Below are 72,089 nucleotides of genomic sequence, written 5' to 3' on the forward strand. Positions count from 1 at the left end.
CATTTTGCTTTTGTAAATTGTTTAAAAAACAAGAAATGCAATATAAATTTTTTTTTAATAAAGTTGAGATAAATTTTATAAGAAAATTAAAAACAAAAATATATATTGTTATCTATTTTTCTTTTAGAATTAAACCCTGAAATTTAGAAAAGAAATCATAATCTATTAATCATAATTTATTAACTAGAAATCATAATTTATGTATTTAACTAATTTATTTAACTAACTTATTTAATTATTTCTAAAAATTGTGTTTTTGAAAATGCTTAATAAAATTTTGGTTTAACAATCATAAAAATTATTGAAATTTTTTACCCTCCAAATAACACTAAAAACATAGATTACAACAATACAAAATAAGTTGTTTTTTTTTAAATTCAAAGATTCTTCTAATTTTTTTGCTTTTATCAAATTAGAATCATATTTCTGTAGTTTAGTGTGTAAATACACATTAAAAATAATAAACACAAAACTTAACTTTAGCTCTGAAAGCTATAAACTTGAAGAACTCCAAGAAAATTCAATTTAGTATCATAAGACAAAACTAGTTAAACTGATTTTGCCTGTATTTATAAACAGAATAAACAATTATTCTTCATTTTTGACAATTCAAGTTAAAACAGCTAAATTTATTATGAACTCTTCAGAATCAAAACTAAAGTTAAAGCTTTATTAATGAAATAAAATACTTACCATTAACCATTTTACAAATTCGTTCCACATAGGGATGAAGATGATCAACATTTAAATCAAATCCTGGAAGGAAAAAAAAAAACTCAATTTTATCTGATAATTTTAGACTAACAAAACTTTTCAAAATTATAAACTATAAATAAACACTGAATGAAATACAATTAAATAAACTTTCAATAAAGCACTGGGAATTTTTTTGTTCGACATGGGCCTTAATTGTTTTTCAAAAGATTATCCTTTTTTTTAAATCCGTTTTCGTGTCAAACAAAAGTCAAAACAGAACGTCGTCACTGATAGAACGCCACAAAGAACAGAAAGTAAAAAAAAAAATTATTTTGCTTGATTACAGTTTAGTTAATTCCTTTGTTTAGAATCTTTGTATGAAATTGATAAAACATTAATTTAAATTCATTAATAATTTTTTCATGGATAAAGACAATATATATTAAAATTTTCCTACTCGTATATTTAATCCCCCAAAACTTTTACAATAACAATCTGCCTGCGTTGAGTTAGCAGACAAATTCGTATTTATGAAGATAGCGTTGCAAATTCACTCCGTAAATTCAGGTTTTCGGCCTGTTGGTGTAAGAACTGTGCCTGAAAAAAACGAGTGCCCACGCGTGCAAGAAATTTAATTGTTGCTTGCAAGAAGTCCTGAAGTTGGATTACGGCTTTACTCTTAACCAAAACATTTAAATCTGCTATATAAGTAATTATAAATAAATAAAAAATATATTTAAATTACCTAAAGTCAAAAGCAAAGCTTGTTCAAGTGCAATTAATTCATGCTCCTTTTCCCGATAAGCCTGGATGAAAAAAAAAATCATTAGAAACTTAGAAAACAACTATTGAAATTCAATTTTTATATATATATGTATAACTCACAAAATAAAATAAAATATTATTGTAAATTATTATTATTTCAAAACAGTTACATCAAAGTTATTTAATTTTGGTACTGTAACCAAATATAGACTAACTGTTCTCTAAAAATAAATAAATAGATAATGAATAACATTTAAATTAAGTATACAAAGGTAACCGTTCAGTTTAAGTTGTTCATCAATTCATATATGTATATAAATTTAAACAATTGTATTCACTATATTACTAAAATATTATGGCGAATTTGTAAGTTTTTATTTAAAAAAAAAAATTAAGGGTAAAAGTAAATTCATCAATAACTACCTACTAGAGTTTATAAAAAGTAAACCTTGTAATAAGAAAAATACGTTAAATTCTTCATATAAATAAATCTGAAAGTGGTTATTTTACCTTAAACTTAGAATAATTAGAATTTAGGCCATTAAAACCCCATTAAAGTTAACTTTTTTAGATTTTCACTGCAATCTGAAAAAAAAGGAGTAAACGAAAAGAGAAATGTTTGAAAAATAAAAAAACCTTGGATACACGTTCTATAATGAAAAACCATATATTCAAATTAAAATAATAAAGTTGCTTAACCATACGCATTTAGATAGTATAAATTCGTCAAACATTAAACAAACAAGTACCACCATAAATCAATAAACAAGAATATAGTTTCAGCTGGATTTAAAAAAAAAACCAAATAATGAAGCAAACTTAAAAGAATTGCTGATTAATGAAGATTAAGTTAACTCTAATACTATTATTCTACAGTAAAAACAACAATTAATAAAATGTAAGTCAATCGCACTTACTGTGGAGCGAACATCTAACGTTGCCGTATGTCCATTAATTAAACAATGGGACAACTTAACCACGTGTTCCAGTCTCCTTTGCTGACTTTCTGCTTTAGATGCTAGAAATACGGCAGCCGCTGACAGTCTCTGCAAAAAAAAGCGAGAACATGGTTAGAATGAGATTAAAGAATGGGAAAAAAAGCGAGAACATGGTTAGAATGAGATTAAAAACTGAACTTATAATGAACAAAATAGATTTTCACAAGATTTGAAATTTTCTCTCTCATCATAAAACACATTAATGAAAATAAACTTCACGAAATAAAAAAAAACATGCTTTTTGCATCATATTTAAATTAAAAAGCATAAGAGTCTATAGCTTTACAGAGAGAATAATTTTAAGGCTTTTATATTTCGTTGTCAAAATAAGTGAAATATTCTTTTCGTATGAATATGTCTGTGATTTCGTTATTCGTAGAAAGCTTTGGAATTATAAATTTCCAAATTAATTTAATGTTTCTGATGTATACAAAAATACTTAGTTATTCATATTATCTGATCTTCAAATTACTCAATTTCGATTCATATTTAATGAGTTTTTACCTCTCTTCTTAAAAATGAATTATGTTTAAAACCCATTATTTGAATTAAATAGTAAACCTTTAACAATTCGGATTTCCCTTCGTATAGCATCAATTAAAATTAAATGGCCATAATTCAAATTTAAAGCTATAAGTCAGTAATTATGTTCAACGTTAAAGGTAATTTCTTACACTAACTTTTAAAATGTTAAGAACTCAAAAATTGCTGTACTCCAATGTATATCAATGGTAAAAGTTTTAGAAATGTGAAGGTTTTTCTGTTTCATTTTGCAACAGTATCATATTGAAGCACTTACAAATTTTTCATTTTGTATTAAGAGATTCAAAACTCTCACTATGCTAATACGGTAAATTTTATACATCTGTCTTTGTAAAGCTGTACATTTGTCTTTGTATATCTTGTCTATGTACATTTGCATAGCTGAATTTGTTTTGTTTTCTTAAACTCAAATTAATAAAAAAGAACACAGGTAAAGCTGGATTAAAAAAATACTTAAGTATGGAGAAAAATTAAACATATAATTTTAGGATCCCCATCTTACAAAATATAAAATTAACGCTTTAATGAAGCTTTTATTTTTTTTAAAAAAAAGAAATGCATCGAAACCAGTCGTATACCTAAAAAAAAAATAATGTAAATCTGAAAAAGCTGAGTTAAAACGCAAAGTTCTGTAGTTCAAAACTAATAAGGGAATGTAGCATTTTAACATTAAAATTGATTTAAGTATAAATAAAAACTTTAACTGAAGATTAAAGTTTTGTACAGGTTACTTAAGGTTTGATACTAAATAGAACAAAAATATACTTGAAAGATAGATCATAAAATAAAAAATTTTCACTTACTAACATCGGAACCTCCACAAAAGAATGGAACATGTAGAATCTATGCATGAAAACAATAGCAGTACTAATGCACAATTGATCTCTAATACTAAGTTAAAGAAATAACTCACTTTCGTTCGTTTATTATTATAAATTAAAACTAAATGAAAAACTAGCTCTTTCATATCACAGATATATTTTTAAAAGAAATAGAAATTTATTTAAAACAAATTAAAGACCATATTAAGTAAACTCTTAAATAAAGTTATTGCTCTGTACCGATGTATATTACTGCCATATAATTTAACAAGAGTAAAAATCCACACATAAAACGATAGAACACATATTTTGTCTCGCAGGCATTTCAAATTACAAAAAAGAAACAAACATCTAAATTTTAATGTTACGGCTTTTGGTGGTTCTAAAAATAATATAAATTTATTTATTAACCATATTTATAAATTTTTAAATATTAGTATCATACATTTATCGTGACAATTTTTAGACAGCTATTATCGTTAATTTATTAAAAACGTTTAAACTATACGTATAATTTTCTAAAATTTATTTAGTTGCAGTTTTCCCGAAGTATTTTTCTAAACTAGAAATATTTAATATGTAAATATAATCATATTAATAGTATTGAGAAAACATAAGAAACGTTCAAACTTAGGAACTAGTTAACTGTTACACCGCTTCGCACAAAATACAATATAATTAACACCAGTTTAAAGATTTGAAATTGAAAAAAAGGATACAGTAGCAAGCGATTTCCCATGGACTGGATGAAGGATGCAGCATGTTGGCGATACTTCATTTCTTTCTCGATGGACACTCCGTGTTTCCTACTTGGCGTAGATATCAACTGATCTACACTAAAGTACCACCGATCGGATATTTCCATTTAAACACACTCGGTTATTTAATTAAAAGCAAAACTAAAACTGCCAAAACTGAAGAGAAAGAACTACGTTTTTAAGAACGAGACCAAACGAAAAGAGATGCTGTATTATAGATACACACACAGAATATACTCCTTATGAAACTCTTATATGTTGCAATGAGTTAAAAAGCAATCTCATTGGTTAGTGTTGATAAAGTTTAGTTAGCAGGTGGGGTGGGAAGAGGCTATCCCCCCATTGTAAGGGACAATGGCAACAAGTTCAGATAAAGATTCTGAATTGGTTGTTAAATCCTCCCCCCCCACTTTCTTACTTGACTTTCATAACTATGAATGCATATTTATGACAGATAGTTAATATTTCAAATAGCCATTATGTATGGGGTATTGCAGCTTATTTGGCAAGGAGGTCTAACTGAAAGGTGATGTTGTGGTAGATCCCTATTATTATTATTATTTAAAAAAAAAAGATACAAAGAAAACAACTATGTTGTCCAATGTTATTTCCTTAGAAGTTAAATACAATTACTCACAGGATTCAATAAAAATTTACCTTCGTTATAAAAAGTAACATTTTATTATAAAGAATGTGTGTATATATATATATATATATAAACACATTGTTTGTAACAAAATATTACTTCCTAAAAGATATTTTAAGTAGCCTAAGCATATATTTTTCTTGTACTTTTTTACGAATACTTGATTGAAAAAAATAAAAATAAATCGTCCCTTTCATATTTAATTAGAAACTTGCAAAAATATTACTATTATTTTACTGGTTGGGTAATAATTAAATGCAAACTTGTTTTTATTTAATAATGCAATCAAAATTAAAATAATAATTTTTTTTCTCTTCTTTTATTATAAGTTAGTATTAGATCAGAATCGAGAAATACGTTTTCCTTAGTACATCAATCGTGCGTAAGTGCATTTCCTTAGCACATCATACTCAAATGTAAGAAAAAAAAAGTAATTAAATAAATGAATAGATGTATTTTAATTAACTCGATTGTGAATTTTAAGCTGTAGTGAGACACTTTTAAATTGCAACAGTTATATCCAAAAGAAGGGAGAAAAACATTTTTCAAAATTTAGCGGTTGAATCAAAAAGATTTTAAAACTTGTACGCATGCAAATAAGCGAAATTCGTAACTTTTTAAAAGCTAATGATTATTAAAACGCAAACATCTATTTCCAGACGATATCAATTCAATAAATAATCAATTCAAAAACTAATACCAATCTTAAAAACGGAATAACGAATTATTTTATATCATATACGAAAAAAGTTTTATATTTTATTTAATATTTTTCATTCATAATGTGGAGCTTTCAGCAATTAGCAGATTTCTGAGAAACGGAAATTATAACCGGAAATGGCAAATAGAAATACTGATAAATTCTAAGAGATATGTGAATAAGTTTTTATTTATTTTACATTTATTTATTAGATTTATTTATCATCGTTTTATTTTTTTTTTAATTTTGTATTGCAAAAAAATTATTATTAATTAAAATTATTTTTAAATAATAATGAATAATAATTTTGTTATTATTGTAATTAAAATTATTTATTTTTAAATTGCGTATTTTTTTTTCGATTTCAAATTTGGAGATTTGTGAAATAAATAATATTAAATTTATTTACATGTCTCTTAGAATAAGGAAAGAAGAAGAAGAAGAATCTCTTAGAATAATAGAATTTTCCTTTTATAATAATCTCTTATAAAAGGAAATACTAATTAGTTCTAAGAGATATGAGAAAAGGTTTTTATTTTTTAATTATTCATATGTTATCATTTATGATCTTTATTATTATTCATATCTTTTTGTTAATTTTAAATGAAAAAATTATATTTTGTATTTAATTTTTTCTATTTTTAATGCGAAAATTTGAGTAATTTCGAAAAAAAATTCAAATTTCCACTTTGGAAATGATAAAAAAAATACTAATTATAAAAGTTATGTGAATATTAAATAATAAATAAAAATATTTTTATTTATGAGGGAGATTTGAGTAATTAGAAGATTTTGAAGAAAATGAAAAGTAGTCGATATGAGGTAATTTATTTTTTAAGAGGTTCAGCAGAGGTTAAAGAGGTTGTATCATGAATGAAGCTTTCTGAAAACCCTATTTCTAAAATATATGAACAGTTTTTATCTATCCTTAGTGACAGATACTGTTCACGAGTTTGTTGGTTTCTCTTTGGTTTACCGTTATTGTTTTCCGTTTTTTTGGGAATGTTTGTTTCCTGACGCGTGCTGTCCTTCTACAGTGAAACACTTTTACAGGGTGTTTTCCCATTGTTGTGAGACCAGTTACAATCTAATGCTGCAAACACTCCATTATACCAGCTTGTTGTTTCGTTGACGCACTGCTATTTTAATGTCAATGCGAAACTGAGCCATTTATTCCATTATGGAAAACGAATTTAAGTTTCTTTTCATTTCCTTTTTAAATTCAAGAATATCACACTAAAAAGAGCTGTTAAAAGGCTTTTGTGCTTTCAACATTTTCCCCTGCATATCAATGCATAGCAAAAATCTGTAGAAAGTAATTTAAACTCCTTTTTTTTTGTCGTTAGCCCTCAATGAACTTGAACTCTTTCTATGAACAAAGAAAGAGGTAACAGGATCACCATCTCTTTCCTCAGGTGGACCTGCTGCATTTCCTTTGTTATCTATAGTTATAAAGATGTCGAAATGATTGTCAATGATTTTTCATTATTGAGATTTTTGAAGTGCGTATTGTCTAATCGTGTGAAAATCAGAGTTTGCAGTAAACATTCATAGATTTTGTAAATTTCTTTACAAAGGGTTAAATGAATTAATCTATCATATTTTTCTTGTTTGGAATTTGTTCAGAAACTTCATGTTATAAAGTACATGTTATTTAAGAACTCACGGGTTATTATATTGCAAGTTGACTGAATTCCTGCTACTACTTTGTTCCTTTTATCACACTGCCATTTTTTTTTCAAAACGTAGAAAATCATAAGAAAAAAGTAAACAAAAGTATTTAAAAATTTTTTTAAATTTAATCCTCAAGAGATAAAACGCTTACCTCCCAATGATATGGCGTGGGTTTGAATCTCAACGTTTGAGTGGTAGATACGAATTCTGCACCTGGTTCGCACTGACCACAGTAACTTCAGTGGTAGACGGGTTATGGGTTGGAGGTTAAATTTCACCCATTACATGATTCAGGAGTTCCCTTGTATGATGGATTGGGTTTAAAATTACAAGGCTACGAAGTTGAACATTGGTAGTCACAAACTCAAGATGGCTGTTTAACGACGATTATAAAAAATTAAAAGGAAAGTTAGACATCAAAATCGCTTAGCAACGGCGCGACATTATTTTCCGGTATCTAGTTTTATATATTTTAATAATTCAGGCAGTTCTAATCAGAATAACTAATTTTTTTTTAAAATCCAGAATCAAATATTACAGGGTTGCCACACAGATCTGGAGAGAAAATTCCCTGTGTTTTGCCTGTACATATTATATACAATATATTAAGAGGAAACACACAATCATTGTACTCTTGAATGACCTATATATTAGTCTAGCTATACTATTTTTAATTTCTGGTGAATCTTAAAAAAATAAGGAACAGCTTAATATACTTAAATCAAATAATGCCGTAATAAATGAAATAGTTTAGTATAGTTGAAATATCATCCTTAAATATCGCATAGATTGTGCTTTTAGTGGTCACCACATTCAAAGACAAAAATAAGAAATAAAAATTCTCAGTTTGTTAGGAAAAACTCAAAATTCCCTGTATTTCATTAAGGAAAAATCAGAGTTTAAATGAGGTATTTCTAAAGGTATAAAGGAGGTTGTTATTTAAATACGTCGTTAGGTTGAAAAAGGGGCAAATGAATACCTCAAAATTAACCTCAAATATACCTCCTATACCTATATGTATCAACCTAAGGTGTTTCATTTAACATCTGTGGAGAGGGAGATATTTACTATTTTAAGGTGTTTCGTTTTCAACCTTAGGTTACCTTAACAACCTGAAGTATATTTTTTTACACTTGTGGAAGTATTTATTGAACATCCTAAGATGTTTCATTTAACACTTCAGGTTATTATAAATCTATCTCAGTTGTATTTTTTGACAGTTGAGAAGGTAATTTTTTACTAACGTGAGGAGTAATATGTCCGACCTCAGGCAATTATTTTTCAACCTCAAATATCTGATTTTATGGTTGTAGAGGTACTTATTCACGAGCCTATGCTGTGTCGTTTTATACTTCAGGGTATTTTAAACCTACCGCAGGTGTTACTTGTTATACTTGGAAAGGTAATTTTTTACTAACGTGAGGTGTATTATATTCTTCCACAGGTAATTATTTTTCAACTTCAAGTATCTAATTTTATGCTTGTTGAAGTATTTATTTATCAACCAATGGTTAGCCGTTTTATACCTCAGGTTATTTTAAATCTACCTCATTTGTAATTTTTGACAGTTGGAAAGGTAATTTTTTATTAACGTCAGGTGTATTATGTTCTACCCCAAGTTATTATATTTCTACCTCAAGTATATTTTTATGCTTGTACATGCATTTATTTATCTACCTAAGGTGTGCCATTTTGCACTTCCAGTTACAACCTCGAGTGTATTTGAAAGGTTATATTTTATTAACGTGAGGTGCTCTATGTTCTACCTTAGGTTATTATTTTGTAACCTCAAGTATGTATTTTTAGAAGTATTAATTTATCAACCTAAGATACGACATTTTACACTTCAGGCTTAATATAGCTCAACTTAAAGCTGTTCTTTTTTTATACATAACGAAGGTAATAATTCACAAACGTGAGGTGTTATACGGTCCACCTAGTTTATTAATTTTTAACCTCACTATTATATAAAGAATAATGCACATCTTTACATTTTTTCACTAGTACAGATCTTCATTTATCAACATGAAGTTTTTAAGATTACACCTTCGGCTGTAATTGCTTCTTTTGCTAAACTGTAAAAGAAAGTTTCAAACATATAGTTCTTCTGTAATTTTAATAAATTCAATTAAATCATCTTGATATGACACTTATCCGAATTCTTAAGTAAAAAAAAAAAATTATTTATGGGAACTTACTTTTTTATAAGATAGATGTCTAAGGTGCTTGAATTTTTCAAGCTCAAATTCAAATAATTAGACAGCTGAAATTCAAAATACTTTTATTTAAAACTAAAATTTAATTTTTTTTTACAATCCAACAAAAGTATTTTAAATATTGATTCTTTTTCTCTGTTGGAACTTGGAAGTATTGAAACTTAAAAAAAAAGAAGAAAAAAGAATATGAATTAGTAAGATACTTACAATAATAGCGACAGGTTTTAAAATATTAGAAATTGTTTTTGTTTTCTTTCATGATTTAAATTAACTGGATGGAACTAATTTTCTTTTTCAGATAAATGGCATTCTACTAGTTACTAGTCAAGAGTGGCGTTAGTATTAGCCCGACAGGGTGGCTAAAATAACTTTGAAAATAAACACTACTTTTTAATATACGAATAATAATAATATGATATAGACAATTTTGTTCTGATAAAGAATTTATCATGATTCAAATATTAACAAAGAAAAAATTATAAAGGTGATATCTGAGTAAGTAAAAAGTAAATGCACATCCAGCATAAGATTCTACAGTGTTCTTAATTAAATATTATTCTACTTAAACATTAAAAAATTTATGCACAACTAGAAAAAATTCCAAAGATATTCGAAGAGCAAATTAAAACCAGTTTAGCTATTTTTGTAAGAGAGATATTTTTTTTAAAATTTGTATAATTAACTAATAACTAGGTAGTTCAATTTTATTTTAATTTAAACATTAAATTTTTTAAAACTCTAGTATTTTAGAAATTAAATAAATCATCATCTATATTAAAACAAAACTATAATTTGATTCACTTAAACATAACAGTTTTCTCCTTTACGCTTCAATTCCACTTGTTAAGAAACTCAAGAATATTGTTAAATAATACCAGATCGATAAATAACTTCTTAAAAAATTTTTTTTTTAAGATTGGGTAAAAAACTTTTTATCAGGTGAATCAGTCAAGTCAACCAGCGCTAAAAAAAAGATGTTAAAATGATGAGAAATTTATTTGCAAGATGAAGCTATTTAGAAGTAACAAAAGATAAATGTCTTTCTTATCTTTCTATAAAAAATTAAATATCTAATAAATAAATTTATAATTTTAAAAGTTTCATCGCTAAGACCAAAAAACCTCTAGAACTTATTTTTGTAGGAAGAACTATAAGCTGTAATTTTAATAAAAATAATTGTGTATAGTTAAGATTTATAATACATAATATTTATGATTTCCTAATGTAATTTAATTCGACTTCTTTGGTCAAATATATCGACTATGTATCTTTGGTCAAATACATCGACTACTTTATCTAAATTAATTTTCTTGCTTCGAATGTATTCCTAACAACATGAGATCATCGAAAAGCATAAATATGCATGACAATGAATTGCTGCTTTCTGAATATTGAAAAAAAAAAGTTTCTAAGTAAATCTATGTCTTAAGAAAATAATACACTAAACTTTTAAACCTGATTAAGTGTAGAAAAATTTTAAGTGCATACAATGGAGGCAATTTCTCAGAATTTCAACCTATACTTTCAGTATGTTTTATTTACTTCATTTATTTGTCCTCAAATTTTTGCATGTTTACAAAGAAAATCATATAACAATTTAAGACACTGTTGAAACTAAACACAAAATAAAATAAAATTGAATTTTCTTTAGAGTGTACGAAGTAATCTAAAACTAATATTTATAAATAGTGTGAAATATATAATAAAAAAAATAAAAAGCAAATATTAATTTCAAAATCAAAATTTGACAAGATTTTTGAAGGGCACTCAGAATAAAAATATGTTATGCCTTATAAAAAAATATATATAGGTCAAAATGAAATTTTAAAAAAAAAAAATTAAAAAAAAACAAAAACAAAACAGATTATTAGATATAATAACGAAATGCTTCCATATGCTTTTAGTCCTGAATTCAAGATTTTTAAGAGAAAATTCCTATTTTACATGTGTTTCTATTTTTTAAGTGTATTAGACAATAGCCAAATGTTAAAAATAATGTTATAATGTCGATAGAAATAAACGAGTACTAAGTAAAAAGTAAATAAAATAATTTATTAAAAATATAAAGTTTTTATAAGATAAACAATAGACAACAACATTATACTTATTTACAGAATTTAATTAGATTAAGATAAATCATTCGTCAATAACACTCATTTTATTGTTCAATGTTAGGTATTTTAAATAATTTCTATAAACTGGGATGCTTTTGTGCAAAGAATTAATTTCCCTTAGGAAATCGCATTCCATCAGTTGAAATGCAATTTTTGATTTTTATATTCATTATTCTTTTCAAAGTTAAGGAATAATAATCAATACTAGCGGAATGGTTATAAGAACAATAATTGGATAGTATTGATAATGCATGATAAGGAATGATAATGTGCACTACCAAAAAATATTTTAATACAGAATTCACTTCATCTAGAAAATCATACAAAGGCACATTCCTTTCATCAACTGAAACAAGTGTTTCCAAACTGTAATTAAATTTATTGATAAAAATGAGTGATACAAATATATTCATCAGTATAGACACCATAAATTAGTTTCCACCGGAAAAATATTACACATTGCTTTCTTCATTAATTTTAATTTAATCTTGCGTTAAAACATGATTTGAAATATGGTTTTAGAAAAGTGTTAATGTGCTTAAATTGAAATTTTTACCATCTTTTAGTTTTATAAAGACTTAATAAGTCCCAAGGTACGTTGGAGAAACCTAACTGATTTAAAATGAAAAATAAATTTTTTTACATTCAACTTTATAAAAAAAAAAAAATTATTTTTACTTTTTTTCTGCTGTAGTAAGTAGTAGTAGCCGTAATATAGTAGGCGGATGTGACGCCATAGTCCCTCTCTGCTTCTTCCCTTATCGTGAGGCATGGGTAGTGACGTCACCCCCTGAGAGAAAGTGGTCAGCGGCTTATTTCTTTTTTTTTAAAATCGAAACTTTGTCTGCAGCGTCATGGGGAGCTTATTTCTTTTTTCTTTGAAATCGAAACTTTGTCTGCAGCGTCATGGGGAGCTTATTTCTTTTTTTTTCTTAAGCCTAAAATATGTTGGCATGGTTTTATTTCTGCCCGTCTAATATGTTTAAATATTTTTTTAGCGGTGGCAACATGTTATGTTCGATCGAGAATCAGTGGTTCCATCTATATGTAAGAAATATAATTTTTAAAATTTAAATTTACGGAAGAAAAGAAAATTAATTAAAATAATAATTGAATAATTATGTATCTGAACTAATATTGACTTTATTAGTGATATTAACTTCAAATTAGTGAATGTTAATTAAAAAAATGTTTTAATATTATTTAAATTAAATCTTTAGTAATATGATTTTAAAATATAAATTAAAATAAATTTATAGTATATTCAAATAATAAATTTTTATTTCTTTTAAGTGTTGCTATGATTCATGAAATATATAATTTTATATTATATACATGTATTATTATATTATTATATGTATATTATTTTTATATGTAGTTGGATCGATTAAATTATTTATAATTAAATAAATTAAAAATAAATTATCCTTATTAACATACTAAAAAATATTTCAATATTGAATTCATCTTTAATAATATATTTTTATAAAATAGAAATATATTTAAATATTAAACTATTATTTTTATATTATTTGCAATGCTTAATACTTGGAATTACATTAATAAATTATTTTCAATTGAATTATTGAATAATTAGAATGAAATGATACTTTAGTCCCCAGTGGGGATCGAACCAACGCCAGTTAAAAGCTTCCGCAGGGTAGTTGTTTGCTGCGCTTTAGACAACTACCCTGCGGGCGCTTGGTATGATATGCGTAAATAAGTTTAACCTTTGTATTTAATTTATGAACAAGACAGGTTCGATATCGATAACACCTCCTAGTTGTATCGATATACTTTCACTTGAATCTTATCAGCTATCCGATTTCGTATTTCTGCCCACCTTCCTGTTATCATTACTTTTCTCATCTTGGCAACGATATATCTGTTACGCACGTGTATCGCTAAATCGAACCATATGTTAAGGGGGTGTACAGGATCTGCCCTGACGTCAAAGCGGATACTGCAAGTCCGGCTTGGACAAGATTAAACAAGGGAGGGTTAATACTTCACTCAAGTGATAGTATTTCAGTTGCTTGTATGCATTTCGTTGGTTAGTCTCTTGTATTTGTTAAGTTTTTAAAATTATTAAGTTTGCAGTTAAAGTTTTTGTTCTTCTAAGTTTTTTTGAGTTTCAGTAAACTACTAGTTTTCTTGGTCTTCGGTATGGATAGAAGTGAATCACTAAAGCGAAAGCATGATGATATTCAAGTAAGTACTCATTTTTTTAAATACTTTAAAAAATTTTGTAATGTTATTTTATTATATTGATTTTACATAGTATATTGATAACGTTAAATAGTATTATTTATAAAGCTGCTGAGAGACACTAATAGACATCTATATTTAACCAAAAATTATTTTGTTAAATTTAATTAGCCATTTCTATTTTGTTAATGATAGAAAATTAATTAGTTATCTTAGTCAAAATTGTGAAAAGTTAATTTTCTCAATCACTACAATATTTTTTTAATAAAGCTTGTTAAATTAATTTTTTATTTTAATTACTAGTTAAATAAACTTCAGTAACATAAGAGATTTAATTATTATTAGTTACTTTGTTATGTTTCTTGATGACTCAAAAAATATTTTTATTTTAATTTAGGATGTTCCTAAGAGGAAAGGCTTATTTCAAGAAGGGTCGTATCCAGAGCATTACTATCCCATAGGAGATAATTTCTTCGTACTGGCCAGCGTCTATGCTAAGAAGGTTGGCATCCATATCAGGAAATTCAACAGGTACGGCGATGCCTATTACCCTTCAACAGTTGGACTTACAATTACTCCAGAGCAGTTCGTTGTTGTATTTAAGAATGGGCCTCCTACGTCGATTTTTGATGTTGTGGATATAAATCTTGCCTTGGAGGCTGTGAACATTCACGACAAGAGAGAGTTCTACCTACTGATGTCTGATGAAGGGAAATATACCCTGACCCAGGAATACAAGTGCAGGAGTGGAAGAGTCTATAAGTTTCCTCTAGATGTGACCTTCTCCCAGTGGAACGCAATTAAAAAGGCCCAGGACGACGTCATTTCGAGCTACATAGCCATTAAGTTTAAGAACAGAAGCGTCTTGGAAACTTTCCACACTGTGTCCAAGAGGAACCTGCCAGTTGAAAAACCTGTGAACGACCGTTACGAAGAGGCCGAGAAGGATATGAATGTGTGCCTCACCCTCGTCTTATATAAAAACATAGGACAAAAAAAAGACATTCGCCCACCCGTCAGGATTTGCGATGAAGAAGTAGAAATCGGTGACTTAGTGCCTGTAAGAGACTTCAATGAGTCATGTATGCATCTGAACGTTACAGGACTCGTTAGAGACTTTGAAAAGGAATTGTGTGAAAACATGTTGTTCCCTGAACGGGAGCCGTTAATAAACTATTTGAGTGAACAGTACTTAAAAAATATTAAATTGGATGTATGCATCGAAGCTGCAAGAAAGGATTTCTGTTCGTATGAATTTTAAATTTTTTTACTATTACCTAAATAAATGTAATTATGTTATATCAAATTTGTTATTTTTACTTTGCACTTAAATGTTTTTTACACATTCTCTTTCAGCAGGCATTGAAATTTTCTATTTCAGACTGGTGCTTTTTTTTTCAGCAGGCAATGAAATCTTATTATTTCAGAGGTTAATGAAACTTTAGTTCTTTAAAAATTGTTCTAAGTTTGCTAATTATTTAAATTTCAAAATTCGCCACAAGGAAAATTTTATAATAATTTTGTTAACTACCAATATAATTATATTTAAATTTTGAACGATAGTTTATTTTTTTTTAACTCTTAGGATTTGCAGAAAAATTTCAGATTATTTTTTTAAAAAAAAAAATTTTAATCACTTTTGTATAAATGGATAATTTATTATCGTCAGTTTATAGAAAGCCTGAACATCCAGGAAGTTTCGGTGGAGTCAATGCTATTTATGATGCAGTGAAAGGTAAAGTGAAAAAGAGTGAAATTAAAAAATGGTTAGAGAGTAAGGATTCTTATACTTTACATAAACCAGTAAAGCAGAAAATTAAGCGTAATAGAGTGATTGTTGGAGGTATAGATGAACAATTTCAAATTGATTTAGTTGATTTGCAGTCTTTAGCAAAGTTTAATAGTGGATACAAATATTTGTTAACTTGTATTGATTGTTTCTCGAAATATGCTTGGGCAGTCCCCCTGAAAGATAAATCGGCCAAAAATGTATTGTCTGCCTTAAAATCTATTTTTAAAGAAAGAAAACCTGAGAAACTGCAATCAGATAAAGGAACAGAATTCACTAATAAACTTATACAGCAGTATCTTAAAAATTTAGGAGTTCATTTTTTTACAACGAATAATGCAACTAAATCAAGTATTGTTGAGAGATTTAACCGCACTTTAAAAATGAAGATGTGGAAATACTTTACAGAATATAATACGAAAAAATATATTGACGTAATTTCTAAATTAATCGATAGTTATAATCATACCAAACACAGAAGTATAAAAATGGAACCAGCCTCAGTGAATATCGATAATCAAAAAGAAGTATGGAATAATTTATATAGTGATGAGGTGAATAATGATAAGCCAAAACAAGCTGTTTTTCAAATAGGTGACACTGTTCGCATTAGTAAATCAAAACTTACATTTGAGAAAGGATATGAAAATAATTGGACTCGGGAATTATTTGTGATAGATAAAATAGTTCCTCGAAATCCTATAGTGTATAAATTAAAAGATTTAATGAATGAAGCAATTGAAGGTACTTTTTATGCGGAAGAATTACAAAAAGTTGTCAATTCTGGTTATTTTCCGGTTGAAAAAGTAATTAAAAAAAAGAAAATCAATGGAAAGATGCAATATTTTGTTAAATTTTTAGGTTACCCTGATAAGTTTAATGATTGGGTGACTGATATTCAAAAAGTATAAATAGGATAGAATTGTTTAACCAGTCTCATTAAGAATCATGTCTTTCTACGTGACGTTACCTTCTGATAGCTCGTTGCAATATTTTTCTGAAAATAAAGTCTCGCATTATACAGTTCAGCTGCCTACCCCCTTGGACCTAAAAGGAGAGTACGAGGTGGGTTTATCTGAAATTATTTATCCTCATTCATGGTTGAATATTAATGAAACTAATAATTATTTTCGATACGATATTGAAAATGGCAATATTGTAACAACTGTAAATCAAAAAATTGATGTGGGAAGTTATGAATCAATGTTTGAGATTGTAGGAGCTATACAACAAGCTTTACCCAAAAACCCTAGCTGGTTTACATTAAGTTATAATAAAGCTACGAAACTAGTTAAAATTAATGCAGTACAGGGAACTTGTCTTTATCTTGAAAATTTGGGGGAGATTTTAGGATTTCCAAATAATACGACTATTCGGGGTACCATGAAAAGTCAATTTGCCGCTGACGCATGGACTCGATTTTCGTACTTTTATATTTACAGTGACATTGTGTCACAGCAAATAGTAGGCCATGTTCACGCGCCATTGTTGAGGATTGTCAAAGTAGAAGGAAAGGATGGAGAAGTTGTAAGCAAGTATTATGACAGACCACAATATGTTCCAGTTATTCGAAGTACAATTCAAACTATAAGTTTTGAATTACGATTAAATTCTGGCGAATTTGTTCCATTTTCACGTGGAAAAGTTATTATTGTACTGCATTTTCGAATGCGACAAATACTATAAATACAGAGTATTTTTAAAAAATTTTTCATTAAAAGATTAGCTATCAAGATGAAAATACCTTATGTGTGCTGCTCCAAGAAATTGGAAGACCATTATGCCTCTCAAATGGGAAATGGTTTACCCTATTATCGTGGTATATCCTATCAAAAAGGCTATGGTTTGGGCGGTATATTTAGAAGAATATTTAGAGCTGCTTTACCATATATTTTGCGTGGATCAAAAACTGTTGGAAAAGAAGCATTAGTCACCGGATCACTTGTTATGACGGACGTATTAGCAGGCCAAGATTTGAAAACATCCGCCAAGAATAGAGCAAAAGAGTCGGGTAAAAATCTAGCCAATAAAGCACTTGGTAAAATACAGTCAATGATAGGTAGCGGAGGATATAAAAGAAAGCGCAAGACCAAGAAAAAAATCATTTCATCAAAGAGACAGAAAGGAAGAGGACGTGATATTTTTGACTCAACATCATGACATTTCTTTTAAAAGGTTCCCCAGAATGTGTAAAGTCGGAGCTGGAATTGTTTCAGATGCCCGGCACACAAACAGTTATACAAAGTGGACAGTGGGTTGAATTTCACCCGTTATCGAATGTGTTTGATGGTGGTCCCGTTGAATTTCACATATCTGGATCAGGAGACGAATTTATTGATTTAAGCCAAACTCAGCTTCACGTTCAAGCAAAAATTTTAAAAAACGATAATACTAATTTAACAGCAGGTGATAATATTGGTCCAGTCAATTTATTTTTACACTCTTTGTTTTCTCAAGTGGATGTATCTTTAAATGACCGTATCATATCAAATTCCAGTAACACTTATCCATATAGATCCTATTTAGAAACTCTTTTAAATCACGGTTATGATAGCAAAACCTCCCAACTTACTGCAGAACTTTATTATAAGGATTCCGATGATGGACTTAAAAAAAGATCAGAATATTTTAAGCTCAGTTCAACCGTGGATATGATTGGTTGCATTCACAGTGATTTGTTTCATCAAAATAGATTACTATTAAACTTGGTAGATGTAAAAATTAAACTGATTCGCAGTAAACCCGAATTTTGTTTAATAGGAAAATCTGGATATAAAGTTGTTTTAGATAGAATTTCATTGTTAGTAAGAAAAGTGCGAGTAAGCCCTGGAGTTATTCTAGGCCATGCAAAAGCTTTAGAAAAAGATACTGCGAAATATCCTATCAATCGAGTTCTATGTAAAGTGTTTTCAATTCCTAAAGGAAACATGTCGCTAGTACAAGACAATGTGTTTGTGGGACAAATTCCAAAGCGACTCATTATAGGGTGTGTTGAAAATGATGCATTCCATGGAACATTTGAAAAGAATCCTTTTGATTTCAAACATTTTAATTTAAATTTCATTGCTGTGTATGTCGACGGCCAACCTGTTCCTCACAATCCACTCGAACTCAACTTTTCACAAAAACAATATATCAGAGCTTATCAAAATTTATTTATGAGCACTGAACATATGAGAAGTGACAAGGGTAATTTTATTTCTCGAGAAGAATTTGGTGATGGTTACACGTTATATGCTTTTGACTTGTCCCCCTGATTTATGTGACGGAGATCATTTCAATTTAATAAAGCATAGTAATTTACGAATTGAAATGAAATTTGAGAAACCGTTAGAGGGAACAGTCTGTGTCATCGTATTTGCAGAATTTGAGAACGTCATAGAAATTAACAAATCAAGAGACATTATATACGATTTTGGAAGTTAAAGAAATGGATGGAGCTAAGATTTATGAAATTTTATCACAAGATTCTACAACAGCTTCCAAGTTTAAAGGCGTTTATTCGAGAGACATGATACCTTTATTGCAAGAAAATCAAGCTATTATCGTCAACACTGATGACTCAACTCGACCAGGATCTCATTGGCTAGCTTTGTACATGACTGAAGGGAGAACATTGGAATTTTTCGACTCATATGGACATTCTCCTGATTTCTATGGACTTGATGTGTATAAATTATTTAACATTTCTTATGTATGTTGGAATTCTATAACTTTTCAATCGCTCACGTCCAATGTATGCGGTGCATACTGTATATTTTTCATTTACAAACGTTGTCAGAAACATTCTATGGTTTCCATTTTAAGAATGCTTAATGTTAATAAAAGAAATGATTTTGTAATGTATCAATTTGTAAAAAAGAAATTTGGAGTACGTTTTGCTTTCAAACAATAAAATTATTATTTTTTAAATGTGATATTTCATTTTGTGTTTTTCTTTACATACCAATTTTTATGTTATTTATTTTTAATGAATACTTCTGCGTATTTATTCCTTTCTATTCAAGATGGAGTTTCCTAAACTTAGGCATTCGTTCACGTGTGTTTTGGCTGGTCCAACAGGGTGTGGAAAAAGTCAGCTTTGCAAAAAAATAATTGAATCTAAAATTATTGAGCCCTTTCCAAAATCGGTTATTTGGTGTTACGGAGCGTATCAAACCATGTTTGAAACAATACCGAATGTGACATTTCATGAGGGCGTTCCTTCTGATTTAAATACTATTTCAAACGCATTAATTATTCTAGATGATCTTATGTCTGAATTAGGAAGTAATTCCAAATTAACTCATTTGTTTACTAAGCACAGTCACCACCGTAACGTCTCAGTAATTTTTATCGTTCAAAATATATTTCATAAAGGTAAAGAGATGAGAGAGATATCCCTAAATGCTCATTATCTTATTCTTTTTAAAAACCCACGTGATCAAAGCCAAATCACTCATTTAGGCAGACAACTCTATCCGACAAAAGTGAAATATTTTCAAGAAGTTTATCGAGATGCGACTTCAAAGCCTTTTGGTTACCTATTGGTGGACTTAAAGCCAGATACGGAAGATAATTTGCGCTTGCGCACAGACATATTAAAAAACGATAAAATGATCGTGTACCAACCACGATAGTCATTTGTTCACTAACCTCAGAGAACATGAGTAGAATCGCTGTTTTAGATTTTGAAGGATTTTTATTCAATAAAAGCCGATTTATTATCAAAGAGCTTGCACTCTTTGATATACATAACAATGATTTGAATAAATGGACATTTCAACCACCATTTAGTTTTATAGGGCTAAGAAAGCACGAGAAAAAACAATATTTTTGGATAAAAAATAATACTCACGGATACGATTGGAATTTTGGAGAATTACCTTATATTGAATTATACTTTGTTTTAGAGCAGATATTTCAGAATTATGAAAAGATTTATATAAAAGGAGTAGAAAAAACAAAATTTATTCAAACTTTTACGAATCGTCATTGTGTGAACTTAGAAACGCTTGGTTGTCCGAAAATCAATGATTTTACCCGATCTCATGTTAACTGTAATTTTAGACACTTAAACAGAAATCACTGTGCCATCATCAAAGCTGAATCATTTGGAAATTGGTATAAAACAAATCTCACAAAGAATAAAACAATCAAATGAGATTAGAATGTCGGACAATAAGCACTGTTGTCTCGAGGTCTTAAAAGCTGTGGCTAAATCAAAATCAAAGCGGAAATTTTTAAGACATTGTTCAGCTAAATCTATTAAACATATTTGCGAATGTGTACTTAATTTGTTAAAAGGTAACATTCCTCTAAATAAAAATCAAAAGAAGAAACTTTCACCTTTTAAAAAAAGCTTAAGAAAAATTGCAGACAAAAAAGTACCTTTATTCCGTAAGAGAGAAGTTCTTGTTCAACGAGGTGACGGATTCTTAGGATTTCTGATACCAGCCGCTATTACAGCTTTAACGACTTTAATCAATGGAACACGCTAAAAAATTTGTCTTAGTTCCTGAAGATAGATTACAAACTAATACTGTAGAATATTTGTCTGAGTTGGACAGGCAAATGCACGATATTATAAAAAATAAAAATATTTCTGAGGATGAAAAAGCAGTGTTATATTTGCAAATTCTCCAAAAATACATTAAATTTCCTACCTTTTTGGAGAATAAACGCGAATCAACTCAAGCAGTGGATGAAATCGAAGTGGAAGAAAAGACTAAAGATATTAAAGAAGAAAATGATCAAGAAAACAGCAGCTTAATAGAAACGCAGCTCATGAATATTGTCCCCAAGAGTCAGAAGGAACGTGCTAAGGAGCTTTTACAATTCCTGCAAGCTAATAATGAATTGTTATCGTGGACTGAAAAAGGAGAAATTATGTATAAACAGAAACTTCTTCCTGACACCAATATCACTCATTTGATAAACAATGTATTGAGAAATGAAAAGAAACAGCCAAAAGGACAAAAAATATTTTTTGAAGCTTTACAAGAATTGAAAGTACCTGAAAAATTTGTAATTAATAAAAAATTACTTACTGATTCATCTTCTGTACCCACATTGTTTGCCAGGAAAACCAAATGGCTGAAATACTAGAAAATTGTAAAATATTTGTAACATGTTTTTATATTGTAATAAAATATTGCTTTTTAAAAAAAAATGTTTTCTTTTTCATTTCCATGAAAACATTCATTTACTCTCTCTCTCTCTCTCACACACACACACACACACACATTTCATGCTTGCACAAAAGAACCCTTTTTCCTCATCACCCGAGTGGGGTAAGGGATAAGATGCGTTTTTTTTAAAGAGGTCAATCGCCGGGAGCCCTAATCCTCTCTTTGGTGGACTGAAGACTGCTATAGGGATACCGTTAGGCTAACCCATGCCGCTGTTGAGGCATCAATATCCATAGGGAAGTGTTGAATAGTCCGGTCTAATAACCCGTTTGTTATATACCATTCTGTAATTTTTCGTCTCTTCTGAATTGACGACTTTCCTCTTCTTGGGTTGTCGGGTGATCTTAGAGGGATTGTGGATGGGGATTGTTGTTTCTCGGTCTAAGGAGTAAACAAGATGCTTCACAGACTCAAAATTGAGCAATTCAGAGTTTCTTGCGTTTAAAGAAAAACCTCTAACCTTGCAGCAAGTTTTTCCGGATCGAGTGGTATACGCATAATTCTTTGCTCCACCTAAAATAAATAAAAAACTGAGTTTCCATTTTTAAAAAACAGTGAAAAAGAACTATCATCTGGACATATTATACTTACCAGAAACGAATGTAGTGATGACATCTCCGTCTAATTCATCTGTAAAATCACCGAGGAAATTGCCAAGAGGAGGATCATTTTCACCGTTACTTGCGTATATTACTGAGTCCGTGTCATGGTATAAAACGGACTCTCCTAGTTTGTCCATTTCGGAGTATAGCTTGATTCTTGCCCAGGCAGTCGTAAATGTCGCGATGAATACATTTGTCGCTGTGTCCTGTTCAATAAACTCATGGCGGGTTTCCCACTGCACAGCGGCTATCTCAGAGCTGGGAAAATAGATGTCTTTGATCTGTAAATAAAAATGATTAGAATACTACAATAAAAAAATTATGATCTATATTTCAACTAATAGATTATTTTTTCCTTCTACCCAAATTACCTTTTTTGTTGGATTTGCCAACAGCTTATTTAGTTCAGGTAGCGAGTTGACATACGTTATACGTGTCTTAGCTAGGTTCATCCCCCACCTGATGAGAAAAAAAACATATTAAACTTTTCAAGACAGGCATTACCAAAGAAAAACAATTAGTAAGAAAAATTAATTACCTTCCCCAAAAACTGTTAAGAGACGTCTTTGAAACTTGTCTTTGACCAGGGTTCTTTTCTATGTTTTCTGGATCTAATTGTATCCCTTCTTTCTCAAAATACTCTTGGATATATCTTTGCTTGTCATCTTCTGTCACACATTCTCTCGGCCAACCACTACTTTCCTGTTTAATCTTGAGAAAAAGATCAATGTATGACCTGAATAGGTCTTTAGATGATTTTTCGAAGTGGTAAACTTCATAAATCTGTAATATGAAATATGCAATTAATAAAAACACTCATTTTATTCGCCACTAGTAACATAAATAAAAAATAATAATTACCTCGTCTATCCTATATCCTTTTCTTACTGCCAACTTGATTTCTTCTGTCACCCAAGTACCGATTATTGCCCTGTCTTCTTCTGCGTGGGTGCAAGTAGTTTGTGACAAAGTATCTGCACACGTCCTACACAACGGAAACATTAACTTTTCGTTTGATCTGTAGGGAAGAACTGGAAGAAAAAGTCCTTTGGGAGGAAGCACTTTACACTTAACAATCCCGAAATAGTTATCAATGCCTTCGAAGTTAGAAGTAATTATTTGCGGGTGCCCAACAGGGTATTGGCAATATTTATTAACCTGTAAAATTAAAAAAAAGTAATTAAATTAAGACATTAAAAAAAAAACACTACCATTTTAAACAGAGAATGCAAGCCTGTGTACTTACCCAAGGATATAAGGAAGTGAAATCAACATATTTAGCTTCCCCCTCGTAAAATAGTCGCACAGCGTTTGTACGACCGCCAAAAAAGGAGTCCCTGGGATTTAACCTGTCTATCATTTTGTGATTTCTCACAAAATCACGTAACTCTGGCATTTCTTTTTTCATCTCTTGAAAACGATGCTCCCAGAGCTCGTAGACCTCATAGCCTAAGGACCTCAATTTTTCTGTCGTTTCACTTGTCCTCTTTCTCAATGTGGACATGGTCACTTTTTTTAATGGATGCATGGTATCCCCATCAAAACAATCCGGACAGCCATGGAAAAAACATCCCTATTAAAAAAAATGAATGTAGATTCAATTTAAAAGTAATAACAAACAAAGATTGAATTATTAGGACATTAATAAATACCTACATGATATTGATATACAGTTTTCGTTTTTCTGCAGTAACCATCAACAGACACTCCTCCTACCCGTACCTCTCCACTTCCATTGCACGCATGCTCAATTTCAATGTTTTGCTCTCGAGCAAGAAAATCCAACCATCGAATTCCATCTGGGCTATAGTTTGTACTATTCACGTACCCGTTCACAGGAACCATTGCAATGGTGTCTGGCTGTATGTGTTTGCTCCTATAAACAGCCATGCAGGATGATGCAATTGTTACATAGCTGAAACACGCAATATAAAAATTATTAGAAAAAATAAAATCAATATGTTAAACTTTTTTTTTTTGTTTCACATCGAAACTTACCAGAAAGGATCCACGCCTGATATTTTAATCATTTCCTCGCGAAATTTATTGCAGCATCTCCTTAATATATCTACATCAGATCTAAATAAGGAAAATACATAAAAAAACATATAAACATGTTTAACAGTCATAGCAAAATAAAAAGCAGCGATATGAATAATTACCTGCAATATTCCCTCATCTCTTTTTGAAAATCAAATACATCGTTTTTGTGGAGATCGTACCACTCTAAAAAGTCTGTACGAGCCTTTGGCTGCATTGAATCTGGAGAGTAACAAGCTATGTCAGGCAAAGCCCCTATATATGACTGATTGGCTGGAGTATTAAATAAATGGGGAAAATATCCCTTCTTCAGTTCTGTTAGCCCAAAACATGATGGTAGTTTACTCAATGCCATTGGCAAAAAACTATAAGAATCAATAATAGTAATGCCAAGTGTGGTATGTTTAATGCTCATGACTTTTGACCCATTAGGAATAACATCTGGGGTCAACCCCTGATCCAAAAGCCATGACATAATGAACTGCCCATCGAAACTGTAAAAAATTAAGAATAAATAAGTACAAGTCAGAAAAATAAATAAACAAAAATAAAGATTATAAATCAATAAAATTAGGAGTAATATAAAATAAAAATTATTTATTAAATAAAACTAAGAATAATAAATAATCAATATTAAAAATAATTAAAAAAAAATTCAATGGAAAATAATTTTTTCTCCTTTACAACAAAATAAATATGGTAGTGTTCTAAATCTTACCCTTTCATGTTGTGTGCTATCGCTGTGTAATTCTTGTGGAGAGGTGAGAACAGCCATGAACAGAATTCTTTCAGCGCATCATACCCCCTGAATACTTTTTCCTGTCCGTTCCGGTATTGGGCAACAGCATAATTCACAATATGCTCTCCCGAGCTCTGGTCCGTTTCAAAATCGAAGTAGATGATGTTTTCCGATGGTCTTTTTGCATCCACCTTGCGTAGGTGGCATAAATGCGACTCGGTCACAAACTCTCCACATGATGCACATTTCGATGTCCCGCAGCGATGGGCCTCACGAGGACAATTTTTCCGAAGAATAACCTTGCAGCAACGGGGGCATTGGTAGAGCTTAAAAAATAAAAATCAACAGTCACTTTATATGAAAATACATTAAAGCACTTCTAAATTTCAAAATTAAAATTATATTAAAAATGATATTTACCTTATCACAAATGGAAAGCGTTTGTCTCCCTTGTTTTGACTTGTGAAATTCATAACATTCCTCCGAACGACAGAGCCTATCACAATCGTTACATCGCTTAGGTGTGGTACTGGGCGTGCAATCTGGTTTCCTGCATATAAGACAAACATTCGTGCAGTAATGGTTTTCCTCATGGTCGTAAGGTTTCTCACATCCTTCACAATAAAAATTTGAAGCGTAAAAACCTTTGAGAGAAGTAATGACTTCGTAGTGTCCGTCATGTAGCCACAAGTTTATCCTCCTTCTCCTGGTTATTTCACTTTTGTATGTCATCTAAAATTTTTTAACCTCATTTCATAAAAATAACCAATACCAAAATTTCTAGTATATTCATAACAATTATTATTATAATAAAAATTACATTCATTCCTATAAAGATCATAAAATATCGGTCTTTAAAAGAAGCTTAAGACTTTTATTAGGAAAGAAAAAAAGGATAAATCAAAGAAAAAATAATAACGTAATTTGTTTTAAATGTGATTTAAAATTCAATTACAAAAATATTATTGCTCTAAAAAATTACTGTAAAAATATTTTTTTCTCAATTGAAGTTAAAATTGCTTTTTTTAAAACTACTTTTTTCAAAAACAACATAGGGATCGCAAAAATCATTAATATTAATATATGCTAAAATAAAAGAGTTTTTAAAATAAATATGAACCATTTATACGTAAGCAAAAAAATATATATAAATAATGTATTTACCTTGTTTGAATTTGTTGTAGAGAACACCACAATTTGTGTATCCAGGAAGTTTTCAAAAACTGCAATTTCTCGATATGTGCAGGGGCCTATTGGAACTCCTGCGTCTTCATGCAACTTTTTCGCACGTTTTAAGAGAGCAGGACGACGTCTATCTTTCAACGCATTTATGGACGTTACATCTTTGTCGACATGTGCGATAGCCCTCACAATTGCCTTTGCACAGCATAATCCTTCAGCATCGTTGTCTATGCTTATAATGGATCTTTTCCGCATCTTATCCACCTCGGCATTGATCACTTTCATGATGCGCCCAGCACCTACATCTCGCCTCACCGTGATGACATCCACTAAGAAGCCGCTATCCAGCTTGATCTTGTCCTTGGACTGCAGGACTTTCAAAACTAAAGACAAGAGTTTCTCCAACGTAAATTCGGAAACAGGCATCAGGGTGGTTGAAATCGGCTTATCTAATCCTTCAGCTTGAATGCAAAAACGGACTAAGTCGGTGGGTTTCAAATTGTTGAAAGTCCTATCCATTAATAATCTGAACAGATCTCTCACTGCTTCCCTGGCTGTAATTAAAGGACGATCTCTCAAATCACTAGGCAATTTATCTACATCTATGCGAGCCCGATATATTCTCTCACTGGCTTGATATTTGTGATTATCCCTTTGGTGCAATTGTTCAAGTATTATAGCATCATTCAACTAAAAAATAAAAATTAACATTAGGCTTTATATTAAGAAACATTTTCAAAGTTCCTCCAGGATTATTCTAAACAAAAAGTTGTGTAATTAATACATGTTTATAACTTAATATTTCATAATTTATGATATATTTAAAATATTATTCACCTGAAAACCGGACCCACGTTGATGCACAATGGAGGGCTCTTGAAAAATTTCGGAAGCATCAAGATCCCGAATTTCTTGTGAGGCGTCCAAGAAACTTTGAGTAAGATTACCCCTGAACTAATATAAAAATAACAATAAATTGCTTTTAAACTAATTAGGAAAAATTAAATAAGAATTAAAATCAACTTTTTTAAAAAAAAATACACACCAAATAATCATCGCTATCACTTAGCGCAATAGTTTCATCTTCGAACAGCGTTCTAGATGACCAGTCATCAGCTTCTACAAACAACTGTAAAAATAAAAAAACCTTACACTCATTTCTAATAAAAATAAATAAATAAAACAACTAATACGTTTTAAAAAAAAAATTACCTCATCATCAGAGTCCCTCATTATAATCTCCGAATCTGCGAAAAGCGTTCTAGATGAACCGTCATCAGCGTCTACAAACAACTATAAAAAAATAAAAAAACATACACTCATTTCTAATTAAAATAAATAAACCAAACAACTAATAATTTTAAAAGAAATTACCTCATCGTCAGAGTCCCTCATTATAATCTCGGAATCTGCGAAGAGCGTCTTAAAAAAATATAAAAATATTATTAAAAAAATATAAAAATATAAAATATTATTAAAAAATAAATATAGAAGTAAATAAATAAAATAAAAGAAAATAAATTTACTTACATTGCTTTCTGAAGAAGAAGAACTTTCAGATCTCTGTCTTTTAGACATGTTAATTTCTGATAACGTCTTGAGTAATACAAAAAAAATACAACCACTGCGCACGGAAAAAAATATTCCAACTAACTTGCTATCTGCAACCTCCTTCTTAAATACTCAATCGATTCCGGCAGGATTTGAATAATATTTTTCTCCAATATGTAAAAAATAGACAACTCTTTTAAATCCTGACTAATAGATAAGGTTGAAATTCGGGGGGGGGGGCGGTCCACCATTAACTTAATATGTATCGGCGTCACATGTCCGTTTTGACGTCACACCAAATCCGGTACTCCCTCAAGCACATGGTCGAAACTACCCATTAATGAAAACCATCTGTACCCAACCGGATAAATTAAGGATAACGTCGAGGCGGAATAGCCGATAAGATTTACGTGAAGTTCAAAAATATTTGAAAAATAGAATTTATTTATATTTAATTCATAATATTAATTTAAAAACTTGTCTTTTTCTAAAAAAATTTAAAAGATTTCCATGTACGCTATTTTTTCCCTTGATTTATCTGTAAAATATTAAAATAATTAATTATTAAAGCATTAATTGAATATTTAAATACTAATACAATATTAAAGTATTATTTTAATTAAATATTGATTTATAATAACATAAGGATGATTATATTAATCTTGATTTTTATATTTATTTAATTTACATTAAATTTATAATATTAATTTAAAGTTTATCTTTTAATAAAAATTTGAAAAGGCTTCCATGCACGTTATTTCTTTCCCTTGATTTATTTGTAAAATATTGAAATAATAATTAAATATTAAAGTATTAATAAAATATTAATTTATAAAAACATTTACAAGGATGATTAAATAATTATATAAATATTAATTTTTATAATTAATTTTCTATATATTTAATTTCTAATTTTAATTTAAAATTTTTCTTTTAATAAAAATTAGAAAATTGCTTCCAGGTACGTTATTTTCCTTGATTTAACAATAAAATGTTAAAATAATATTTAATTGTTGAAGCAATTAATAGATACTTAAGTGTTAGTAAAATATTGAATTATAATAACATTTATAATGATGATTAAGTAGTTATACAAATATTAATTTTAATATCACTAATAAAATCAATATTAGTTCTGATACATAATTATTCAATTATTTTTTTTATAGAAATAAAATCATCCAAACATATTTTAGGCTTAAGAAAAAAAAAGAAATAAGCTCCCCATGACGCTGCAGACAAAGTTTCGATTTCAAAGAAAAAAGAAATAAGCTCCCCATGACGCTGCAGACAAAGTTTCGATTTTAAAAAAAAAGAAATAAGCCGCTGACCACTTTCTCTCAGGGGGTGACGTCACTACCCATGCCTCACGATAAGGGAAGAAGCAGAGAGGGACTATGGCGTCACATCCGCCTACTATATTACGGCTACTACTACTGTAGTAAATCATACAATTCTACTGGAGAATTCCTTAAAATCTAAAACAATAAAGAAAATCTAATACCAATCTCAAAATTAGCGCATGCACATATCTCATACAAAATATGAAATATACAAAAAAAAAAAAAAAAACATATATAAAGGAATAAAAAATAAAATATCATATTCATATCGACTAGACAATCAAACCAAGGGAATATCCCTATAGGTCAATAGAAACATTTAAAATGTTTTTACATTTACGTACAATGATAGATTCTGTTTTAAATAACAAAGGGCAGACGTTGAATCCTGTGTAGAAGACACTTTGACTAGAACTAAGAATTACAATTACAGAAGCACTAAAAAAAGCTTTCAGATGATAAATATCACATTCATATTGATTAGACAATCAAACCAAGGGAATATCTCTATAGGTCAACAGACAAATTTAAAATGTTTTTACATTTACGTACAATGACAGATTCTGTTTTTAATTCTGTGTAGAAGGCACTTTGACAAGCACGCATATAATAGCTGTTAGATCATCGCTGAATGATCTAGTTTTGGGAGTTTAGTGAAAGGCTTATCGCTGTCATCAGAGCTTAACCGCTTAACAGCTGTGGTGGCGATTTTAGAGTGGAAAATATCCTTTGCAACTTCTTTCTTTGGCACTTTTAGACTATTCACAGCAATGTGTTTTTTTAAATTTCTATGCCATGGAGGTAACGGCAGTTCCATAGGGCGATCTTTTAGATTTTCTGACTTGATCACAGTGCCATTACGAACATATGGTGAAAAAGGCGCTTTGTTCAGCTCATTTTCTTTCTTTCTTCTTTCGATGTATGTTTTCAAAGATATAGAATGTTTAGTTTCGATCTTCACCGATATTTTAGAATCTGTCGAAATGGATTCTGTTGGAGATGGCATTTCAGATTTCATCTCTCCTAATAATGAGGCACCATTCTTTTTGAATTCAGTCTTAATCAAAACACCAGGTTCTACTTTGATTTTGGGAGGTTCCTCAATTTTAATTTCAGGCATTTGGTTAACCTAAAATAAAAGATATACATATAAATGGTTGAGAAAAAAGCAAAAATGGTTCAGATTAATACAAAGAACAGAGTGAAAAATTTAATAAAAGTTTGTTTATAAATGCGTCATTGAATGAAAAAGGAAAAAACTAGGCGAAGTTTGGTATTTTAAAAGGAAAAATTAAATCCTTGGACATTATTTTATAGCCTAAATCTCCAGTAATAATGGTACGTTAAATTTGGAGTAGATGAAAAATAGAACTAATAATTTTTTTAAAAAAAATATCAATCATTTTTAAGTTTTTAAATTTTTTTCTTTTTGCACCTAAAATGATTTTTTTTGAAGTACAAATTAATTCAATAGCTGTTGAAATTCGTGCTTTTTTCTGAATTTTTATTTCTTTTTTTGCTCAACTAATGACTATTTTAGCGTTTTTGACAGAAAATTTATGTCTCTCTCTCTGAAGATCTTCATTTTAAAAGCGTTTATTTTCTTGCTTTAGTTTATGTCGAAAGCAACTTAAAAGGACAGGCAGAGAGAGAGAGAGAGTAATAAATAAGTAACAATATTGTTTCACTTTTTTACTCGAAATGTGAATAAAATGTAAATTCGACTGAATATAATAGCAAAATTTTCAATGTGTATTTTTTTATTATCGCTTGAAAAATTATTTTAAATAATATTTAAGTAAATTATAATATTGCTTTGTTTATCCGGTAAATGGATAATAATTTTTGAGTAGCTGGTTTGAATATGGTTAAAAAATTTGTTCCCTTTAAACTTGGAAGTTACAAAGACTATTTCCTTCCATAATATCCTGCAGTAAAATCCTTTACATTAGCATAATTTAAAAAAAAAATACAAATCTGATAAAATAACAAAGAATTGTACTTATAAATAAAAAGCAAATTTACCTTTTGAATGAAATGCTGGTTTAATTTGAGAGGACTTGTTTCCGATTGGACAGTCGAAATGGATTTTGTTTTTGATGACGTTTCAGCTTTCACCTTTCCTAATAATGAGGCACCATTCTGTTTACATTCAGTCTTAATCGAAACATCAGGTTCTACTTTGATTTTGGAAGATTCCTCAATTTTTCTTTCAGGCATTCGGTGAACCTAAGATAAAAGATACGCATATAAATATTTGAAAAAGCACAAAGGGTTTAAATTATCACAAAGAAAAGAATGTAATATTTAGTAAAAGATAGATTGCATATAAATGCGTCATTACATGAAAAAATAAAAACTAGACTAAATTTTGGTGTTTTAAAAGTAAATTCCTAGACACGTAATTTTAGCTTAACTCTCTTGAAATAAGTACGTTAAATTTGGAATATATGGGGTTCCTAAAAAATTACCAGTCATTGTTAGAATTCATATGTAAAATTTATTTAAACTATACTTAGATTATAATAATGAAAAAAAGCGTATGCTTAAAATTGATATGTAAATAGGTTTTAAAATTTTTATACGAAAATCAGGGGGAAAAAATACATTAAGCATCTCAAGTATGAAAATGTAGTTGGTCTACATAAGTTTTGTATAATATTATGTCTGAAAAAGCGCAAAGTTGAGGAATATTTTCAAACAGTGATTATGACACTTTAAAAAAATAAAATAATAGAACGAATACAAATTAAAAAATATAACTATTTTTCAAATATTCGAATTGGATTTTTTGTCCATGCACTTAACATAGATATTTTTGTTGTACGAATTTATTCAAAAGTTGTTGCAAAGGCAAGTGCTTTTTCCCGAAATTTTATTACTTTTTTGCTTTATGACTATTTATTTATTGTTGACAGAAAATTTATTGATCCCTCTCTCAAGATCATAGGCGCTTATAGGCGCTTTTCATAGGCGCTTATTTTCGTGCTTTAGTTTATGTCAAAAGCAACTTAAAAGATAGAGAGAGAGAATAATAACTAAGCTTTATTTATTATAGCTTGAAAAATTATTTTATATTATATTTAAATTATTATGTTGAAGTTATTTAAATGATAATAATATTGTATTGGATATCCAATATAGAAATTACAGTTTTTGTGTAGACAGTTCGAATGTAATTAAAAAATTTGTTTCTTTTAAACTTCAAAGTTACGAAGATTCTATTTCTTTTCATAATATAATAGAATAATTTACATTTAGCATAACGAAATGCAAGTTTAGTAAAATAGCAAAGTCTTATAAATAAAATATTGATAACATAAATATCACTCTGTGAGAAAACCCTTAACACAAGCCTACAGGAAAATTTAAAAATTTTAAAATAACGTAGCATTGTACTTATAAATAAAAAGCAAATTTACCTTTTGAACAAATCGCTGCTTTAATTTGTGAGGACTTATTTCGACGACATCGAGGAATTCATGAATAAGACCTGTGGAAAAAATAAAAACCATTGAAATATCTATAAATCTTAATCGATTGAGAAAATCATTTCAAACAATATATCAAACATGTTGATATTTTTGTTAACTCTTTTTTCTGAACACATTCAATAAATACTGATTTCTAGAAATTTCAGAATGTCTGACTCTTACGTATTTCTGGACAAGACTCCTAATTCATCATTATGCAGTCCGGATTAAAATTTAAAAAAAATGGATCCTCAATTTTCTGAGTAGCAAAATATTAAAAATTGATTTATTGGGCATTCAATTTAACATTATATTTTGCTTTGTTGCGCAAAAACTATAGAATTTCGAAACTTGAAATTACGCGGGTGTGTAGAAAAATTCACAATGAAATAAAAAAAATAACAATCGATAAATTACTTCAAGAATTATTAAATGTTTAACTTGTAGGAAAAAATAACATGCGGGATTGATCTGTAGCCGGCTGAAATGTAACTACGGAGTTTAAATTAGACGAGCTGGAAGAGTATTTTTATGAGTAATTTTAATGTAAATTTTGTTTCAAAATTACAATTTGTTAGTTTAAAAGCTTTTTATCAAATTTTTTGCTTTTAATTGTGACTTCAATTGTTGTAGAAAATTTATTTTTCCCTTATGAGATTTTTATTTTTTTATTTTATGAGCTCTAGTTAATTTCAATCAAAGTAGCGAGAGAAACAAAAAAAAGAAAGAAAAAACAAGAGCGAGAGATTATGTGCGTGTTGCCAGATATAAATCTTAACTTTTATAACGAAATTTTTCAAAGTGAAAAAACTTAATAACGAGCAATGAAAACCGTCCCCTATTTGAATTGTTATAATGTTGACGATTACAATTAATTCTCATTTATTCAATATTATTGAGTCACATAATCTGTAAACTTCAAGTTAAACGTTTTTTTTTTCCTTCCAAGTTCAGACGTTTATTTTTTAAATCCAAGTAATCGTCCATTTTGTTATGCTTAACATGTTCATAAAATGTTCTAACATTAAGCTACAATAATGGTATAGTTTGAAAACTAAATATTCTGTGTTTTTGTGGAAGATATTGATGTTTAAAAGGGGAAAAAACAATGACGAATAAGAAGCAATTAAGAGAGTTTGAGAGCGGAGATTCCTTTAAAATTAAAAGACCCTCATAAACCGTATTCAAAATGTAGTGACAAATAAAACTTAATAAAAAATGGAACAAATTTATTGTTTGCTAGACAAAAAGTATAACCATTTTTAACACAACAATATCTGTTGTTGAAAGCATATTATATTAAAAATATATCTTTATTACGTGTTTTTTTCACACTTAAAATGGAATTGTCAAGAGTTAAAAACACTAAACCGGTTCACTTATTTCATAAAAATATTAAATTTTCTTAGAAAAAGAAAGAAAGAAAAACTATTATGCAAGAACAGCTTCGACTGCAAACAAAAAGATGGAAGAGAACTAGTTGAAATATTTTAAAAAGTTACGCTACACAAAATCCCTCCTTGTAATATATTGGAATAAAAACTTTATCAATAAAAGTAATGAGAATAAAAAAAAAGAAATGATGCGTACCTTCCAAAGTTTTATAAGACACACTCGGATCAATATAAAGAAACCAGTCCTTTCCTTTTGAACAAGGTTCAATCTGTAAAATTAAAGCAGAGAATGAAATGCAATTTAATATACTATACATATTTTTAAACATTATGTGTATAGAGAGAAAGATAGAAGAAAAATTATTGCTAAATAAATTGCTTTAAAAAAGTTTTGAGAATTTTAAAAAAATTAAAAAGCCGGAGAAAAAAAAAGAAAAAGATATAATGCTGTAAGATGAGAATGAGATTATATCTTTTCCTTATTTTGTATTTTAGAGTCTTAATTTAAAAAAAAAAAAAAAAAAATTTAAATAATTTATTTAGCAATTATTTTTCTTTCTTTAAAAATACATTTTTCTTGCTTTCTTTGTATTTTTAACTTATTTCATAGGTTCTATGTACTTGCAGCTTATGCACAGGAAATAAGACTTATTATTTTTTCTTAATTTTTGTAGTTAATATCTGTGTTCTTTTTTTTATATCTTTTTATTGTGTTATATATACACACACATTATTGGATTAAATTTAGCAAGAGTTTTAATCTTTCAGTACTTAAATATTCAAAACTAAATAGAATAGTTTTATCGGAACTACTTTTAACAGTAAAGAAAATTGGGAGTAATCTACACTAGCTGAGATTAAACTAAATTGTTAATTTTATTAATTAGAAATCAATTTTGAAATTTAGTTAAAAAGCAAATGAAATATTTTCTAATTACACATAAGTGTTCTGAACGTGAAGTACAAATGTTCAGAGATATTATTTGAGTTTATGCAATTTATCATGAAATCGTGTTACATGAAAACAATCTGAAAAAATATGAATTTTGGGATTTCAATTGAAACTGAACTATTATTTCTCCCCTAAAACTTTTTTTTTCATTCAAAAAATATATCTGAAATTAAATATATTAGTAAATGCATTATTGGATATAAATTTTTAATTTACAATAAGCATACACAGTATGCTTTAAAAGTTTTATGTGTTCCAACTATTTTTAAGAACTGTCAAGTTTGAGTAATTCAATGCACTTTTCTGCAATTAATTTCATGTATTCTTCTAAAACCATCTTAAACAGACCGAATCTTGGACTTAAAAAATTGAAGCACCCTTCTTAACGATAATAACATATCGAAGTGCTAAGTTAAATATTCTTATACAGTTTTAAATTACCGTTGAAAATTCTTGATAACAAGAATTTAAATTAAAAAAATAATTTAAAGTCGCACAAAAAAAATTACCTATTATAAAATGCTAAATAAAAATCAATAATTACTGTAAAAAAAATTATTTTATACAAAAAAGGGATAAATTAATAGAGTAAAAAATTACTACATTATTGAAAACAGCCTACATTTACTATCTTAATATATTTCAATCTCCATTACACAGTGTTATGAAAATTAAAAAAAAAATTTTTTTTGGAAATAAAAATTTGAAAAGAAAGGTACTGGCTTAAGAAACTTTGATTAATATAAAAAAATAAACCTCTAAAAAAATTAATTCCTGTTTGTATTAAATTTTTCTTAAAACAACCATTAATTTTTTTAAAATTAAAGCATACATTATTTTCATACAATAAAGAATTAATTCCTGAAAATAATTAGTTCAAATTATAAATTAGAGAAAATAAAAATGTCAATAACATCTCGTATAAATCTTACCTCCCAATTAGTCCACTTGCAGGCCAAATGAAAACAAAAGCAAGCAACTACTCTAGGCTTGTACTTGAGGCACATATTGGTCAGATGCAAGCTAAATTAAAAAGATAAAAGGTTAGTAAATAGTAAAGATAAGAGATTAGTAAATAGTAGTTTCTAAAACTAAAAATTTATGAATTATGTGATTGGCAACTAAGTTCCCATCATTTATTTAAAAAATTTTTGCTTTCTGCACGTGGCATGTTTTAGTTCCTTCAAAAGAGGATTTGTTCTATCGAAATATTTTTTTTCCGAGTTAATTTGTGATTATTTTTAAAGTATTGAAATGGAACGTCCAAGTTCTGACAAACTAGTATTTTCGACACCTTTTTTTTTTTTTTTGTCTTTAAACAAGGCTCTGAGACGGCACAAGCTGCTCGTAATATATGTGCTGTGCATGGTGAGAATGCCGTAGTGAAGAAGTCGTATGGAAAATTTAAAAATTTCAACTTTGAACTGAAAGACGTACCTCGTTCTGAACATTTCGTTGAAAATTGAGTGGATTAAACTTTTAGACGAAAATTCACGCCAAACGACAAGGGAAGAAATTGAAATGCTCTTTCTCACAGTAAACTTTTAATAACGCGAGAAAAAAGAGACGGGACTTTAGTTGCCAACCCAATAGAAACAAAATTTCTATAAATCAGGTTAAACAGAAAAAAAAATCGTATGATTAAAATACATGGGAAATATAAAATATCATACCTGTTTGTAGCGATGAGGTTTGACACTCGAGTAAGATCTTTTCCGGCTGTAAATGAAAAATAAAATTAAAATAAAATAATCTTTTTAAAGCAAGATAAAATTACAACTTTACTAACCCCAAACGCACATTTTAGTAATGTAAATTGTTTAAAAAACGAGAAAAACGTTAAAAAAGAATTTTTTAATAAATTTGAGCAAAATTTCTTAGAAAATTAAAAACAAAAGTATACATATATTTTTGTTTTAGAATTAGACCTTTAAAGTTAGAAAAGGAATCATAATTTATTTAACTAGTAAAAATTGTGTTTTTGAAAATGTTAAATAAATATTGGTTTAACAATCATAAAAATTATTTAAATTTTTTGCCCTCCAAATAATAGTAAAAATATAGGTTAAAACATTACAAAAGAAGTTTTTCTTAAATTCAAAGATTCCTTGAATTTTTGGCTTTTATCAAATTTCTTTAATTTAGTGTGTAAATACACAGTAAAAAAAAATAAACACAAAATTAAACTTTAGCTCTGAAAGCTATAAACTTGAAGAATTCGCAAGAAAATTCAATTTAGTATCATAAGACAAAACTAGTTAAACTGATTTTGCCTGTATTTATAAACAGAAAAAAGAATTACTCTTCATTTTTGACAATTCACGTTAAATCAGTTAAATTTATTAAGAACGCTCCAGAATCAAAACTAAAGTTAAAGCTTTATTAATGCAATAAAATACTCACCATTAACCATTTTGCAAATCCGTTCCACATAGGGATGAAGATGGTCAACGTTCAAATCAAATCCTGGAAGAAAAAAAAGTAACTCAATTTTATCTGATACTATATTGTAGACAAACAAAACTATTCAAAATTATAAACAATCAATAAACACTGAGCGAAATACAAATAAATAAACTCTCAATAAAGCGATGGGAATATTTAAGTTCGACATGGGCCTTTATTGTTTTTCAAAAGATAGTCCTTTTTCTTCTCTTTTTAAATCCGTTTTCCTGTCAAACAAAACAGAACGTCGTCACTGATAGAACGCCACAAAGAACAGAAATTAAAAAAAAAATTCTTTTGCTTGATTACAGTTTAATTTATTCCATTTTTTAGAATATTCGTATGAAATTGATAAAACATTAATTTAAATTTATTCATAATTTTTTCAAGGATAAAATTTAAAGGACTAGGACTTTTACAATAACAATCTGCCTGCGTTAAGTAGCAGACTAATTCGTATTTATGAAGATAGTGTTGCAAATTCATTCCGTAAATTCAGGTTTTCGGCCTGTTGATGTAAAAACTGTGACGGAAAAAAACGAGTGCCCACGCGTGCAAGAAATTTAATTGTTGCTTGCAAAATTTAGAATGTCCTGGAGTTGGATTACGGCTTTACTCTTTACCAAAACATTTAAATCTGCCATATAAATAATTAGAAATAGAAAAAAAAATTATGCTAAAATTACCTAAAGTCAAAAGCAAAGCTTGTTCAAGTGCAATTAATTCATGCTCCTTTTTCTGATAAGCCTGGATGGAGAAAAAAAATCATTAGAAACTTAGAAAACAACTATTGAAATTCAATTCTTATATATATATATGTATAACTCACAAAATAAAATAAAATATTATTGTAAACTATTATTATTTCAAAACAGTTACATCAAAGTTATTTAATTTTGGTACTGTAACCAAATATAGACTGTTCCCTAAAAATAAATAAATAGATAACGAATAAAAAAAAAATAAATTAAAACATATAAATTAAGCATACAAAGGTAACCGTTCAGTTTAAATTGTTCATCTATTCATAAATATATATAAATTTAAATAATTGTATTCGCTATATTACTGAAATATTACGGAGAATTTGTAAATCTTTATTAAAAAAAATTAAGGGTAAAAGTAATTTCATCAATAACTACTAGAGTTTATAAAAAGAAAACCTTGAAATAAGAAAAATACGCTAAATTCTTCATATAAATAAATCTGAAAATGATTATTTTACATTAAACTTAGAATAATTAGAATTTAGGCCATTAAAACCCCATTAAAGTTAACTTTTTTAGATTTTCACTGCAATCGGAAAAAAGGGAGTAAACGAAAAGAGAAATGTTTGGAAAAAAAAAAAAGAAGAAAAAACCTTGGATACACCTCCTATAATGTAAAACCATATATTCAAAGTTAAAATAATAAAGTTGCTTAACCATACGCATTTAGATAGTATAAAATCGTCAAACATTAAACAAACAAGTACAATCATAAATCAATAAACAAGAATACAGTTTCAGCTGGATTTAAAAAAAATACCAAATAATGAAGCAAACTTTAAAAAAACTGCTGATTAATGAAGATTAAGTTAACTCTAATACTATTATTCTAAAGTAAAAACAACAATTATTAAAATGTAAGTCAATCGTACTTACTGTGGAGCGAACATCTAACGTTGCCGTATGTCCATTAATTAAACAATGGGACAACTTAACCACGTGCTCCAGTCTCCTTTGCTGACTTTCTGCTTTCGATGCTAGAAATACGGCAGCCGCGGACAGTCTCTGCAAAAAGAGAGCGAGAATATGGTTAGAATGTGATTAAAAAATGAAGGGAAAAAAAACTGTAAGAACATGGTTAGAATGAGATTAAGAAATGGGGAAAAAAATAAACAAAGTAGTTTTTCACAAGATTTGAAATTTTCTTTCTCATCATAAAACACATTAATGAAAATAAGCTTTACGAAATATAAAAAAAACATGCTTTCTGCATCCTATTTAAATTAAAAAGCGTAAAAGTCCATTGTTTTACAGACATAATAATTTCGTCAAAATAAGTAGAATATTCTTTTCGTATGAATATGTCTGGGATTTCGTTATTCGTAGAAAGCTTCGGAATTATAAATTTCAAAATATATAAATTAATTTAATGTTTTTGATGTATACAAAAATACTTAGTATTCATATTATCTGATCTTCACTTTACTCAATTTCGATTCATATTCAATGAGTTTTTTCCTGTCTTCTTAAAAACGAATTATGTTTAAAACCCATTATTTAAATTAAATAGTAAACCTTTAACAATTCGGATTTCCCTTCGTATAGCATCAAATAAAATTAAATAACCATATTTCAAATTTAAATTTATAAGTTTGCAATGATTTTTAGCATTAATAGTAATTTTTTGCACTGACTTTTAAGATATTAAGAACTCAAAAATTGCTGTACTCCAATGTATCAATGGTAAAACTTTTAGAAATGTAAAGGTTTTTCTGTTTGATTTTGCAACAGTATCATATTGAAGCACTTACAAATTTTTTCATATTGTATTAAGAGATTCAAAACTCTCACTATGCTAATACGGTAAATTTTATACATCTGTCTTTGTATAGCTGTACATTTAATACATTTGAGTTTGTATATCTTGTCTTATTTGTCTTTGTACATTTGTAGAGCTGAATTTGTTTTTTTAAACTCAAATTAATAAAAAAGAACACAGGTAAAGTTGGATTAAAAAAATACTTAAGTATGGAGAAAAATTAAGCATACAATTTTAGGGTCCCCATCTTACAAAATATAAAATTAACGCTTTAATGAAGCTTTTTTTTTAAAAAAAAGAAAAGAAGAGAAATGCATCGAAACCAGTCGTATACCTTAAAAAAAATAATGTAAATCTGAAAAAGCTGAGTTAAAACGCAAAGTTCTGTAGTTCAAAACTAGTAAGGGAATATAGCATTTTTACATTAAAATTGATTTAAGTATAAATAAAAACTTTAACTGAAGATTAAAGTTTTGTACAGGTTACTTAAGGTTTGATACTAAATAGAAAAAAATTATATTTGAAAAATAGATAATAAAATAACAAATTTTCACTTACTAACATCGGAACCTCCACAAAAGAATGGATCATGTAGAATCTATGCATGAAAACGATAGCAGTACTAATGCACAATTGATCTCTAATACAAAGTTAAAGAAATAACTCACTTTCTCTCGTGTATAAATACTTAATACAAAATAAAACTAAACGAAAAACTAGCCCTTACATATCAGAGAAATTTTTAAAAGAAATAGAAATTTATTTAAAACAAATTAAAGACGATATTAATTAAACTCTGAAAATAAAGTTATTGCTCAGTACCGATGTATATTACTGCCATATAATTTAACAAGAGTGAAAATCCACTCATAAAACATTAAAGCATATATTTCGTCTCGCATGCATTTCAAACTACAAAAAAGAATTAAACTCCTAAATTTTAATGTTATGGCTTTTGGTGGTTCTAAAAATAATATATTTAAAAAAAAAGAATGCATAAATGTAAACAAAACAGGCATATGTATAGCAAACACGTGCTGGATTTTGATATTAAAAAGAATCTATTAAAAAAAATTAACTATTCTATTAGTATACCATATTTATAAATATTAGTATACCATATTTATAAATATTAGTATCACACATTTATCATAACAATAATTTTTACACTGCTATTATCGTAAATTTATTAAAAACGTTTAAACTATATGCATAATTTTTAATTAGTGGCAGTTTTCCTCCTGTATTTTTCTAAACTAGAAATTTTTAATGTATAAATATAATCATGTTAATAGCATTGAGAAAACATAAAAAACGTGCAAACTTACGAACTAGTTAACTGTTATACCGGTTCACACAAAATACAATATAATTAACACCAGTTAATACATTTCAAAATATATATTAAAAAAAAAGGATACAGTAGCAAGCGATTTCCCATGGACTGGATGAAGGCTGCAGCATGTTGGCGATACTTCATTTCTTTCTCGATGGACACTCCGTGTTTCCTACTTGGCGTAGATATCAACTGATCTACACTAAAATACCACCGATCGAACATTTCCATTTAAACACACTCGGTTATTTAATTAAAAACAAAACTAAAACTGCCAAAAATGAAGAGAAAAAACTACGTTTTTAAGAACGAGACTGAATGTACAGAGATGCTGTATTATAGATGCACACACAGAATATACTCCTTATGAAACTCTTATATGTTGCAATGAGTTAAAAAGCAATCTCATTGGTTAGTGTTGATAAAGTTTAGTTAGCAGGTGGGGTGGGAAGGGGCTATCCCCCCATTGTAAGGGACAATGGCAACAAGTTCAGATAAGATTCTGAATTGGTTGTTAATTCTCCCCCCCCCACCCACTTTCTTGACTTTCATAACTATGAATGCAAATTTATGACAGATAGTTAATATTTCACATAGACATTATGTATGGGGTATTGCAGCTTAGTTCGCAAGGTGGTCAAACTGAAAAGTGATGCTGTGGTAGATCCCTATTATTATTATTATTTAAAAAAAAGATACAAAGAAAACAACTATGTTGTCCAATGTTATTTCCTTAGAAGTTAAATACAATTACTCACAGGATTCAATAAAAATTTACCTTCGTTATAAAAAGTAACATTTTATTATAAAGAATGTGTGTACATATATATATATATATAAACACATTGTTTGTAACAAAATATTACTTCTTAAAAGATATTTTAAGTAGCCTAAGCATATATTTTTCTTGTACTTTTTTACGAATACTTGATTGAAAAAAATAAATCGTCCCTTTCATATTTAATTAGAAACTTGCAAAAATATTACTATTATTTTACTGGTTGGGTAATAATTAAATGCAAATTTGTTTTTATTTAATAATGTAATCAAAATTAAAATAATAATTTTTTTTCTTCTTCTTTTATTATAAGTTAGTATTAGATCAGAATCGAGAAATACGTTTTCCTTTGTTATAGCACATCATACTCAAATGTAAGGGAAAAAAAGTAATTAAATAAATGAATAGTTGTATTTTAATTAACTCGATTGTGAATTTTAAGCTATAGTCTGACACTTTTAAATTGTAACCGTTATATCCAAAAGAAGGGAGAAAAGCATTTTTCAAAATTTAGCGGTTGAATCAAAAAGATTTTAAAACTTATACGCATGCAAATAAGCGAAATTCGTAACTTTTTAAAAGCTAATGATTATTAAAACGCATACATCTAGTTCTAGACAATATCAATTCAATAAATAATCAATTCAAAAACTAATACCAATCTTAAAAACGGAATAACGAATTATTTTATATCATATACGAAAAAAGTTTTATATTTTATTTAATATTTTTCATTTATAATGTGGAGCTTTCAGCAATTAGCAGATTTCTGAGAAACGGAAATTATAACCGGAAATGGCAAATAGAAATACTGATAAATTCTAAGAGATATGTGAATAAGTTTTTATTTATTTTACATTTATTTATTAGATTTATTTATCATCGTTTTATTTTTTTTTTAATTTTGTATTGTAAAAAATTTATTATTAATTAAAATTATTTTTAAATAATAATGAATAATAATTTTGTTATTATTGTAATTAAAATTATTTATTTTTAAATTGCGTATTTTTTTTTCGATTTCAAATTTGGAGATTTGTGAAATAAATAATATTAAATTTATTTACATGTCTCTTAGAATAAGGAAAGAAGAAGAAGAAGAATCTCTTAGAATAATAGAATTTTCCTTTTATAATAATCTCTTATAAAAGGAAATACTAATTAGTTCTAAGAGATATGAGAAAAGGTTTTTATTTTTTAATTATTCATTTGTTATCATTTATGATCTTTATTATTATTCATATATTTTTGATAATTTTAAATCAAAAAATTATATTTTGTATTTAATTTTTTCTATTTTTAATGCGAAAATTTGAGTAATTTCGAAAAAAAATTCAAATTTCTACTTTGGAAATGATAAAAAAAATACTAATTATAAAAGTTATGTGAATATTAAATAATAAATAAAAATATTTTTATTTATGAGGGAGATTTGAGTAATTAGAAGATTTTGAAGAAAATGAAAAGTAGTCGATATGAGGTAATTTATTTTCTAAGAGGTTCAGCAGAGGTTAAAGAGGTTGTATCATGAATGAAGCTTTCTGAAAACCCTATTTCTAAAATATATGAACAGTTTTTATCTATCCTTAGTGACAGATACTGTTCACGAGTTTGTTGGTTTCTCTTTGGTTTACCGTTATTGTTTTCCGTTTTTTGGGGAATGTTTGTTAAGAAGTCTGGAGAAAGTGATTTAATCCCCTCTTTCTTTTGTCGTTAGCCCTCAATGAACTTGAACTCTTTCTATGAACCAAGAAAGAGGTAACAGGACCACCATCTCTTTCCTCAGGTGGACCTGCTGCATTTCCTTTGTTATCTATAGTTATAAAGATGTCGAAATGATTGTCAATGATTTTTCATTATTGAGATTTTTGAAGTGCGTATTGTCTAATCGTGTGAAAATCAGAGTTTGCAGTAAACATTCATAGCTTTTGTAAATTTCTTTACAAAGGGTTAAATGAATTAATCTATCATATTTTTCTTACTTGGAATTTGTTCAGAAACCTCATGTTATAAAGTACATTTTATTTAAGAACTCAGGGGTTATTATATTGCAAGTTGACTGGAGTTGACAAAAGGAAGGTTAGAGATCAAAATGGCTTAGCAACGGCGCGACATTATTTTCCGGTATCTAGTTTTATATATTTTAATAATTCAGGCAGTTCTAATCAGAATAACTAATTTTTTATAAAATCCAGAATCAAATATTACAGGGTTGCCACACAGATCTGGAGAGAAAATTCCCTGTGTTTTGCCTGTACATATCATATACAATATATTAAGAGGAAACACACAATCATTGTACTCTTGAATGACCTATATTAGTCTAGCTATACTTTTTTTTAATTTCTGGTGAAACTTAAAAAAATAAAGAACAGCTTAATATACTTAAATCAAATAATGCTGAAATAAATGAAATAGTTTAGCATAGTTGAAATATCATCCTTAAATATCGCATAGATTGTGCTTTTAGTGGTCACCACATTCAAAGACAAAAATATGAAATAAAAATTCTCAGTTTGTAAGGAAAAACTCAAAATTCCCTGTATTTCATTAAGCAAAAATCGGGGTTTAAATGAGGTATTTCTAAAGGTATAAAGGAGGTTGTTATTTAAATACGTCGTTAGGTTGAAAAAGGGGCAAATGAATACCTCAAAATTAACTTCAAATATACCTCCTATACCTATATGTATCAGCCTAAGGTGTTTCATTTTACATCTGTGGAGAGGGAGATATTCACTACTTTAAGGTGTTTCGTTTTCAACCTTAGGTTATCTTAACAACCTGAAGTATATTTTTTTACATTTGTGAAAGTATTTATTGAACATCCTAAGGTGTTTCATTCAACACTTCAGGTTATTGTAAATCTACCTAACGTGTATTTTTTGACAGTTGAGAAGGTAATTTTTTACTAACGTGAGGTGTAATATGTCTGACCTCAGGTAATTATTTTTCAACCTCAAATATCTGATTTTATGGTTGTAGAGGTACTTATTCACGAGCCTATGCTGTGTCGTTTTATACTTCAGGGTATTTTAAACCTACCTCAGGTGTTACTTGTTATAGTTGGAAAGGTGATTTTTTCTAACGAGAGGTGTATTATGTTCTACCTCAAGTATCTAATTTTATGCTTGTTGAGGTATTTATTTATTAACCAACGGTTAGCCGCTTTACACTTCAGGTTATTTTAAATCTATCTCATTTGTAATTTTTGACAGTTGGAAAGGTAATTTTCTACTAACGTCAGGTGTATTATGTTCTACCCCAAGTTATTATATTTCTACCTCAAGTATATTTTTATGCTTGCACAGGCATTTATTTATCTACCTAAGGTGTGCCATTTTGCACTTCCAGTTATTATAAATCAACCACGAGTGTATTTGAAAGGTTATTTTTCATTATGTTCCATGTTCTACCTTAGGTTATTATTTTGTAACCTCAAGTATATATTTTTGTATTTTTAGAAGCATTAATTTATCAACCTAAGATACGACATTTTACACGTCAGGCTTAATATAGCTCAACTTAAAGCTGTTTTTTCTATACCTAACGAAGGTAAGAATTTACAAACGTGAGGTGTTATACGGTCCACCTAGTTTATTAATTTTTAACCTCACTATTATATAAAGAATAATGCATATCTTTACATTTTTTCACTAGTACAGATCTTCATTTATCAACTTAAGCACATTCATAGCACATTTACACCTTCGGCAGTAATTGCTTCTTTTGTTAAACTGTGAAAGAAAGTTTCAAATACATAGTTCTTCTGTAATTTTAATAAATTCAATTATATTATCTTGACACTTATCCGAATTCTAAAGTAAAAAAAAAAAAAAATTATTTGTGGGAACTTACTTTTTTATAAGATAGATGTCTAAGGTGCTTGAACTTTTCAAGCTCAAATTTAAATAATTAGTCAGCTGAAATTCAAAATACTTTTATTTAAAACTAAGATTTCATTTTTTTTTACAAACCAACAAAAGTATTTTAAATATTGATTCTTTTTCTCTGTTGAAACTTGGAAGTATTGAAACCTAAAAAGAATATATGAATTAGTAAGATACTTATAAAGTAAGATATTTACAATAATAGTGACAGGTTTCAAAATATTAGAAATTGCTTTTTTTTTTTTTTTCATGATTTAAATTAACTGGATGGAACTAATTTCCTTTCTCAGATAAATGGCATTCCACTTCTGTCATTTCCATTTAATCCTTGTATCTAAAAGTATGACAGGTACCACAACCACAAAATAAAATACACTGAAGAAAGTAGTACCAATTGTAACAACCTTAACTTTCAAATATATAATTCCAATCTTATTTGGAAATTTTAACACTTTTTATTTTCCTATAATTGAACCTACATCGTTCATTACTATTCTTGTAAGTTTGATAATTAGATTTTCCTTCTTTTCTTCTTACAAAATTTTAAACTCAAAGAGACTAGTCCATATTTTAAAACTTTTGTCAGACTTTATGAAACTAATAGCTTTTTAAAAAATTTTTGACGTTGATTCTGAAAAGGACTTCCGTTATTGTAAATAACATCAGAATTTCTTAAAAATAGTTATTTTAATCAATGTAATCAAGAATCAACAATCGTTTAATAACATAAATTTTTAAAGCTATATACCAATTTTTATGCATTTTTTACACTCAATCGAATAAAACTAACCACAAGCTGATAGGAGCATTTGTTTTAAAGTTGTGAGAAATTTTATGTGAGGAAAATGTCAGAGAGAGAATGATTTGAATAATGCTTTTAAAAGAAGTTGAGTAAAATATTTCCTATGTAACTTATAATACCGAGCAGAATAAAACTCATTGTTAGTTGCAACATTCATATGTTTAAATGTAAAAATATATCGTATAGGAAATATATTATATACATTATGAAAAAAAATGCATATAACTTTCAAACAATAAGTGCTTTTATTTGCAACTAATTTTTATTCAATTCAGCATTAAAATTAGGTAAGAAACAATACTAATACTATTTCTAAGAAATTTAAGATTTCGGAAATTAGCTAATTTTTTAAGTTGTGAACTATAAGCAACTGCATAAAAATGCTCATAATCTTGAAAAAAATTGTCATATAAACTTGAAATCGGGTTTTATTTAATTCTGCTTAGTACTTTAATAAGTAATGACAATCTGCTTTGTAAATAATCAACATAGGTAAATTGCGAAAAAATAACATGTTGTGAAAAACTACAATTCCGTGATCAAACATGAAAAAGTGAGCTAGTACAGTTACTAGTCAAGAGTGGCGCTAGTATTAGCCAGACAGGGGGTCAGCAATCCCCCGAGAGGGGGGCTAAGATAATTTTGAAAATAAACAATACTTTTTAATATACGAATAATAATTAATATGATATAGACATTTTTGTTCTGATAAAGAATTTATCATGATTCAAATATTAACAAAGAAAAAATATAAAGGTGATATCTGATTGATTGATTGAATGTAGGGTTTAATGGCACAAAGTCCAAGGAAGGACATGCTAAAGGTGATATCTGAATAAATAAAAAGTATATGCACATCCAGCATAAGATTCAACAGTGTTCTCAATTAAATATTATTCTACTTAAACAATGCAACTCAAACAATAAAAAATTTATGCGCAACTAGAAAAAATTCCGCAGATATTCGAAGAGCAAATTAAAACCAGTTTAGCTATTTTTGTAAGAGAGATATTTTTCTAAAAAATTTGTATAATTAACTAATAACTAGGTAGTTCAATTTTATTTTAATTTAAACATTAAATTGTTTTAAATTCTAGTATTTTAGAAATTAAATAACTCGTCATCTATATTAAAACAAAACTATAATTTGATTCACTTAAACATAATAGTTTTCTCCTTTACGCTTCAATTCCACTTGTTAAGAAACTCAAGAATATTATTAAATAATACTAGATCGATAAATAACTTCTTAATAAATGAAATTTAAAAAAAAATTATTTAAGATTGGGTAAAAAAAAATTTATCAGGTGAAACATTCAAGCCAACCAGAGCTAAAAAAACATTTTAAAATTATGACAAATTTATTTGCAAGATAAAGCTATTTGGAAATGATAAAAGATAAATGTCTTTCTTATCTTTCCATAAAAAATTAGATATCTAATAAATAAATTTATAATTTTAAAAGTTTTATCGCTAAGACCAAAAGACCTCTAGAAGTTATTTTTGCAGGAAGAACTATAACCTGTAATTTTAATAAAAATAATTGACTGTGTATGGTTAAGATTTATAATATAATATTTATGGTTTCCTAATGTAATTTAATTCGACTTTTAAGATATCTTTGAAATATATCGACTACTTTATCTAAATTAATTTTCTTGCTTCGAATGTATTCTTAACAACATGAGATTTTGGAATCTTTTTTCGATCATGCTAGTCCTCGTGTAATTTTTAATGCTTCTCATGGTGCTAAAACTCCGCTCACAGGAACAAGTAGAAATCGGAACCCTGCATGCTATCTTGGTCATTCTGCTGAGCTCAAAAAAAGGCGAGAGTTACAGATGAAACGTAGCTCGTGTATTCCAGTAAGGTCTTTGGTTTTTCTGACTCATTCTTTCGCTTCACGATTCTGTGCATATTGCGTAGCTCTAAAAGCAAATCTTCTTTATTGCATTCATAAATCTCCAACAAAGATAAAATATGATCTTCTTGCAAAAATGTTGCAGTCCCAGGCACTGCCTGGCCTAACAAGACAAGGCACAGGATTCCTAGCATCAATGCTTTGTTTTCTTTAAAGAAACGCCGCTCAATTTCGGCAAGAGTATTGTCAATGACTGAATAAATAATTCTTAAAAAAAGAAGGAAAAGATAAACATATTATTAATCCAAGAAAATCGAAAAACTATTTAAATCATTTTTAACTGAAACAAAACTTCCCTACTGTAGTTTTCAAACGTGCCTACTTCATTTTTTTCTATGGGTGACTCAACTAAATATATGAGCAAGTTCTTTGGCATTTGCCGAATTCTTTGCTTCTCCAATTCCCACTTCCTGACAAATCGAATGAGCCTCATCCCAAAATTCCTGTAATGCAGCTTCATTTCTTAAATCTTGAAGGCTTTCCATTAGCACTTCAAGTAAGTTTAATGCTTCAGAATAAACAAGTTTTGGACTTTGTAAAAGATCAGATAGTATTTTTGAATACTCAAAAATTCTCCGTAAGACCAGTGCCAATTCTGGTGAGATGCATTGCAATAAACTCTGAGTTTCTAATTTTCGGTCAGAACCATGTGAGTTGTTATTATTCACATTTATTAATAGCGCATAAATGGCTTGTAGTCTGTTACAAAATATTCGCAGAATAACTACTTGGGAAGCCCATCTCGTGTCAAATATTGGCTTCAGTTCCATTACTTTTAAGCCTGCAGCTTTTTGAGTATTTACCCATAGAGGGTGGATGGTGCTACAGCTTATAAAGTTGTGCAATTTTTGAAGAATAGAAAAGCACTCATCGACGCATTCAATTAATTTCACCACTTCAACTATAACAAAATTTAATCTGTGGTTGAAACAGTGGGTATAAAATGCTAGAGGAGCAAAAGTATTTTTTATTATGGCGTTAACGCCAGCGTGTTTTCTGGACACCACCGATGATCCGTCATAGGCTTGTCCTATACAGTTTTCTACAGCTATATTATTTCTTTCAAGTACGTTAATGATTTTCAATGATAATGATTTTGCATCTAACTTTGATAATTCTTCAACAGAGAGGAATTCTTCATGGACATTTCCGTTGTACAAATACCGTATGGCGATTGATAATTGTTCAATTTTAGCTACATCTTTCGACTCATCTGCAAGAATTGAGAAAAACTTAGCCGTTTTCACTTCTTCCGATATTTCTATTGTTATTTGTTCTGCAATAATATCAAGCAGAGCGTTTTGAATGAAATGGTGAGTATACTTCGCATTTTTCTTTTATTTGTTGATACATTTTATACTTATTAACAGCCCCAGAATGGGAAATACTTAACTAATGTTTAAGTAATCTGTTTTCTCTGAGGTCTTTTCCGTAGCATTTCTTCCAATGTCTGAAACCGAGTGATCTAATTCTAAAGGAATGTTTTTGTGAATCATTGCCATCAGACAAATGCCTACAGTAGAAACAATAAACTGCATCTTTCTTTTCAAAATATTCTAACCATGAATATTTATCTGGAAACGCAATCAAATAGCTTATTGAAACAAGTTGAGCAATTCTGTCGGAACATTAGAAATAAACAAATTTAATATAAGTTCTATAATTAAAAACTTGAGATGGAAACCTTAACTAATTTTGATTTATAAACTGAAACTTCATATTTCAAGAATAGAAAAACGTTTTGAATAATGCGTTCCCAATTTCAATAGAAAATTCTAAGTTATTTAATTCAAATTTAAATTGCAGCATTGAAATAAAAATAATATAAACAAATTTAGATAACAATTAATTTAGATAACAGTTAAATATTTTTAAATATAATTTTTTCAATCGAAGAAATAGAATCTCAATTATATTAACAGTTTTTTAAAATTCCTTAAATTAAGTATTTTGTAGAAGTTCAAAAACAAATATGGGTAAACATATTTAAAACTGCTTGTAACAGCAAAACAAATGCATACACTTGTAATCAAAATCAAATCAGAAATATATCAAAGAAATAAATATCTTTTTTAAGAACTAATGTAGGGGGAAAATGGGGGTTCTATCGCAGCAGGAGGGGTACAACTCAACATTTCAGATTCGGCTACTGCCGCAGCAGGAGAAATACAACTCAACAATCTATGATGACAGGGGTTTTTCTGAGATTGCAAGATCCCTACTTTAGATAAGGTTTTATCAGATGGTGATTTTTTATCTCTTCTTCAGAAAGTAAAAGAATTATTTTTATTTTCGGGACTTAGATATTTTTCGCAAGTTAGTATATTTTGATTACGTTTTCAATATTTAAATTAATATTTTAAATAAATGAATTTTCTTGTTAAAAACTGATATTTACTTTGATTTCTGAAATGAAACCTTCTATTAGAGATACCATTTTTAATAATTATAAATGATGCGGTTAGTAATTTTAATCTGATTTTCTAATTTAATAATCTTATTTTAAGCTAATTTTTCTTCACACGCATTTTGGTTCTTGTTCAATACTCGTGGATCCATCTAGAGAGTAAAATAAATACTAATTTTATAAAACACATCAGAAAGAAAAAAATTTCGTAACAGGAATACTCATGCTGCCATCTATTAGAGGAGGTTCCAACACTATTTTTGTGTAATTTAAACAGAATGTCTGCTGAAGTAATATATAAATGTAATATTTAAACACAAGATTCAAACCAGCAATCTCATATTAACAAAATGTTTTCATGGTACAACGGTTTCTAGCCGAAGTGCTAACCGTTGTGCCATGAACACATACCCGTACAACGAGAATATATGATTTTATAAAAGTGTGAAGGAAATCTTTTTATCCACCCTTCGTAATAGAATATTATTATTATTTTTTTAAAATTCGATTTTTATTTTATTTTAAAATTCGGAATGAAAAGGAAGTTGAATTACGAGTTTAACAAAACCAAATTAACTCTGTAAAACGTACACTATTTATTATTTTTTTTGTACAGTGGAATATTTACGCTTGGAGTACAGGTGAAAATTTTGAACAACTCTCTTTCAATGTAACTTAATCAGAATATATGTTAAACTAATATAAAGAAGAAAAAAAGAGTTTTCAAAAATAGGATTCAAACCAACAATCTCTCAACTGCAATTTTTTTTTCTTTTTTAATGACATAACGGTTTTTGATAAGACGCTAACTGTTGTACCAAGAAAAAGTATCCATTTTACACAAATGTAAGGTTTTGTATATCAGTGGAGATAGATTGCCTTTTACACTCTGTGAAAAAAAAATAAGTCTGATACATTCTCAAATTTAGTTTTTAAATATGGTTTTAAAATAGATATGTAAGCAGTGTAAAATTATGATTATGATGAAAGATATAAAATAATATGGACAAAAGACAAAATAAAATAAAAACTATCTTTATTCAATAAATTATTAAGAAGATAAACAAACCGTAACAGAAAATTTCGCTTTATACAATAATGTTCCACAACATCAGGAATTTAAACGGGAACACATAGAATAATTAGCATTCGATTATTGTGAATGTAGACAAATTGTTTCACAAACAGGAAGGGAAAAAAAACTCTCCTTAACATTAATGATGAGAGTGAAAAATTGGAGTACATTGAAATACAGGTAATAACATAAAGGTTAATTGTGCCTTTGAGACTTTTTCTTTCATTATTGAATGAGATAAAATACACAGTTTTTATGTGTGCAAATGAATAAAATTAAATCAATAAGTATGTAAATAAAATTAATAGAGGTAATGCGAATTAAATGTGAGAATAATTTAAATGTTGTTAATTCTAAAATGACCGTGTGCGAACGTATCGCAGCCATTTTCTAAGATGTATCGTTTGTCGTCAAGAGGGCCAATTTATTTGTCGTAACTGAATAAAGTTGATGATTTTTCGAGATGATGGTTTTCATTTTCTTCCCTCACTCTAGAATTTTAAAAAAGACATTTAGTATAGCTACTATGTTTTAGTTTTTTGTTTCTAACACTCTTCACTACTCCCTTTGCTGTCTCTTTTTCCCCATCTTCGCTCAATATAGAGTATGATTTGGAAAGCAGCCCCACAAATTCAACCACTACTACTCCATTCAACTCATCTTTCATTTTACCAAGAACTTTTTTGTTTACCTGGCTCTGTAAAAAATGGTGTTTTGGATAACCAGATGTATCGTAAAAATCGATATTTTTCTTCATGTCGTGGTAAACATCTTCTGTTTCGATGTGATAGCATAACGAATCGGTGTCCGTAAATAATAATTTTGCTTGCTCGCCATATTTATTTCTAATATGTTCATAATGAAATTCGTACATGAATATCTTACTGTTACCTAAGACGGCAAATCCTGTTCACATATGGGATTTCACATATGGGACGATTTAAAATTAAGGATGTAACATGACGGGATGTAATGACTAGGTTATCATTTATGATATTAAAACTGTTGAAGGAAGGGAAGGCTAAAGCTTTTTTCTTATCTACAACGATATCAATATTTTCTGAAGTCTTCTCGAACATGCTATTGTTCATAAGCTTATAGAAATCTTTATCGAAAGAATAAGTTGCCTTTCTTCACATCTCTGTGTTAAAATTTATGAATGGTTGTAAGCAAGCTTCTTGTTTGAAACGCAAAATTTTGTATATTTTTTCAAACTTTAATCCTAGTTTTAAATGTAACTTTAAGTTTCTATAATGAAGTACATATCTATTCTTATCACATAAATTAGGTATTAGTTTTGAACCGTTTGAGGGATTATTCACATTTAGTTCTGAAGGTACTCTTTGAGAATAGGGTGAAAGCATATCTGCTGTAACTTTTAATTGTTCGGGAGAGACAGGTAAATCACTATGTAAATCATGAATTTCCATAGGATATTCCAAGTCTACCTCGAGAATCATTCCCTCTTCCTGATCATCTGACATATTTAATATGTCACTGACACTTAAATCTAAATTTGGACACCACCGAAAGTCTTTCGTTGGTAGATGACTCATCATCGCTGTGCCATAGAGGTTATTTTTATCCAGATAAATTATGTAGGAAGAGAGAATGCTAGCGTCGTAACCACCAGTCATGTATTTGTTCTTTGCGCTGGCATACCTATTGGATATTATCGACACGCCACCGCGTACCCCTTTCTCAATAAACAGATGCATTGTAGGGTCAGTTACTGTTTGTCTAAGATAGATACTCTGCCAGACATTCGTCTGGAGCTGTGGCGGTGACTATGGTAACGAGGTATGATTATTTTAAGTAGGGGTGCGTGGTCCCTGCTTGGGACTGGTTTCGGCGAGAGAAAACCTCTTCATCGAAGCTACCCTCCCTAAAATGCCCTCTTCTTGTTTCCATAGCACCAGACTGCCGCAGACTTAGTGGCGGTCAGAGTATCTATCTTAGACAAACAGTAAAAGATGTACTGTTTGTCTACGATAGGTACTCTGTCCGCCATTCGTCTGGAGGGGTGGCGGGGACTATGGTAACGAGGTATGATTATTTCAAGTAGGGGTGCGGGGTCCCTCTTTAAGACTGGTTTCGGTGGGAGAAAAGGAGACTTCTTTCTTCGATCTATTGTATTAGCCCTAGAGTTAAGAGAAATGAGCATTCGCGCCTGAAACATCGTTTAGAGCGTGTGATTCCTTTTTTTTTAATCTTTTCTCTTTCTCAAAAGCTTCTGTTTTAGAAAAAAAAATTAAAAAAATTTATATGTATGTATGAAATATGTATGGAAATTGTATAAAATTGTTTAAAGCAGCTCAATGTTTTATTAATAAATAACTCATCTATAAATTTATCATACATAGTAAATTGGTTATTAAGAAAAAAATAAATTTGCTAATAAAAACTGTTTTTAATAAATAGTGAAAAAAAACTGTACAGGTTACAATAAAATATGAATAAGAAAATGTAATTTAAGCAAAATTTCATATGGTTTGATGGGTGCTGATAAAAATCATCGTTGATAGTTTTAGATTTCATCCTAGTTGCGGTCACTTGCTTTCAGTTTCAAAAAAAAAAAATAATAATTAAATAAATAAATAAAATATTTAAAAATTAATAATCAAAACAAAGATATTTAATATTTCTCCGGCACAGATAACGGGAACTATTTTTATTTTCAGTAAAAGTTTTAACTCCTTTTAAAATCAGAGTTATTAAGTTTAAGCTCTTCACTTTTTCCAGAAAATTCAAGTAATAAAAGAAATTAACTGCTTTAAAAATGTGCAAGTTTAGAAATTAAACCATCTAACAATCAATGAACATTCATAATAAATATCGTAAAATTAAAAAGTAATATTAAAAAAACCTGTACTACCCTTAATGTCAGAATTTGTTCATTCTTTTTCCTTTGTATTTAAAAAATAACAACTAATTGAATCGAGAGAATTATTTTAAGTAAGAAAGAAATATTCATGCGAATCTTAAAAAAGTTCTTGAATCAGATTAAATAAGTCTCCTACTGGTGGCTGAGTCAGCCAATCTGGTATACTCCCCATACAAGCTATCATCGAAGGCGAAAGAAAAGGAGACCTCTTCATCGAAGCCACCCTCCCTAAAATGCTCTCTTCTTGTTTCCATAGCACCAGACTGCTGCAGACTTTGTGGCGGACAGAGTACCTATCGTAGACAAACAGTAATTTCACCTTCGTCATTTTTAAACACGCATTCCAAGCTAAACAGGGGGCGGTGAACACATGCGCCGGATCAATTTCGTAATGCGATAAGCATAAAGTTCTAAATTTTTCGAAGACATCGGCAATGAAGGAGCGTGTCGGTCTTTACATATAGGTTGGGATAATCTTTTAAGGTTCGCATCGCATATTAAAATTTTGAAAAACAGAGCGCGCGTAATTGTAATCTGATTCGCTCATCTCTTCTTCATTTAAACTAAAAAACATTCTCGTGGGGGTAGTTCAGTTTCATTAAATTTAGTCATTGAATCAAAATATTCGTACGAATTTAATTTATTTATTTTTGTTGTCTAGAAAATTTTATTTATTCACTTAATTATTTAACAACATTTTAATAAATTTTGTTTTGCTTCTAAACGAAAAAAAAAATATTTTCAAAAGCAGATGAAGCCTAAAGTTATGAAATTTAGAATTATAGACAAATGAAATAATGTGCACAAAAAATTAGAGACATGATTATAGTTTTTACAAAAATTAAATGGATATTTCTATATCCTGATCTGTTGCACCAACTACAGTAGCCAAGACACCAAATATATTTTAAATTTCCCCAATTTATTAACAAAAAGAGAGAGAGATTTGCCCAGGGGTCTAGTGGTTGTATTCTTCAACTAATTATTATCCTGTTATTTCTTTCTTTTTAGTTTCCTGACTTCCTTGACTTGGTGACTATTTTGGCACGGTTATTATACAGAAATGTTTCCAAAATTAAATAAATGTAAGAATAACAATATTATGATAATCTTCTCTTAGTTTTATGTGTTATGTTTGATAAAGAAAATATAAGGACGCAACTCAAAAAATTACCAACAGTTATTGGTTCATAAAAATTATGGGTTAGACTATATTTGAGGGTGCCTCTTGATTCTCGCCAAGTTGTGATCGCGGTTGGTCGCCAAGCTGGGCAGTGTTGAAACCCATCGTGATTCTGATTGGTTTAGATTTTAGCGTTATTTTTAAATGTTCAACTTTATATGTAATTTCAGAGGTCCATTAATTCTACGTTCGATACCGAAGGTATGTAGGCAGTCAAAAGGACTTTTTTCAATTCATATTTCGCCGAATTTATGTGGCAATGGAGGTACACAGATTCTATTCATGATAAATTTAGACAGTATCTAATTGCTATTAGAGAATTCTGTGCCAGAGGATATTCGAGTTTAATGAAGAAGTGAGTTTTTTTTCTTTCTGTGCTTACTCCATTAATTTTTATTTTGATTAAAAATGCATTCTATTGGGTTTATTAATTTTGCTTATATTGGATTCATTGCAATTTTATAAAGTTTTGCTGAAATTTTCCAATGTTTTATTGGGGTAGACTATACTTGAGGGTGCCCCCGCCAAGTTGTGATTGCGATTGATCGCCAAGCTGGGCGATGTTGAAACCAATCGTGATTCTGATTGGTTTAGATTTTAATCGTGATTCTGATTAGTTTAGAATTTAGCGTTGTTTTTAAATGAATTTTTAAATGTAATTTCAGAGATCCGTTAGCTCTACTTTGGATACCGGCTGGTAAGGTTATTTTTGCTTCTGGTACTAAAAATGAATACTGTCAATAAGATAAATCTTAAGTTTCTGTACGATTTTAATAACAATGAAGAAAAAAAAACAGTGATTGACTGGTGTATGAATGAAGGTTTAATTAGTAATAGATATAAATGTCCTGTTTGTGGTTTACCACGGCGTTTCGGGCAAACAAGTATGGCGCCAAACATAAGTCGCCAATTTCGCCAAGGGGCACCCTCAAGTATATTTTTCCCTTTTATTGAAATATCAATATGTTTTGTCCGCCATTCCTGTTACCACGGTGTTCCTTGGAAACAGGAATGGCGCTAAACATGAGTCTCCAATTTCGCCAAGGTGCACCCTCAGGCATATTTTTACCAAATTAGGCTGTGAAATGTCTTATTTCGGGTTTCTATATAACTGGTTTTGGTTTAACACAGAAATAATTTTGGGATATTATGTTAGAAATGCCATGTTTTGGGAATATAAAAAATATATATATGACTCATAATATAAATACGCATTTAACATTTTGGTTACACAAAGAAATTTGTGATCATTTCACAAATTAAATGCCATCACAAAGAGAATTCGTTTTTACCTAACAGTTTCGTTGCAATTCAGAGTTTCCAAGGCATCAACAAACGCCGCAACGTCAGAGCTACAAACTAAAGTAGCAGAAGAGTTTTCCATTTATTTATTTTTTCGTCTTTAACTTTCAAAAAACTAAATAGATAAACTACATTTTTCCATGTCTATTTGTTCTGTTTGAATTGAACCGATTATTGGTTATTGTCCCAGTTCAGACTCTTAAATCATAAAATAAATTAGCTTAAAGCTTACATTGCTAAACTCTTAAAATGATGTAATTTATCTGTGATGTCATGACCATAAATTGAATTTGCTAAAGATTCACATCTATCGACAAGCATGTTGAATTGGAGCACTTGTGGAAATATTTCGTTTATTTTTTTGATACGATACGATCCTTTTATTTACCTCACATTAGAGCTGCACAATGGGCTACTGGCGACGTACTAGGAAATACCCCTGGGGATGATCCGAAGACAATACACATACGTCACATCCCGTTTCACAGAGAGGACACATTCACACACCATCCATCCATCCAATTTTATTAAACATTTTTAAATTTATCTCTGAATATGAATTCTTCCTAAAAGGCTTAAACCAGGTTTAAAGAAACAAAAAAATGGTATTCTGGATAAATGTATAATATTGGAAGTTAAAATGTGCAAATATAGTATTTCAACAATAAAATTTAAAACAAATTTAATTATTAATGTATACTTATTATTTATCAGATAAATCTATCGCACGTATGAATAATCTGTATGAATAAATATAAATTCAGTCTTAAAAAGAATTCATACATTGAAATGTAAATGCATTTATAGCAATGAAAGTTTAAATTCATTATTAAAAATTAAAATCAATTTAGAAAACTTTCGGCTGTTAGCAGCACAGTTTTTTTTAAGCTTTTTGCAGAGACGAAATGTTTGCATGTGATTTTTATATACCTGCCGAAGATATTAAAATCACAACTGCATGTAACACTTTGATTGTAAATTTATTGATGAAAAAAGTGCACTCCTATCTTTAACAACTATTCATGTACATTCTTCTTCTGCGGCACGACAGCCCGTAGTGGTCTCTGGTCTTTTCTAGGTGCGTCTCCGTTTGGAGACGCACCTCCTTTTTTCAGTTTTTGGAATGTTCATGTCAAAGAGCTACGAACATTTCTAACCCGGAAAAAAAAATATCAATTCTGCAATTGATATTTCTTAAAAAATATGTATTTAAAAAAATATGCTTTTTAATGATGACACGAAAAAATACTGTAATATCCACATTTATTTATCCACATATTAGCATTGATTTATCCACATCTTAATATTTATTTAGTCACATTTTAACATTGATTTATTCTCATTTTAACAATGATCTTCACATGAAATTTGAAACTTATTTGATCCTGCAGTCTGAAAGCCTGATGTCCTCTTTAATTACATTAAACATGCATTTTCTTTAAAGCCAGAACTCAAGAATTTTTAAATATGTAAATTTTTGAACACTTTATTTCTTATGTTTAACTAATTTGGCATAAAAGTTTTGAATACATCAAGTATATTTATTTATTTTCTCTAATTTAATAATATTTCAAAAGAGGATATATCGAAATAAAATTATTCTCTGATTTCAGATTTTTAGCTTATAAAATATGCAACTACCTTTATAGTCTTTGTAATATGTTTAATTCAGTGTTAACTGTATTGAAAAACACAGGCGACTGATTGCAAGTTGAACTGAATACATTCATAAATGACATAACTTATTTTGAGATTTTTTTAAATGAAATATAATAAAAATAATATTTAATAGAGTATTTAATTTAAACAGCTAGTGATAAGTTGAGTTAAATTTTATGAAAACACTTAAAAATTCCACAGAGGAGTTATTTTTTACAAAATTAGTATTAAAAATGTTTCTAGCAGAATTAGTATTGAAAATGTTCTTAGAGCATTGTTTCCCAAAGAGTAATATGCGTTACCGCAGGGGTACGGGAACAGTTTAGCGGGGGTACGCGTTTTTATGCGATGCAACAAGCGAAAATTTCAAACATTTTTATTTAAAAACAAAGCTAGACATGAAAATTTACGTTTACGTATTTTTCTATTGGCTATTTTTTGCAGAGTTTGCCCAGTTAAGTGGTGTCAACAGTCAGTTGTGATTTGTAACTCTTGAAAAAAATAATTATAGTAAAAAATACAATCATTTTTTTATTAGTAATACACAGCGTTACGAAAAATTTAGAAAAGGTACACAAAAGTCATAAGTTTGGGAAACACTGGCTTAGAGGCATGATTATAAATATATCATAGCAAGATTGTTAGAATTAAAATGGAACGTAAAATATTTTTAAAAATTTTATTTGCTAATTTCTTTCTTTTTCAGGCTGCGGCGAAAACTTTTTGACTTGCAAAGCATGCGGTGATCTATAAAAAGAGGTTGAAAATCTGTGGTCTAGGTGTAAAAATAATTTTTGGCAATTTCGATCTTCCTGCACTCTAACCAGATGTCCAGTACCTTGATGACAACCAGCTGCTGTGGAACAGATTTACTGAACAGGTGAAGGCGATGGGAGAACCCGATCTAATGAAGTGTTTCATAGGAAAGGAATTTTAGATTTTAATAACAATAGATTGCTGTCCTTTGTATGTTTTCTTACTTCATATCTTCGGACGTACTTCCCCTGTGCTTAATTTTGAGTCCCTAATTTTGCTATTGAGATTTAAATACAATTCTTTTCTCCATTTGAAAAAAGGCAGTAAATATTTGTCAAGAAGTGCCCTAAACTATCGACTATGAATATTTTGTAATTACGTACCTGTATAACCGAAAAATTGGAGAATGCCATTGAAAAAAGGGTAAAAAAAAAAAATCTTCCAAAGACCTAAAAAAATTTACTTTAAAATGAAAATAAAATTCCCTTAAATTTTTGATGCCATGTTTTTTTTTGTTCTAAATTGTTATCTGTGTTAATAAATTTAATGAGAAATACAGTAAAAATTAATATAAATTTGTAACTTATGAATAGAAAAAAATTTAAAGATCAATAACCTGATGAAGATCAATAAGCATTCACTAGTTTTTAGTTACAATCTTCAAAAGCATAAGCAGTTACATTGTATTAACAATTTTTTTAATAATATTCTAAAATTTGACCAAATGCCTTTGGTCTGAGAAGGCTAATTCTTATATCTTGAAAAATTTCGATTAGTAATATCAGCATTTGTTATAGGTACATATTTGAAATTTTACAATTAAATTTTTTCAAAAATTTATAAAGAAAAAAAAATTCTCAAATGAAGTACTTTTAATATTAAAAAATATCAACTACAATTTATAAAATATGACTGAAATAAAATTTTATCTCTGGTTATAACCCATGTATACCGTTTTTCTTCTTTTTTTGTACCTAAAACAAGTAGTGGTGATAGTTTATAAAGCATCATATATCATCGAAAAGCATAAATATGCATGACAATGAATTGCTGCTTTCTGAATATTGAAAATAAAAAATTTCTAATTAAATCTATGTCTTAAGAAAATAATACACTAAACTTCTAAACCTGATAAGTGTAGAAAAATTTTAAGTGCATACAATGGAGGCAATTTCTCAGAATTTCAAGCTATACTTTCAGTATGTTTTATTTACTTCATTTATTTGTCCTCAAATTTTTGCATGTTTACAAAGAAAATCATATAACAATTTAAGACACTGTTGAAATTAAACACAAAATAAAATAAAATTGAATTTTCTTTAGAGTGTACGAAGTAATCTAAAACTAATATTTATAAATAGTGTGAAATATATAATTAAAAAAAATAAAAGGCAAATATTAATTTCAAAATCATAATTTGACAAGATTTTTGAAGGGCACTCAGAATAAAAATATGTTATGCTTTATAAAAATATATATAGGTCAAAATGAAATTAAAAAAAAAAAATTAAAAAAAAGAAAAAGAAAAAAAACAGATTATTAGATATAATAACGAAATGATTCCATATGCTTTTAGTCCTGAATTCAAGATTTTTAAGAGAAAATTCCTATTTTACATGTGTTTCTATTTTTCAAGTGTATTAGACAATAGCCAAATGTTAAAAATAATGTTTAAATGTCAATAGAAATAAACGAGTTGTAAGTAAAAATTAAATGAAACAATTTATTAAAAATATAAACAGTTTTTATAAGATAAACAATAGACAACAACATTATACTTATTTACAGAATTTAATAAGATTAAGATAAATCATTCGTCAATAACTCTCATTTTATTGTTCATTGTTAGGTATTTTAAATCATTTCTATAAACTGGGATGCTTTTGTGCAAAGAATTAATTTCCCTTAGGAAATCGCATTCCATCAGTTGAAATACAATTTTTGATTTTTATATTCATTATTCTTTTCAAAGTTAAGGAATAATAATCAATACTAGCGGAATGGTTATAAGAACAATAATTGGATAGTATTGATAATGCATGATAAGGAATGATAATGTGCACTACCAAAAAATATTTTAATACAGAATTCACTTCATCTAGAAAATCATACAAAGGCACATTCCTTTCATCAACTGATACAAGTGTTTCCAAACTGTAGTTAAATTTATTGATAAAAATGAGTGATACAAATTGATTCATCAGTATAGACACCATAAATTAGTTTCCACCGGAAAAATATTACACATTGCTTTCTTCATTAATTTTAATTTAATCTTGCGTTAAAACATGATTTGAAATATGGTTTTAGAAAAGTGTTAAGGTGTTTAAATTGAAACTTTTACCATCTTTTAGTTTTATAAAGACTTAATAAGTCCCAAGGTACGTTGGAAAAACCTAACTGATTTAAAAAGAAAAATATATTTCTTTACATTCAACTTCATTAAAAAAAATCAATTTATTATTTTTACTTTTTTTCTGCTGTAGTAAATCATACAATTCTACTGGAGAATTCATTAAAATCTAAAACAATAATGAAAATCTAATACCAATCACAAAATTAGCACATGCACATATCTCATACAAAATATGAAATATACAAAAAAAAAACATATATAAAGTAATAAAAAATAAAATATCACATTCATATCGACTAGACAATCAAACCAAGGGAATATCCCTATAGGTCAATAGAAACATTTAAAATGTTTTTACATTTACGTACAATGATAGATTCTGTTTTAAATATCAATGGACAGAAGTTGTTGAATTCTGTGTAGAAGGCACTTTGACTAGGTTTAAGAATTACAATTATCACTAACTATCACAAAAGCACTTAGAAAAGCTTTTAGACGATAAATATTACATTCATATTGACTAGACAATCACACTAAGGGAATATCCCTATAGGTCAACAGATATAAATATATATATTTTTTACATTCAGCTTTATTAAAAAAAAATCGATGTATAATTTTTACTTTTTTTCCAAGGTACTAAATCATAAAATTTTACTAGAGAATTCATTAAAATCTAAAAATTTTTATATATATTTAATACCAATCACAAAAATGATACATGCACATTACTCATACAAAACATAAAATATACAACAAAAAAACATATGTAAAGTAATAAAAAATAAAATATTCTAGAGTAAAATATCACATTCATATCGACTAGAAAATCATAATAAGGGAATATCCCTATAGGCCAATAAACAGATTAAATTTTTTTTTACATTTGAGTACAATGACAGATACTGTTTTGAATCCTGTATAGAAGGCACTTTGACAAGCACTCATATAATAGCTATTAGACGATCGCTGAGTGATCTAGTTTTGGGAGTTTCGTGAAAGGCTTCTCACTGTCATCAGAACTTAACCTTTTAACAGCTATGGTGGTGACTTTAGAGTGGAAAATATCCTTTGCAACTTCTTTCTTTGGTACTTTTAGACTATTCACAGCAATGTGTTTTTTTAAATTTCTATGCCATGGAGGTAACGGCAGTTCCATAGGACGATCTTTTAGATTTTCTGACTTGATCACAGTGCCATTACGAACATATGGTGAAAAAGGCACTTTGTTCAGCTCATTCTCTTTCTTTCTTCTTTCGATGTATGTTTTCAAAGATATAGAATGTTTACTTTCGATCTTCACCGATATTTTAGAATCTGTCGAAATGGATTCTGTTGGTGATGGCATTTCAGATTTCATCTCTCCTAATAATGAGTCACCATTCTCTTCGAATTCAGTCTTAATCGAAACACCAGGTTCTACTTTGATTTTGGGAGGTTTCTCAATTTTAATTTCAGGCAATTGGTTAATCTAAAATAAAAGATATACATATAAATGGTTGAGAAAAAAGCAAAAATTGTTCAAATTAATACAAAGAACAGAGTGAAAAATTTAATAAAAATTTGTTTATAAATGCATCATTGAATGAAAAAGGAAAAAACTAGGCAAAGTTTGGTATTTTAAAAGGAAAAATTAAATCCTTGGACATTATTTTATAGCCTAAATCTCCTGTAATAATGGTGTGTTAAATTTGGAGTAGATGAAAAATAGAACTAATAATTTTTTTAAAAAAAATATCAATCATTTTTAAGTTTTTAAATTATTTTTTTTTGCACCTAAAATAATTTTTTTTGAAGTACAAATTAATTCAATAGCTGTTGAAATTCGTGCCTTTTTCTGAATTTTTATTTCTTTTTTTGCTCAACTAATGACTATTTTAGTGTTTTTGACAGAAAATTTATGTCTCTCTCTCTCTCAAGATCTTCATTTTATAAGCGTTTATTTTCTTGCTTTAGTTTATGTCGAAAGCAACTTAAAAGGACAGACAGAGAGAGAGTAATAAATAAGTAACAATATTGTTTCACTTTTTTACTCGAAATGTGAATAAAATGTAAATTCGACTGAATCTAATAGCAAAATTTTCAATTTTAAGTGTGTATTTTTTTTCGCTTGAAAAATTATTTTAAATAATATTTAAGTAAATTATAATATTGCTTTGTTTATCCGGTAAATGGATTATAATTTTTGAGTAGCTGGTTTGAATATGGTTAAAAAATTTGTTCCCTTTAAACTTGGAAGTTACAAAGACTATTTCCTTAAATAATATCCTGCAGTAAAATCCCTTACATTAGCATAATTTAAAAAAAAAATAGAAATCTAATAAAATAACAAAGAATTGTACTTATAAATTAAAAGCAAATTTACCTTTTGAATGAAATGCTGGTTTAATTTGAGAGGACTTGTTTCCGATTGGACAGTTGAAATGGATTTTGTTTCCGATGCCGTTTCAGCTTTCACCTTTCCGAATAATGAGGCACCATTCTGTTTACATTCAACCTTAATCGAAACATCGGGTTCTACTTTGATTTTGGAAGATTCCTCAATTTTTCTTTCAGGCATTCTGTGAACCTAAGATAAAACATAAGCATATAAATATTTGAAAAAGCACAAAGGGTTTAAATTATCACAAAGAAAAGAATGTAATATTTAGTAAAATATAGATTACATATAAATGCGTCAGTACATGAAAAAATAAAAACTAGACTAAGTTTTGGTGTTTTAAAAGTAAATTCCTAGATATGTAATTTCAGTTTAAATCTCTTGTAAGTACGTTAAATTTGGAATATATGGGGTTCCTAAAAAATTACCAGTCATTGTCAAAATTCATATGTAAAATTTATTTAAACTATACTTAGATTATAATAATAAAAAAAAAGCGTAAGCTTAAAATTGATATGTAAATAGTTTTTAAAATTTTTATACGAAAATCAGGGGAAAAAAATACATTAAGCATCTCAAGTATGAAAATGTAGTTGGTTTACATAAGTTTTGTATAATATTATGTCTGAAAATGTGCAAAGTTGAGGAATATTTTCAAACAGTGGTTTCAGCACTTTAAAAAAAATAAAATAATAGAACGAATACAAATTAAAAAAATATATATATTAACCATTTTTCAAATATTCGAATTGGATTTTTTGTTCATGGACATAGATTCTTTTGCAGTACGAATTTATTCAAAAGTTGTTGCAAATGCAAGTGCTTTCTTCTGAAATTTTATTACTTTTTTTGCTTTATGACTATTTATTTATTGTTGACAGAAAATTTATTTATCCCTCTCTCAAGATCTTTATTTTATAGGCGCTTATTTTCGTGCTTTAGTTTATGTCAAAAGCAACTTAAAAGACAGACAGAGAGAGAGTAATAACTAAGCTTGATTTATTATAGCTTGAAAAATTATTTTATATTATATTTAAATTATTATGTTGAAGTTATTTAAATGATTATAATATTGTGTTGAATATCCAATATAGAAATTACAGTTTTTGCGTAGACAGTTAGAATACAATTAAAAAATTTGTTTCCTTTAAACTTTGAAGTTACGAAGATTCTATTTCCTTTCATAATATAATAGAATAATTTACATTTAGCATAAAAAAATGCAAGTTTAGTAAAATAGCAAAGCCTTATAAATAAAATATTGATAACATAAATATCACTCTGTGAGAAAACCTATTACACAAGCCTACAAGGAAATTTAAAAAAACGTAGCATTGTTCTTATAAATAAGAAGCAAATTTACCTTTTGAACAAATCGCTGCTTTAATTTGTGAGGACTAATTTCGACGACATCGAGGAATTCATGAATAAGACCTGTGGAAAAAATAAAAACCATTGAAATATCTATAAAACTTAATCGATTGAGAAAATCATTACAAAGAGTATATCAAACAGTTTGATATTCTTGAACACATTCATTAAATACTGATTTCTTGAAATTTCAGAATGTCTGACTCTTACGTATTTTTGGACATGACTCCTAATTCATCATCATGTATTCCGGATTTTCCTTTTTTAGAAGTTTTAAAATTAAAGAAAAATGGATCTTCAATTTTCTGAGTAGCAAAATATTAAAAACTGATTTATTGGGCATTCAATTTAACGTTATATTTTGTTTTGTTGCGCAAAAAACAACAAAGAAAACACGCGGTTGATCTGTAGCCCGCTGAAATGCAACTACAGAGTTTAAATTTGACGAGCTGGAAGAGCATTTTTATGTGTGATTTTAACTAAATTTTGTTCGAATTTTGTTCCCTATTTGAATAATATTATATAATGTTACAGTTAATTCTCATTTATTCAATATTATTGAGTCACGCAATCTGTAAACTTCAAGTTAAAGTTTTTTTTTTCTTCCAAGTTCAGACGCTTATTTTTTAAATCGAAGTAATCGTCCATTTTGCCATTTTTAACAAGCTCATAAAATGTTCTCACATTAAGCTACAATAATGTTATGTATATGGTATGCTTTGAAAACTAAATATTCTGTGTTTTTGTGGAAGATATTGATGTTTAAAAGGGGAAAAAAGAATGACGAAGGAGAAGCAATGAGAGTTTGAGAACTGAGATTCCTATAAAATTAAAAGACCCTTATAAACTGTAATTAAAATGTAGTGACAAATTAGACTTAATAAAAATGGAACAAATTTATTGTTTGCGAGACAAAAAGTATAACCATTTTTAACACAACAATATCTGTTGTTGAAAGCATATTATATAAAAATATATCTTTATTACGTGTTTTTTTCACACTTTAAATGGAATTATCAAGAGTTAAAAACACTAAACCGGTTCACTTATTTCATAAAAACATTACATTTTCTTAGAAAAAGAAAGAAAGAAAAACTATTATGCAAGAACAGTTTCGACTGCAGATGGAAGAGATCAAGTTGGAAGAGAACGAGTTGAAATATTTTTACATTATAAATTTTCTCTAATAGACGAATTAATAAAATATAAAGACTCAAAATAAGATTCGGAAATTTTAATTCTTAAAAAGTTACGCTACACAAAATCCCTCCCTGTAATTTATTGGAATAAAAACGTTATCAATAAAAGTAATGAGAAAAAAAAAAGAAAAGATGCGTACCTTCCAAAGTTTTATAAGACACACTCGGATCAATATAAAGAAACCAGTCCTTTCCTTTTGAACAAGGTTGAATCTGTAAAATTAAAGCAGAGAATGAAATGCAATTTAATATACCATACATATTTTTAAACATTATGTGTATAGAGAGAAAGATAGAAGAAAAATTATTGCTAAATAAATTGCTTAAAAAAGTTTTGAGAATTTTAAAAAAATTAAGAAGCCGGAGAAAAAAAAAGAAAAAGATATAATGCTGTAAGATGAGAATGAGATCTTATCTTTTCCTTATTTTGTATTTTAGAGTCTTAATTTAAAAGAAAAATTTTTTTTAAATAATTTATTTAGCAATTATTTTTCTTTCTTTAAAAATACATTTTTCTTGCTTTCTTTGTATTTTTAACTTATTTCATAGGTTCTATGTACTTGCAGCTTATGCACAGGAAATAAGACTTATTATTTTTTCTTAATTTTTGTAGAAAAAATCTGTGTTCTCACTTATCTGTGTTCTTTTTTTTTATATCTTTTTATTGTGTTATATATACACACACATTATTGGATTAAATTTAGCAAGAGTTTTAATCTTTCAGTACTTAAATATTCAAAACTAAATAGAATAGTTTTATCGGAACTACTTTTAACAGTAAAGAAAATTGGGAGTAATCTACGCTAGCTGAGATTAAACTAAATTGTTAATTTTATTAATTAGAAATCAATTTTGAAATTTAGTTAAAAAGCAAATGAAATATTTTCTAATTACACATAAGTGTTCTGAACGTGAAGTACAAATGTTCAGAGATATTATTTGAGTTCATGCAATTCATCATGAAATCGTGTTACACGAAAACAATCAGAAAAAATATGAGTTTTGATGTTTCAATTGAAACTGAACTATTATTTCTCCTCTAAAACTTTTTTTTTCATTCAAAAAATATATCTGAAATTAAATATATTAGTAAATGCTATTGGATATAAATTTTTAATTTACAATAAACGTACACAGTATGCTTTAAAAGTTTTATGTATTCCAACTGTTTCTAAGAACTGTCAAGTTTGAGTAATTCAATGCACTTTTCTGCAATAAATTTCATGTATTCTTCTAAAACCATCTTAAAGAGACGGAATCTTGGACTTAAAAAATTGAAGCACCCTTTTTAACGATAATAACATATCGGAGTGCTAAGTAAAATATTCTTATACAGTTTTAAATTACCGTCGAAAATTCTTGATAAAGAGAATTTAAATTAAAAAAATAATTTAAAGTCGCACAAAAAAAATTTCCTATTTTAAAATGCTAAATAAAAATTAATAATCATTGTAAAAGAAAATTATTTTATACAAAAAAAGGATAAATTAAAAGAGTAAAAAATTACTACATTATTGAAAACAGCCTACATTTACTATCTTAATATATTTCAATCTCCATTACACATTATTATGAAAATTAAAAGAAATTAAGCTTAAGAAACTGTGATTAATATAAAAAAACAAACCTCTGAAAAAATTAATTCCTGCTTGTGTTAAATTTTTTTTAAAACAGCCATTAATTTTTTTAAAATTAAAGCATACATTATTTTCATACAATAAAGAATTAATTCCTGAAAATAATTCAATCAAATTATAAATTAGAGTCAATGTCAATAACATCTCATTTAAATCTTACCTCCCAATTAGTCCACTTGCAGGCCAAATGAAAACAAAAGCAAGCAACTACTCTAGGCTTGTACTTGAGGCACATGTTGGTCAGATGCAAGCTAAATTAAAAAGAAAAATATTAGCAAATAGTAAAGATAAGAGATTAGTAAATAGTAGTTTCCAAAAATAAAAATTTATAAATTATGTGATCCCACCATTTATTTTAAAATTTTTTGCTTTCTGCATGCGTATGTGGCACGTTTTAGTTCCTTCAAAAGAGGATTTGTTCTATTGAAATTTTTTTTTCGAGTTAATTTGTGATTATTTTCAAAATATTGAAATGGAATATCCAAGTTCCGACAAACTAGTATTTTCGACCCTTTTTTTTCTTCTTTCTTTTGTCTTTAAACTAGGTTCTGAGACGGCACAAGCTGCTCGTAATATATGTGCTGTGCATGGAGAGAAAGCCGTAGCTGAGGAAGTCGTATGGAAAATTTAAAAATGTCAAATTTGATCTGAAAGACGTACCTCATTCTGAACATTTCGTTGAAAATTGAGTGGATTAAACTTTTAGACGAAAATTCTTGCCGAACGACAAGGGAAGAAATTGAAATGCCCTTTCTCACAGTAAACTTTTAATAACATTCGAGAAAAAAGAGACGGGACCTTAGTTGCCAACCCAATAGAAACAAAATTTCTATAAATCAGGTTAAACAGAAAAAAATAACGTATGATTAAAATACATGGGAAATATAAAATATCATACCTGTTTGTAGCGATGAGGTTTGACACTCGAGTAAGATCTTTTCCGGCTGTAAATAGAAAAAAAAAATTAAAATAAAATAATCTTTTTAAAGCAAGATAAAATTACAATTTTACTAACCCCAAAGGCACATTTTACTAATGTAAATTGCTTAAAAAACGTTAAAAAAGAATTTTTTAATAAATTTGAGCAAAATTTCTTAGAAAATTAAAAACAAAAGTATACATATATTATATATATATATATATTTTTAGAATTAGACCTTTAAAGTTAGAAAAGGAATCATAATTTATTTAACTAGTAAAAATTGTGTTTTTGAAAATGTTAAATAAATATTGGTTTAACAATCATAAAAATTATTTAAATTTTTTGCCCTCCAAATAATAGTAAAAATATAGATTAAAACATTACAAAAGAAGTTTTTCTTAAATTCAAAGATTCTTCGAATTTTTGGCTTTTATCAAATTTCTTTAATTTAGTGTGTAAAAAAACACAGTAAAAAAAATAAACACAAAATTAAACTTTAGCTCTGAAAGCTATAAACTTGAAGAATTTGCAAGAAAATTCAATTTAGTATCATAAGACAAAACTAGTTAAACTGATTTCGCCTGTATTTATAAACAGAAAAAAGAATTACTCTTCATTTTTGACAATTCACGTTAAATCAGTTAAATTTATTAAGAACGCTCCAGAATCAAAACTAAAGTTAAAGCTTTATTAATGCAATAAAATACTCACCATTAACCATTTTGCAAATCCGTTCCACATAGGGATGAAGATGGTCAACGTTCAAATCAAATCCTGGAAGAAAAAAAAGTAACTCAATTTTATCTGATACTATATTGTAGACAAACAAAACTATTCAAAATTATAAACAATCAATAAACACTGAGTGAAATACAAATAAAAAAACTCTCAATAAAGCGATGGGAATATTTAAGTTCGACATGGGCCTTTATTGTTTTTCAAAAGATTGTCCTTTTTCTTCTCTTTTTAAAATCCGTTTTCCTGTCAAACAAAACAGAACGCCTTCACTGATAGAACGCCACAAAGAACAGAAAGTAAAAAAAAAATTCTTTTGCTTGATTACAGTTTAATTTATTCCATTTTTTAGAATCTTTGTATGAAATTGATAAAACATTAATTTAAATTCATTCATAATTTTTTCAAGGATAAAATTTAAAGGACTAGTTCTTTTACAATAACAATCTGCCTGCGTTAAGTAGCAGACAAATTCGTATTTATGAAGATAGTGTTGCAAATTCATTCCGTAAATTCAGGTTTTCGGCCTGTTGGTGTAAAAACTGTGACGGAAAAAAAACGAGTGCTCACGCGTGCAAGAAATTTAATTGTTGATTGCAAAATTTAGAATGTCCTGGAGTTGGATTACGGCTTTACTCTTTACCAAAACATTTAAATCTGCCATATAAATAATTATAAATAGAAAAAAAAATATGCTAAAATTACCTAAAGTCAAAAGCAAAGCTTGTTCAAGTGCAATTAATTCATGCTCCTTTTTCTGATAAGCCTGGATGGAGAAAAAAAAATCATTAGAAACTTAGAAAACAACTATTGAAATTCAATTCTTATATATATATGTATAACTCACAAAATAAAATAAGATATTATTGCAAATTATTATTATTTCAAAACAGTTACATCAAAGTTATTTAATTTTGGTACTGTAACCAAATATAGACTAACTGTTCCCTAAAAATAAATAAATAGATAACGAATAAAAAAAAAATTAAAACATATAAATTAAGCATACAAAGGTAACCGTTCAGTTTAAATTGTTCATCAATTCATAAATATATATAAATTTAAATAATTGTATTCGCTATATTACTGAAATATTACGGAGAATTTGTAAATCTTTATTAAAAAAAAATTAAGGGTAAAAGTAATTTCATCAA

The 72,089-nt window shown here is 28.2% G+C and overlaps 5 protein-coding genes across 5 annotated transcripts in view; 2 read left to right on the forward strand and 3 right to left on the reverse strand.

The window, feature by feature from the left end:
- The window catches only part of LOC139426769 (cyclin-T2), an 11,836-nt gene extending 6,937 nt beyond the window's left edge, over nucleotides 1–4,899 (reverse strand). Inside the window, exons 1-5 of the mRNA XM_087158468.1 lie at nucleotides 4,543–4,899; nucleotides 3,806–3,887; nucleotides 2,379–2,507; nucleotides 1,442–1,502; nucleotides 694–756 (exon numbers count right to left, since the gene is read on the reverse strand). Of these exons, the coding sequence (XP_087014594.1) occupies nucleotides 694–756; nucleotides 1,442–1,502; nucleotides 2,379–2,507; nucleotides 3,806–3,887; nucleotides 4,543–4,688 (481 nt within the window). The 5' untranslated portion in view covers nucleotides 4,689–4,899. The remainder of the gene's footprint in view (nucleotides 1–693; nucleotides 757–1,441; nucleotides 1,503–2,378; nucleotides 2,508–3,805; nucleotides 3,888–4,542) is intronic.
- A 9,003-nt stretch (nucleotides 4,900–13,902) lies between these two features.
- Nucleotides 13,903–15,445, forward strand: LOC122272273 (uncharacterized). Its single transcript, XM_043055733.3, has 2 exons — nucleotides 13,903–14,142; nucleotides 14,537–15,445. Exons 1-2 carry the CDS (start codon nucleotides 14,098–14,100, stop codon nucleotides 15,398–15,400), a joined length of 909 nt encoding a protein of 302 aa, XP_042911667.2. The 5' UTR covers nucleotides 13,903–14,097; the 3' UTR covers nucleotides 15,401–15,445.
- A 2,639-nt stretch (nucleotides 15,446–18,084) lies between these two features.
- LOC147813197 (uncharacterized protein F54H12.2-like) lies at nucleotides 18,085–19,185 on the forward strand. The gene has a single exon (XM_087158541.1). The coding sequence runs from the start codon at nucleotides 18,085–18,087 to the stop codon at nucleotides 19,183–19,185; it is 1,101 nt and encodes a 366-aa protein (XP_087014667.1).
- A 3,136-nt stretch (nucleotides 19,186–22,321) lies between these two features.
- Nucleotides 22,322–23,152, reverse strand: LOC147813198 (uncharacterized). Its single transcript, XM_087158469.1, has 3 exons — nucleotides 23,072–23,152; nucleotides 22,690–22,981; nucleotides 22,322–22,611 (listed from the first exon to the last, which is right to left on the reverse strand). Exons 1-3 carry the CDS (start codon nucleotides 23,150–23,152, stop codon nucleotides 22,322–22,324), a joined length of 663 nt encoding a protein of 220 aa, XP_087014595.1.
- A 46,237-nt stretch (nucleotides 23,153–69,389) lies between these two features.
- LOC147813199 (cyclin-T1-like) overlaps nucleotides 69,390–72,089 on the reverse strand; it is a 5,403-nt gene continuing 2,703 nt past the window's right edge. The window contains exons 4-7 of the mRNA XM_087158470.1: nucleotides 71,641–71,701; nucleotides 70,912–70,974; nucleotides 70,177–70,222; nucleotides 69,390–69,529 (exon numbers count right to left, since the gene is read on the reverse strand). Coding sequence (XP_087014596.1) covers nucleotides 69,424–69,529; nucleotides 70,177–70,222; nucleotides 70,912–70,974; nucleotides 71,641–71,701 — 276 coding nt within the window. The 3' untranslated portion in view covers nucleotides 69,390–69,423. The remainder of the gene's footprint in view (nucleotides 69,530–70,176; nucleotides 70,223–70,911; nucleotides 70,975–71,640; nucleotides 71,702–72,089) is intronic.

The sequence above is a fragment of the Parasteatoda tepidariorum genome, chromosome 3, assembly GCF_982258835.1.
Source record: "Parasteatoda tepidariorum strain Cologne lab strain chromosome 3, Ptep-v5.0, whole genome shotgun sequence".
Lineage (NCBI taxonomy): Eukaryota > Metazoa > Arthropoda > Arachnida > Araneae > Theridiidae > Parasteatoda > Parasteatoda tepidariorum.

Excerpts from the sequence above, each read along its gene's own strand:
- LOC147813197 (XM_087158541.1), top strand. The coding sequence starts at position 18,085 with ATGACATTTCTTTTAAAAGGTTCCCCAGAATGTGTAAAGTCGGAGCTG.
- LOC147813198 (XM_087158469.1), bottom strand. The coding sequence starts at position 23,152 with ATGAACCTAGCTAAGACACGTATAACGTATGTCAACTCGCTACCTGAA. Across the intron at positions 22,982-23,071 it reads TGGCAAATCCAACAAAAAAG|ATCAAAGACATCTATTTTCC; the intron begins GTAATTTGGGTA and ends TTTTATTTACAG. Across the intron at positions 22,612-22,689 it reads CATCACTACATTCGTTTCTG|GTGGAGCAAAGAATTATGCG; the intron begins GTAAGTATAATA and ends TATTTATTTTAG.
- LOC122272273 (XM_043055733.3), top strand. The coding sequence starts at position 14,098 with ATGGATAGAAGTGAATCACTAAAGCGAAAGCATGATGATATTCAA. Across the intron at positions 14,143-14,536 it reads GAAAGCATGATGATATTCAA|GATGTTCCTAAGAGGAAAGG; the intron begins GTAAGTACTCAT and ends ATTTTAATTTAG.